The sequence below is a fragment of the Castanea sativa genome, chromosome 2, assembly GCF_040712315.1.
Source record: "Castanea sativa cultivar Marrone di Chiusa Pesio chromosome 2, ASM4071231v1".
Lineage (NCBI taxonomy): Eukaryota > Viridiplantae > Streptophyta > Magnoliopsida > Fagales > Fagaceae > Castanea > Castanea sativa.
The window spans coordinates 14,038,644-14,110,732 of NC_134014.1; the positions used below are offsets into that span (position 1 = coordinate 14,038,644).

The window sequence follows — 72,089 nt, forward strand, 5'->3', positions numbered from 1 at the left end:
CTATTTTGACCACTCAACAACCGTAAGTCCTCTTTCTCAAAAAAAGAAAAAGAAAAAAAGTCCTTATCCAAAACAAAAAAAAAAAAACATATATAAGTCCTATGATTGATCAATTTGACATTAACGTGCAAAATGACATAGCTTAAAAGCTATTCCCAGTTTTTCATCTATTGGAGAGATTTGAATACCTGAGGCTGATTGCTTTGAGTCTTTTTTAGATATCTTGCTAACTTTGTCTTTTTTTCTCAAACCAATCAGAATGGGGTCCTCCCTTTTCTTTTTATGAATCATACGTCAGGTCCAGGAAGATATATATATATATATATATATATATATATATATATATATATATATATATATATATATATATATGTATATGTATATGTATATGTATATGTATATTTGTTTTTAAGGTTAATTCCAATCAGTGTTGGTCCACTGTCCTCAAACTAGTTGCCAAAATCACAATATTCAAACTTTAGAGTAACTTTTTAGGTGGATGATAATTGAGTGAAAGCATCAAAAGTTCAAGATTGGTTTGTTGAATTTTCTTTTGAACAAGTTGCCAAGAAAGGTCATATGTTTAAGCACACATTATCAAGTTAAATTATATGGTCATTTTGATTTTTTTTTTTTTTAAAGTTTAAATAAAGGTAAGTTTGTTCTCACAAATTACCTGATTAGATTTTTTCTAGATAGTACGATTAAATTTTTTTAATCCCTTTGCAAATCTATGCTAACAATTACAAAGTAGTTAATTAGATAACTAAAATTTATCGAAGCACATAAAAAATTAAATGCATCAACCCTGAATTTGTCTAAAAAAATTCTTATAACATTTTTTGCCACAAAAATAGGCTAATTATGCCAATAAATTGAAAATATGATTTTTAAAAAAAAATTATATTGCTTTATCTATAAAACTTAATGATAGGGATAAAATCCCTAAGCAGACGAACAAAAAAATCAAGAGCAGACATTAGGGACAGAGTCGCCAAGAGAGACGGTCTTGTCATCCTAGAGAACTAGTGGACGGGTTCATGACCTAGACGGATAGGAGATATGATAGTCGAACTCCTTAAAGTAGACGGACTTGTAATATGGACGAAGAGGAGATACGACAGTTGGATTCCTCAAGGTAGACGGACCTAAGCGAGACAGTCTACTGAAGCCACGTGTCACCTTCGTGGCATCTACGTGGCACCTTAGTGGCATGAGTGGTCTCCAAGAATCATAGTATGGAAACGTCTTGCACTCTACGCCCAACTACAATCAGAGGAATCCCTACAAGGAAAGGATCCCGTAAATTGCGAGCATTAATGAAAATCTTCTCTACAAGGAAATACCCTTTCCACCAAGAAATTAGGTCAACCCTACACTACTATAAAAACCCCAAAGCCCTCACAAATCAAGGTACGCGTAATTTTTCCTAGCTCTAGCACTCTAAAGTTGTAGAAATTTTCTCTAACTTAACCTTTGGAGGGTATTTAGCCAGTACCACACCGGTATTCTTTGCAAAGTCTTCTTTCCTTCTTCTTTTTTCGCAGGCTCTGCCTAAGAGCATGTGAGGACTGTGCAACTCATTGACAATTTTTGGCATCATCAATTGGCGTCGTCTGTGGGAAAGAACTAGTAGCCATATCACCACTTTCTAGACAAAGAGTTGTATGGTACTCACTTGCTCAATGGCAACCAACAACAACCAAGGAGACGAACCACGCACTACTTCCCTCGAAAGGCAAGTATAGACTCTAGCCGTGGCTGTGGAATGCCTTACTAAGCAAAACTATGATCTGGAAGAACAGTTTCGCCAAAGGAATGCTGGGCCCAACCACCACGGAGAGGAGCAAGAGGGTACCAATGTCAAAAGGAGGGATTGAGAAGGACCAGAGGGCAACAATGCTCTAAGCGAATAAGAGTGACAAGACACTAGCCGTTTGTTCGTCGCGAAAATGGCACCACCTCATATGTTTGCGGAGCTGCAGATGATGAAGGAGATGATGGATTTCATGATGAACGCTCTCAAGGAATGGGTGTCAAATGACTTCGACAAACTAGTCCACCGGATGGACTCACCTTTTACTGCACCCATCACTTCGTTCCCCCTTCCACCAAAGTTCTGCATGCCGCAGATAGAAGCCTATGACGGGTCTAAGGATCCCTTGGATCACTTGAAGTCATTCAAAACCCTCATGCACTTACAAGGTGTTAAGAATGAGATCATGTGTCAAGCTTTCCTAACTACAATGAAAGGTCCTGCTAGGGTATAGTTCAGCAGATTGACGCCCAACTCTGTTGGTACCTTCAATGAGCTAAGTGCGCAGTTTGCATCGCACTTCATAGGGGGGCACGAGTACAAGAAATCCACTGCATGCCTGATGAGCATCAAGTAACAAGAAGACAAGAAGTTGAGGTCCTATATAGCACGTTTCAACAAAGAAACCCTTTTGATAGACGAGGCCGATGACAAGATACTTGTTGCTGCATTCACCAATGGCTTATGGAAGGGGAAGTTTTTGTTCTCCTTATACAAAAATGACCCAAAGACCATGTCAGATGTGCTTTATTGAGCCACTAAGTACATGAACGTAGAAGACGCGCTACTGGCCCGAGAGGAAAAACCCAAGAAGAGGGAAAGGCAAGAAGATGCACGGCAGGATAAGGGATGGAAGGCAACCAGAACTGGAGATCGATGGGAGGATAGGCGCTCCAAATCGTCCATGGGAAGGTTTGCGAGTTTCACCCAGCTGACTGCCCTGATAGATCATGTCCTAATGCAGATCAAGGATGATACGACCTTGATGTGGCCTGGTAAGTTGAAGGGAGATCCTAACAAGAGGTCCAGAGACAAGTATTTTCGTTTTTATCGGGATCACGATCACAACACATCTGAATGCTATGCCTTGAAAAAACAGATCGAGGCCCTCATCAGACAGGGGAAACTACAACAGTTCGTCAGCAAAGAAAGGACGGACCCACTGCAAGAATATGCTTGGAGGAGGGAAGGCGAGCGCCTCAGGCCACTTTTAGGGGACATAAGGATGATTGTAGGGAGCACTGCAACATTTGGCTCATCTAGGAAAGCCCATAAAACCTACCTTAGGATGGTTCAGAACGTCCAGCTGACAAGTTTCGTTCCAAAGATGGCACGGGTCGACAACCCTAAAAAAGAACATTAATCCCTGACCCGATTCGCCTGAAACACTGATAACCCCTAAATTCCTAACCCCAAAAAAGCACCATCACTAGCCTCTTTCCCACAAAGACAAAACAAAGGACCTGAAACCTTTTCCAACAATTCAAACCCATCACACCCCTCCCCCCCTCCCCCCTTGCCGTTACAAAAATAAATAAATAAAAATAGAGAACAAGAAGGAAGCAAAATTATTCTTATATTCATTTAACCAAGTGGGCCGTTTTCGTCTCTCTCTAAAACGTGGTACAAAACATTTCAAAATTCAGACCGTACAACCACCGCTCACCCTTGGTGCGATGGTCACTCTACAAGTACAAATGTTTGTGGGGTGTGGGGGGCAAGGGCAAGGGCCAAGGTTCAAGTTTCTAAGAGAGAGCTTCACACACATATACACTTAGATTAGGCTAGAGTAGAAATTCTATCTTGTATAAATAAAAAAAATTCAAACCGTACATACATATATATAATCACTAAACAAAGCAATGACAAAAGAAAAAAAAATTAGGCGTAAATGTACTTTTGGTCCCTACATTTGGGGGTCATTTCTATTTTGGTCCCTACATTTCTATTTTACCTTTTTTAGTCCCTAAAATGAAAAACGCGTTCCATTTTGGTCCTTATCGTCACTCACTTAACGGAAGAATCCTACGTGGCAAACGAAGAAGAGTACTGACACACTTTATGCTGACATGACTATTAAAATAATAACTAAAAAAATTATTTGGCAATTAATAAATGACAGATCAGCATTTTAAATATATAAAAAAAGCCACATCAGAAAAAATAAAATAAAATAATTAAAATAAACTTATTATTTTTTATAAAATAAAATAAAATATTACATTCTTTTCATTAGATTTTTGGAAGACATGTTCTTCACTAGAACATGATTGTTCATGTTCTTCTGTCAACTGAAACCTTGGCTGGTGAATCAGACCTATTAACTTCTTCCCCAAACTCTCCTTTCTGAGCTCAAAATATCTTGCTCAAACTCTCTCAATCTCTTAGCTGAAAACCCCAAATCTTTCTCTTTCTCTATCTCAGATCACTGTCTCTCTCAGAGCAGTGGGTCTCTGCCTCAGATCGGTGGGTTTCTACTCAGATCAGTGGGTGCTCTTAGATCGGTAGGTGGTTTTTGTCTATCTCAGATCACTGTCTCTATCTCAGATTAGTAGGTGGTTTTTGTCTATCTCAAATCACTATCTCTACCTCAGATTGGTAGGTGCTCTTGGATAGGTTTCTCTTTCTCTATCTCAGATCATTGTCTCTCTTAGATCGATCGGTCTCTGCCTCAGATCGGTGGGTTTCTACCTCAGATCGGTGGGTGCTCTTGGATCGGTAGGTGGTTTTTATCTCAAATCGGTGGGTCTTTCTCTATTTAATCTCTCTATCTCTCAGTTCAGTGCTAGAGATTTCGATGGAGATAGGTGGCAGCGCACTCCGATGGTGGGTTTGTGGGGGAAGATTTTTGTTGATCTGAGGGTTTTCACCTTGTTCAAATCTGGTTTTTTGATGGGGGCTTAAGATTTGGTTAAGGGAGTTCACTGAGTGAAAGAGTTTGAGGTGTGTTGGGTTAATGGTTTTGTGGGTATTTTGTTTGGGTGGGAGTTGTGTTTGTTGTTGTTGGTATGGTTGAGGGATTGAGCTAACTTTGTTCAATTTTGTGGGTATTTTGTTAATGATTGTATTGATTAAATTTTGGATTTAAATCTATTTTTTCTTTTGGATGATTTGGTTTGTGCATATATATGGATTGATTATGTTTTTCACAATATTCTTTTATGATTTTTCTATGTTTGATTTTCTGGGTTTGTATGATTTTTTTGGGTTTGTGCTCTTGTTTGTTCTTGATGGGTTTGTATGATTTTCTGGTTTTGTTTGTTTTTCTGGGTTTGTATGATTTTCCGGGTTTGCTTGATTTTCTAGGTTTGTATGGTTTTCTGGGTTTGAATGATTTTCTGGGTTTGTATGATTTAGATCTGAATTCATGTGTTTTTTATTTTTAGTTCTGTTTTTTTTTTTTTTTACTTTTTATTAAAATTGATAAATTAATTTTTAAAATTCTAAGTTGACGTGCCATTTTTAATTCTGTTTTTTCCTTTTTTTAATAGTAATTTAATGGACACGTCAACATTTACTGTGCCAACAGTGCACTTCGTTTGTCACGTAGGATTCTTCCGTTAAGTGAGTGACGGTAAGAACCAAAATGGAATGCGTTTTTCATTTTAGGGACTAAAAGTGGTAAAATAGAAATGTAGGGACCAAAATAGAAATGCCCCCAAAATGTAGGGACCAAAAGTGCATTTACGCCAAAAAATTAACAAACACAAACATTCTCTCGTTATATTTATTCCACCACCCAGTCATTTCTCAACAGTATTATACTCGTGTAGAAACGACCCTATACATAGCAAAAGTTACCAACTTTCACAAATGCTCCAAAGAATCAAAACCCAAAAACACAAAATTAACTTAATTAAGTACCAGTACCAAAACCAAAAACCCATCAATATATATATATATATATATATTAAAAAACACAAACATTCTCTCAAAACTGCACCACCCAATCATTTTTCAATAGTGTTACACTGACATACACAGAGAAAGACCTAAACATAGCCAAAGTTACAACTTTCACAAATGCATAAAACAATCAAAACCCAAAAACATAAAATTAAGCACCAAAAAAATAAATAAATAAAACCCATTAATAAAAAAAATAAAAAATAAAAAACCTATTCTAGAAGAGGTGGGTCCCATGAGCCACGAACCCAGTCCCTATGAAGTCGCAAATTCCACTGCTCAATCTCGAGCTCTTGTTCTTCCTCGTCAAAAAGCACCAAGTACGTGGAGTTTTCATAAATGTCTATAACCATGCCTTTAACCCAAGAGCACCCTCGAAAGGCGTCGACGGTGTCACCAACTTTGAGGCGGTGGTGGAAGTTGTTGGGCAGAATGGGCCTGACCCGGGTCTAATGGACGTACTCGGTGAGGAGTTGCAAGTCGTAAGGCCCACTGTGCAATGACATAAGGGTTTGGTATTGAATCAAGAGGTGGTGGTCTTTGGTGGAATGTGAGCGGAGCACGGCGGCGGGGTAGTAGGGTCCATTGGAAGCGACACTAGTGGTGGTGGCATAGGAATGGTGGTGTGGCTTTGTCATTTCAACTTGAGGTGTGTTTGGATACCGCTTATTTTGCTGAAAACTGAAAACACTATAGCAAAATAATTTTTAAATGTGTGAATAATGTCGTGAGACCCACTTTTAATGAAATTTTTGTTGAAAAAAGAGGTTTGTGGTCCCGTGAACAGTGCATGAGACCCACTGGAAGTGCATTGACTTTGCTGAAATGCGCTTCTCAAAAAAAAAAAAAAAAGCAGACGTAGGGATAGTGCTTTTTAGCACTATCCAAATGGATGGTATGTATTCCATGTAGGCATATGTACATTTCATTCTATTCTATTCTTTCAAGGTTTTCAAACAAAAAAAAATTAAAATTTTAAAATTTTCCCATTACAAATTTAATTTATATATTTGATAGTATAAGGCTATAAGCATATTATTTTAGTACATTTTCACAAGATATTATATATATATATATATATATATATGGTATGTATTCCATGTAAACATGTACATTCCTTCAAGGTTTTCAAACCAAAAAATTTTCAAATTTCAAATTTTAGCATAACAGATTTAATTTATATATTTGGTGGCATACGCATGTTATGCTCATAAAAAAAGTAATTACATTTTTTATAAATTTAATTTTTTCCACTTTTATTTATATTTTAAAAAAATATTATAAAAATATTTAGTCCAAGCCCAATTCTATTTGGTATCCAAGCAAAGCATTCCTTTTTTTTTTTTTTGAGACTACTATTGGTCTTGTAACAATGGTTAAGTTTATGATTACTCTAGTGTGTGTGTGTGTGTATATATATATATATATATCTTATATTAGATTTATTGTAAGTTTGTAATATATAATTCAGCATAGTGAAGATGTAACTATGAAGAACTTTTCTCTGTGAACATTAGTCGTTAGGCTAAACAACGTAATGCAAGCGTTTTCTTTTTTACTTTTGCTTCTCCCTTTATTTTAGACAAGTGAATGAAGAATATGATATTGTTCAACCAATGTCCTTTTGAAATTAGGATTTCAATCTTTAATTGTAGAATCAGTCAACACCTTTAGAAGGCTATTGATTTTATGAGGAAATTCTTCGCAATTTTATTCCTTGATTTTCTCAATCATTTTTTTTTTAACTTTTACAAATTGCAATAATGTCCATCAATACATTGCTTGAATGTGTTTGAATGTTCTTCACATGTTCATATGTTCTTTACATGTTCATACATATAGCCCTACTAGTTCTTAGGATGCTATGAAATTTAAGTCAAGCATGTGTTGTTACTTGATTCTTATCACTTGGCACACACAATCGCCATGATTTAAACTTTGATCCAAATAAATTAATTATTATGCTAGAATTAGGATTTTTCAATATGCACACAAAATCACATGTTAATTTTCAATTTCAAGCAAGATCACATGTCACATTTACTTTTAAGTTCTAACATGCAATTGATAAATGACATGTTGTTTGTATGGATGATGTGACATGATCATTGGCCACCATAACCTAGAAGACGGTTTCACTAGGTAAGGTGAGTGTCTAACCCCTTCTCACCTTGTAATTTAACCTCCAAAATTAAATCAAAGGCTTCTTAGTTCTGACATTAGTTCTTGTTCATGTACTTCTACATTATATAGAAGGTAACTATGACCAAAGCCACATAATTATTAGATTGTATCTAGGACCAAGGCATTGTAATGTTATTTATATTTGATGTAAAATTTAATTATTCAACGGAATACATTCTAATCATATGGATTTCTTATTTTCCTTTTAAATAAAATAAGTGACGATTTCATGTAAAATTCTCAGTCTATGGGAAAAAAATATAACCAATCGAATTGTCATTATGAGAAGCACCAAAACGATTCCACACATTTACACTAGTGTGGCCCAACTAAGGAACGTTGGTGGGTTGGGGGTGCAATCTCTCACATTTTCCTATTTAAACAATTAAAATAAGTAATGACTTCATTTAAAACTCTCAATCTAAAGAAAAAATAATCAACATTTTGAGGGAAATTTTTTTAAGTATGGATGATTCAAATTTTGTCATGTCATAATTTTTTTAAATTATATACAAAACTAATGACAGTCGGTGTTTATTTTAATGTTGGTAATGTGACAAAATTTGAACTATTCATTAAAATATAAATTGATAGAATTTTAAGAACTTTGTAATAAATGTATTTATGGATACAAAAATAGTGTTAGTCAATATTTGTTTAAATATTACTAACATAATAAAATATAAATTATTCTCTCTCAAAAAAAAAATTATTCATTTATGTACGAATTGTTAGGATTTTAAGAAATCTGCAGTAGAGATTACTTTTTTTTTTTTAAGAGTTTCAATTTATGGTATCTGCTACTAATAATAGTTTTTTTGAGAAATTACCTAAGTAGTCTAGTGTATATCAATACATAGAAATTATATCATTCAAATCTAGGTTAATATTATATGTTTGTTTTTTTTAATTGATACAATAAGATTTGAAATATTTGATGGATACTCTATTTGGATCCCTTTTTAATGACAAGAATTGAAAGTCACACAATAAAAATGTATTTGAGCACAGAAAATTCGGATAAACCAAGCTGGTCCACATATAACAGACTTCCTTAACATCTCTTGACATTTTTTTTCATGAGAAGATTAATTGAACACTTTTTTTTTTTACCCTCATCAATAATGTTGACAATTGAACCAAATCCTATCCACTTAGTGAAATTATCATTGCCATTTCGCCCTTCAAAAAATAATAAATAAATAAAGAGAGAAGGGGAGAGTGGAGGGAGTTTATGTGTTGAGCTAAAGAGCTAGCGGCACACAATTGCCATGGTGGACATTTTTAAGCTTTATTAAGGTACCTCAAAGTTTAATGGATGGGTTTTTAGTTTGCCTTGTATATCTGGTTAGTTTCAAATTTGTGTTACAATTCGAGGCATCAAAATCATTATGCCAAATTGCCAATGATTGGAACAAGGTGCAGAAAATATCATCTGTGTGCAGGGAGGGGCTCACCAGTCAAGAAAGAGTGAATGAGGGAAAGCGCTTCACTTGGCTTGTTGAGAGGTACCAAATGACCTGCCCCTCTCACTGTTACAAATGTTAGCCCCTCATACTCTACCATTCTCCCTCCAACCTACATTTTGTTTACCAAAATATCATCAAAATCCAATTTCATTTTTGTCTTATATAGATCAAGAATACACTTTTGGTTTGCAATTGAAACCATAGTATGCAGATATATGTCATGACTCATGCTTAAAGAAAACAAGCAGACATTTATTCTAACAGGCAAAAAAAAAAAAAAAAAAAGGAGAGGGGGGTGGGGTTGGAGGATTCACACCAATGGTTGTAAGGTTTATATATATATTATTGGAATTTTTGAAATTCTATAACTAGAAATATTTTAACTAACTATTTAAAAAATTTATTGATATATTTTATTATAAAAAATAAGAATTTATTATACCCATATGGCCACATCAACCCAATCATTCCTGAAAGTCATTTGTAATTAATAATGTACTAATTTTGTAACAATTTTTCTTTTATGTACAAAATCAAAGATTCCATTAGAATATCATCTTCTATTTTGTTGTGAAATTTATCTTTGATAATATTCATGATTGAAAATGTTTGTTCCATAATTGCAATAGAAATTAGAAGAATATGTACAAGTTCAACCACTCTATGAACAAATTGGTAGATTATTGATTTTTCAATTAATAATGGTGTTCAATTGTAAAGTCATCCTGCGAATTGCGAAAAAGAAATGCCCAAATAATCAGTTATGTGGTTTCTCAAAAAAAAAAAAAAAAAAAAAATCATTTATGTGGACCTAGATAACATGGTAGCACCCTAATCCCAAAATATCAAACTTTTATTTTAATTTGCTTTCCAAATAAACTAACAAGTAACAACCAATTACTTAATTATGATGCATAAGTCATTTGTGTTATTTCTTAAGAGAATATTTTTTCGCTTTTATTTAAAAAATTTATAAGTGATTTGTTTTTGTATTGTTAGTAAAAAAGATTTTTGTTTTTGTTTTTGAAGAGGGCTACCGACCACATACATGAGCTAGGTGACTTTTAGGGATTGATTTTTAATTGGAGGGATATGAATTTTTGGACCACAACTTTCAAATGATATTTATTAAGCTAAAATGCAAAACTGACCCTTTAAGTTTCACCAAAATTCATTTCAATCCTTTAACTTTACATTCGGTCAATTCAGTCCTATGAATTCCTAAGGTGTTCAATTAAGTCCTTTCATTTGATTTCATCAACTGCACTGTTAGTTTCATTTTTTTTTTAAAAATTGTTAATTTTTCCATTTAAAAAATCCATAAAAATTATATTTTGAAGAAACAGAAGTTTTAAAAATAGAACTTCAATCTCTCTCTCGGTTCTCTCTTTCCCCTCTCTCTTCTCTTTATATAATTTGAATCTCTCACACACTCTCTCTAGGCCGGACCCAAGGAGCTCCTTTCCAAGCTTTGTTCATGGCCGACTACCAAGCTCAGTGGCTCGTTACTTCTCAACGGTCACTATTCGACTATCATTGCTTGGTGGTAGTCATCTTTCTCTTAGCTCAGTTCGACTAGGCCAATCTCCTTCTCTCTGGATTTTCTTGTCAAACCCTCATCAGAGTTCCAACCCACCGCTGGGCTGTTGTGTTTGGTTGATTTCAGAGTCTTTTGGATTTGGCAATCAACCCGGTGAGCTCTCTCTCCAATCTGATCTGGGTCTCTAGATTCTTTCTCTCCAATCTAACCTAGGTTTCCTTGGATTCTTTCTCTCCCTTATTTGATTTGGGTTTAGTTTATAGTCAAATCTGTTCTTATGTCTGATTTTGTTTGTAAAAACCAGATGAACCCCAAAATTGAAAAACCCATAATTTTTTTTTCATTGTTGAATAAATAGCGAATTTATAAATTGTATGTGATATTGATAATTGACGTTGGATCCTTTTGTTCGAGTTTGTTGTGCTTTGTTTTGAATTTGTGTATTGAAATTTTGTATTTTGATGCCATTTTGGTTGTAAACAATGTAAAGAATTTTTTTGTCGTTCGTGTACTAAGTTTGTTGTGTTTCTGGGATTTCTTCATTTTGTTTTATAATTAAATTAGTTTTTTGCACTTTTTTTTTTTAATAATTAAAAAACTGAAAGAAAACAATGCACTTAAAGGTAGAGTTAGTGAAAAGCCCGAATTGAAAACTTTTGAAACTTAAAGGGTTAATTTAATATATAAAAATAAAAAAATAACAACCTGCATCATATAAAGGTGAAAAAAAGAAAAAAAAGAAAAAAAGAGGATAATGAACCTGATGGTTGTGGTACCAAGAACGCCAAGGAGATTTGAGAGAGAGTCCAAGAGCCTCAATGCAGTAGCGTGACCCAAGTACTGGTACCCTGCCATCTGCATCCCCACTGTTACCAAACCAAACCAAATGGAATCATTTCTTTTCTTTTTTTTTTAACTTTCTAAAAAAATAATTTGATAAACAAAAGCAAAACCAAACCAAACCAAAGACATATAAAAGGCTATCCATTGGTTCACGAGGATGTTGGGGTGTGGACCAAACCTCCCTGTCAAAGGTTAAAACCATGCTTCGTCTCTTTGCTTTGCATTATTTTTTTTCATGGTCCACCTCGAGCGTCCTTCACATTGTGTCCAATCGCTCCCAACTATACTACTATTAGGCTACATCTTAATGCAGACTCTCATGTACACTCTTTTTGTTTCACTTATAATTGCATAATGATGAAACACGATTTTACAATTTTAAATGAAATCTTGTTTTTACAATTCCGACTATCATTGGTAATTATCATCACTCTTATTTATTATTATTAGAGCATTCACAAAGGTCAATTGTATCCTATCCTATTTTACAATATCAAAAAGTTACTTTATCAATTATACCATAATATTTTATAACACACTCAATATCTCAATTTTATTTTCCTATCCTACTCATTAAAATAATATATATTATCCACTAAAATATATAACCAAAAAAAATAATCTCTAATTTTTTCTCTCTTCCTTCCTCCCCTGTGTCTCTCTCTCCACCGTGAACAAACCCAAACCCCAATCACCTCCTCCACCTAGCAACAATCACTTATCCATCCTCTACCCAGCAACAATCACCCACAACACGAACCCAAATCACTGCTACACCACTAGCCACCCCCAGCAAATCACAACAACAATTCCAAAACAAAAAATTGAAGAAAAACCCACCATCAATCCATGCCGATTGCCACCACCACCAAACCTAGAAACCATAGCAAGAACAACCACATGAAATCAGCCACCTTGCCACCACCATGCCATCGGCCAACAACCACCACCACAACCAAACTCGCCACCAACAACCACAAGAAACAACCACCAAGAGGAAAAGAGATACAAAAAATTGCCAAAAACCACCACCAACAACCACAATCACAAGAAACGGCCACCATAAAAACCACCAATTGAAAAAAAAAATCGAAGAAACCCACCACGCCCACTCACCAATCTCCACACACTAATCAGCAACCCCAAGCCACCAATCAGCAAACCCAAGCTGCCGATCATAAACCCACGTCGCTGATTAGAAACCTTGGCCATCGATTAGCACTAGTTGACAACATCGCAAGGCCCTTGTCCACGCCGCCAAATCCAAGCCGCAAGACCCATGCTGCCACTTGAACCATGTTGACCCATGCCCACGCCTGAAAAGATTCTACCATGGATACGGAGAGAGAAGATGGACGCGGAAAGAGAAGATTGAAGAGACAACTTGCTACAAGTTGCTATACGGAGAGAGAAGATGGACGCGGAGAGAGAAGACTTAGAGAAGGATGGCAAATATAATATAAATTGGATACAAGTTGCTACAGTGCCATCATAAAAGTAGGATGGCACTGTAGCAGAATTGTAAATTTTTTTACAATTATGAGTTTTTACAATTCCGGATGGTGGAGGTTATTTAGAGATAAATGCTAAATAGAGGCAACATATGGCATTTACGATTCCCATTATTATAACAATGTTAAGGATACATGTTTTTCTTACTAAAAAAAAGTAATAGAAAAAGTTTAAATAAAAGAATAAGAATTAAGAAGAAGATAAGTTTATTCTTTATTTTTAGATTCTGCAAAATATGTGCAAAATATGTACCTGTAAACCCATATCTTGAGGCCACTCTTGTTGAGTTTGGTGTAGATGGGTAGGATAGAAAAGACTGTGACATTGTATTCCCCAAGGATGGAATCACTGAAAAATATAGTAGTTACAACGTAGAGCTTATTGAGGGGGAAAAATTATATTAAGAGAGAGTTAGGATTGAGGGGGGAAAATTATATCAAGAGAGAGTTAGGTTCAAGTTATACTTGATGTGACACTAAGCAATATTACATCATTTAATAACTTATTATTGAAATCATAATTTGAAAATCTCACCATTGAATTACATGTTCTATATGTTCTTGACATGCATAGCAATTTTTATGTCAATCAAATGTTATCTAACATTTGATCTAATAACTCATCTTTTATATATTATTTTAAACTACAAAAACTGGAATTTAAACAATTGATTGATAATATGACTATTGATCTTTGATTATCTTGAAATTTTGCAAGTGTGTAAATAATATAAAGATAATGTATTCCAACAGTGGATTTGATGGGAATATATACGAAATTCTCAAATATGTAAGATGCAAAAATAGAGAAAAATATGTGCCAAAGAAAAATAATCACACACAAGACAATATTTACGTGGTTCGGCAATTTGCCTACATCCACGGAGGTGTAGGAATTTCACTATTTTCAGGGACAAAAACAGAGTGCGGCAGTACAGTTTTTCTCTCTCAAAAGCGACATAAAAAAACTCTAATATCCAAAACAACAATTTTTATATCTTACGCACAGGATTCACAATGGGATACAAAAATGGGCCAAAATATTTTTCCGGGGGCGTTGCCCCAAGACCCTTAAGGAGGTTTGTCCATGAGCGCTACGGCTTAGGCCTATCGGCCCAAGCCTCTGCTTCATAGACTAAGCCTCAAAAAAATTTCCATTAAAAAACTGTAACAACATTATTTCGGGTCGAGTCATAATTCGAATCAAACATAACTAGGCTCTACAAAACCCAACATGATTTGTCAAAATTCGCATCCAATTAAAAAATATTGAATTGTATATAAACCTTTATCTAAAAGCCTCAAAGTTTTAACTTGTTAAGACTAGGTAATAATTTTATTGCAAACCAAATTGAACAAAACTGCTTCAAAAGATAAAAACATATATGTGGTTCTTAGTTTATACTTACTTGCAGACCTTCCATTTTACATTGGAAGTTCTTCCTTTAATGCTTGCATGAAGGGATGATTGAACATCTTCCCTGTTGAAATACTCTTCTATGTACTCAGAAAAACACGGGTCATAGCCTCCAAAGATTCTCATCCTCCTCATCCTATAATTATTCACCTTCAACCGTAATTCTAAGTTAATATTCAGTGCATCCAATGTTCTTATTATTTTGTCTAATATTAAGGAAAATGCTATAATTATTATCAATTTTTTTATGAAAAACTTACAACTGAGATTAATAATTATGACTATTGTCAAATCAACAATGTAATAAATAATTTTCTAAATTAATTTTTATTTTATATTTTAAAAGTTGACATGTCAATTTATTATAAGAGATATATAATAAAATTCATAATACCAATTATCACCTTGGCGAGTGAATTAACACTGTCACTGCTATGAGCTAGTGAAGATGTGCTGTTGGTAACGCACTTGGGAGCATAAATATTGTAGATGTCAATCTCATTATATTTCTCAAAGAGTTGGTTCATGACAATGTTACATTCGATAGACCAGTTGGGGCTCTTAAAATCACACACTTGTTTAGCCTTGTCATAGTGCTGGTCTGTTATAACAGTGTGGCTCCATGCATATTCTAGTAATCCCTTATAATCATAGTAATCATCAGTTCCCGGATTTCCTACCTGCAATACATATATAACATGACAGTGTTATGTTAAAAATATACAACATTTTGGACATAGAATCATGTTGAAAGCTTTTGTGCAAGATATAAAGTTTTTCAATTTGGGGGGCTTACGTACTATAAAACCTTTGAGATTGATCTTTGGGTATTTACTTGTATCCTTGTTTCGGTCATATACAAGCTCTGCGAGTTGTGGCACGTAGTGGCCTATAAAATATAGAGTTTATAATTGAGTGACAGTAAAAATAATACTACAAATTTTATTTATATAAATTTTACAAATTAAAGCATCATCAATTACAAGTAATTTGGGCATTTCTTTTAAATTTATTGTCACATTAGTTTATAAGTTTTTTTATATAAAATTGCTAGTAATTTTGAGAGAGAAAGAGAGAGTGTTCAAAGTTCATGTAACTCACCTGCATAACTCTCCCCTGCTATGAAGAAATCATGGGTTTTAAACTGTGGAAATCTTTGCAGCCAATTCACCAAGAAATTGTAGGCATCCTCAGCTAAGTAAAGTGGACAAATTAGAGGTCACAACTAGTAAATATTTAATTTAATCCATTAGAAAAAATAGCATATAATTAATTGATTCAATAATGAGGTAGAAAATGGTGAACTATGTACCCACAAATCCATCATCCAATTTGGTGAAATCAGAAGATGTATTAGTGTAGGAGAACCCTACTCCAACTGGGGACTCCACAAAGAGCAAATTTGCTTCTGTAAGGGTAATAAAATATTAATTTTCAAGCTCATAATACGTACAAAAGCTCTTTTTTGGCTCTAAACATATTATCCAACAGTGAATATCGAATAATCAAGATAGGATCAAAGTATAATATGAAAGGACCTTTATTCCAAGCATATTTATTGAAGTGAAGTCCGACTCCATTTTTATTAACTCTAAGAGGTCCCAACTCCGCAGCTGCACCATACCCAACTGAGGAACATCCAGGTCCTTCAAAGTTGCAATTCCACAAAATAATTAAATAAACTGCACCTTTAAATGATTAAATAATGCGCAAAAGATTTGTTAAAAAAGAAAAAAAGCAAAACTTTATACTTTATAGTATATGATTGGTAAATAAATTGGAAATATTGAGGGAGAGAGAGAGAGAGCAATATAAGCTTTATAATTTATGATTGAGAAGAGAACAGCAAGCATAGTTATTAGTAGGACTAAAATGTTTGTACACCTCCATTAAGCCAGAGAAGGAGAGGCTTGTTGGACCATTGAGATTTAGCTTGAAAGAACCAGTAGAAAAGGGCCCTCCCATGGTATTGATTTACATTGATGTAACCTGAGAACTGGGAGATAGATGGGCTTGTTACCCTATCAGATTCCTGGGATTTGGGGTATTCTTCTTGTGATGCTTTAATGCACTGAAGAAAGAGAAACATGGACAAGAGAGAGAGAAAGAGACATTTATTTGAACTAGGATTGGCCATTTTTGTTCCGAGCTTTGCATTCACTCCACTTGTAAATACTAAATAGGTCCTTCAGTATGTGTATGTGTATGTGTGTGTTTGTTAGATAGAAAGAGAGAGAGAGAGCCAACGGTAATTACAAGATAAAGCGGAGATAACAAATGATGATGTCAGACCTAACTGATAAATTATTCAACGGATAATTTTATGTTATCAATTTTACCACAGAAACTTTATCAAGTAAGGTGATAATAATATTTTTCTAAAAAAAAGAAGAAGAAGAGTAAAGTGATAATAAAATGAATGGTGATATTTCAACAATATAATTATAAAAATATATATTTTTTCTTACTTTAAAAAAAATTAAAATACATTTGTTTTCTTTTTGTGATTTTAAATACACTTTTTTTTTTAGATAAATTGATAGTAGAGTAGGGGAAGTCTTATTTTTTATTTTTGTCTTTTATAGGGGAGAAGAGGTAAGATTCATATTGTAGATATTGGGACATTTGGTACCACAAATGATGCTTTCTCATTAGGACATCACTTGAACCCCGATTATTAATATATGAAAAATGTTAAAATTATTATAAATTTTGTTACAAAAGATTATAAATTAACGCAAAATGAATGTAATTGGTGGATTTCCAACAAAATAAATGAATGTTGGAATTGCCTTTATGTGATTGGTGTCAAAATATAACTATATATTAAATTTTATAATATCTTTAATGTTACTCCTTTTTTCTTCCTTTTTTTTTTTTTTCTTTTTTATGAGAAACTTGTAACTTTATTAAGAAGTGTGTTGGGCCTTTTTGAGATGGTAGGTTGGGCTTCCTCTTGCCACGCTAAGGCCCAAAGGTTCTGGATTGGAGAGTCGAGACCGATTTGATTGCATCTCACCTCAAACCGGCTTGTGCACAAACTAAGGCTGCTTTGTTGAGGACTTTGGTCACATGCCTATGACAGATGAAACTGTTACAAAAGAGTTACGGCAGACGAATATAACAGAACAACAATAAAGAAGATGCGCTTGCTGTTAGTTAAAATAAACTTAAAGATACTCAATTAAGATAAAGAAAAGAATGGCACAACAACAGGAAATGCAATGTAAAAAAGTGAAACAGCAAAGATAAAAGAGAAATAATACTAATGCTTAAACAATAAAATCAAAGAAGAAATGGTTAGTCTGCCGTACTCAGTTGCATTATGGAATTAAGACCAAGGAGGGAACCACTTCCTCAATGTGGATAACCTCCTAGGAACATCTTGCTATAAAAATTACCCACTTGGAGAGAATGGGCCTAAATGGCTTATGCCCCAAAGAAAAAATTCTTAATCCTTAACAGAGGGTAAGCTTTTAGAGGGAGAGAAGGGATTAGCCTATCGGTGCATGCCTGTCATCTTACTCTTGCCTACTCTCTCTCTCTCTCTTTGTTTTCTCAGTAGCTTTCTTTTTCTAAGTTTGCTACTCTGTTTTCTACCCTCTTCTTTCTTGTTACTTCTGTGTTCTTGTTGTTGTTGTGATATTGTTGTGATTGTGATGGTCGTGTTGATAATGTTTACTGTGCACAACGGAGGCTCCTTATATACTGCCTGTCGCGACTAGTTTTTATTGTTTTAGCCTTTAACTACTTTTGTCTGGGTGTGGGTATACTTCCAGACTACTCATTGGTTTGTCGGCTACTTGGCCACCACCACTTACCTGTACTGGCTAGCCGTGGCCACACCTTATTATCAGATAAAGAATTCTACTTTGTTTGCTAGCTCACCGTGGCGTTCCTATCCGCAACAAGGTGGGCATTCTCTCTCACTATCCCTCATGGCATGCACCTAGTGGTTCCAACTCATCTTTTCCTCTTTTGGGTAGTATGTCATCCCAACTAGACATTTGCCCCAGAAGAGTTTAAGCGGGAACCCCAGAATAGGCTTCCCCCTTCTCCCTACCGCCATACCATATCCTCTCTTATCTCTAACTCATGGTCCACCACTCCTGTGTTGGCTGGGTATAGGTTGGTGGTGCCTGAGCCTTGTGCGTGCTCTACTTCCGTATGTGTCCAAAGCTTATCTGCTGCTCATGTGTTTGTCATGGCCTAAATGCTCGTCTGTGTGTTCTACCACTCATTCTTGACTTCTTGTGGCATGAACTGATTTCTAAGCCTTCATTCTTTATGGCTTGCTTCCTTCAAGAGTCGGGTCTTGCTTGATTGTGGGCTTTTCTCTTCTTAATCCACTCCTTGTTTCTTCCATGGATTTGCTAGCATTCCTACCATGTCATTCTTTCGTTTCTGCTGTGGTGTTATTTGATCCATGGTTGCTGGGCCTCTTTTGGGCCTACTGTATGCTTTTCTTTTACTTAATTACAGTGACCCTGTATTGTCATTGGGCCTACATTCAAGCTATTTCGGGCCCTCTTGACCCATTCTATTGCTTACGGACTTTCTTGGCCCATTTCTTTCTCCTTGGGCATCCTCGGCCCATTTCTTTTTCTTGGACATCCTCGGCCCATTCTAATTTTGCATTCTCATGGGTTTTTGCTAACTCTTTTGAGCTTCCCCAACCCAATTACTGTTTCATTTACTTTTGGGTTTCGTGGGCTTTTCCATTAACCCCTTGTTCACTTACTTCATCACTTCGGGCCTTCTTTGGCCCATTCTTTCCATTTCGTATAATGCCCATGAGTTTACTATTTCTTTCTTTGGGCACCTTTAGGCCCGTTTGCTTCCTCTGAGGCCCATTTATTATTATTTTTAGGCCTATAATCCATTATTCCTGCCATTCGAGTTTAATTATTTTTTTTCCCAATTTTCAACTCATATTGTTGGGCTTCTTCCTGCTATTGGGCTTTTCTGCCAGAATGACCATCAATAAGTCAAACAAAAAAATGGAATATTTCTTATCATAACTCTCAATTTGATGGAGTGCACATATATATGACATATTTAAACTGATACCTACAATAATTCACATGAATTGGATAAGAGATGTATGGTCCAACTGAATGATTGAATAATATGTTGAGCTTAATTAAAGCAGTATTATATTCAAAGCCACCTATTTTGACCACTCAACAACCATTAGTCCTGCTTTCTCAACCAAAAAAAAAAAAAAAACCCCACAAGTCCTCCTTATCCACACAAAAAAAAAAAAAACAACAACAACAACCATAAGTCCTATGATTGATCAATTTGACATTAACATGCAAAATGACATAGCTTAAAAACTATTCCTAGTTTTTCGTCTATTGGAGAGATTTGAAGGCCAAAATGGGCAAATGCCCTTTTTGTGCCAAAAAAAACAGCATTATGTCCCCTTTTCAAAACTAATTAGGAAAATACCTCTCTTTTGAAACTCGATTTTCTCAAAATCGGGTTAAGCCCTATAGTGACATTTTAAAGAGCCTATAGTGACGTTTTAAAGAGCCTATAGCGGCATTTTGGAATTCAACTCCATGAACTTGAGTTATAGGTAAAAAAAAAACTTGTATGTAACTCGAGTTCATGGAGCTTGAGTTACAACACGCTTATAGGTCCTTAAAACGTCACTATAGGCTCCTTAAAACGCCACTATAGGGCTCCTGAATTTTATTTTTTTTTAAACTCGATTTTGAGAAAATCAAATTTTAAAAAAGAATATTTCTCTAATTAGTTTGAAAAAGAAAATATTTGCCCCCCCTTTTTTTTTTTTTTGCACAAAATGAGCATTTGCCCATTTTCACCCGAGATTTGAATACCTGAGGCTGATTGCTTTGAGTCTTTTTTAGATATCTTGCTAACTTTGTCTTTTTTCTCAAACCAATCAGAATGGGGTTCCTTTTCTTTTTATGGATCACATGTCAGGTACAGGAAGATATATATTTGTTTTTAAGGTCAATTCCAATCAGTGTTGGTCCACTGTCCTCAAACTAGTTGCCAAAATCAAAATATTCAAACTTGAGAGTAACTTTTTAGGTGGATGATAATTGAGTGAAAGCATCAAAAGTTCAAGATTGGTTTGTTAAATTTTCTTTTGAACAAGTTGCCAAGAAAGATCATATGTTTAAGTACACATTATCAAGTTAAATTATATGGTCATTTTGATTTTTTTTTTAATTTAAATAAAGGTAAGTTTGTTCTCACAAATTACCTGATTAGATTTTTTGTTTAGATAGTACGATTAAATTTTTTTAATCTCTTTGCAAATCTATGCTAACAATTACGGAGTAGTTAATTAGATAACTAAAATTTATTGAAGCACATAAAAAATTAAATGTATCAACCCTGAATTTGTCTAAAAAAAAGTTCTAATAAAATTTTTTGCCACAAAAATAGGCTAATTATGCCAATAAATTGAAAATATGATTTAAAAAAATTATATTGTTTTATCTATAAAACTTAATAATCTATATAAACATGCGAATACATACATTACTAATGAAAATAATAATTTTATTTTTTATCACCCTATCTTACACGTCAAGCTTGGTTTTGTGGACTAAAATAAAGGCACAAGTGGTTTGGAAAACGTTTTACAGAAACAAAATCTGTAAATCATCTCCTTACATGTAGTTTCTGTTTGTATGTTTAATAGAAATCATATTTTCTGCTTTGACTAAGGTTTGTTTTACAACAAAGCAAATACCTAAATAGGCTGAAAATGTTTTACAGGAGAACATTTTATATCCAGGCAAACGAAACCTAAAGATGCACAAGTTTTTGTCTAACAATCCGTCCGTTTGGGTGAAAAATAGGGAAGATAGAAAATAGAAGAAGAAAAATAAGGTGAAAAATACTATTTTTCACTCTTCATTTGAGGAAGGAAAATAGAAATGAGAGAAAATCGGGTAGAAAGTTTCTTCTCTGGGCCCACATTTTTTTTTTCCTTCCAACTTGGAAGAAAAATTTAGAGAGAAAAGTGTTATGGTAGCACTTTTACAAAAATACCTTTTTCCCACCTATTTTTTTTCAACGTTCTATTCTCTCTCTTTGTTTTATTTTTTTCATCGTGAACTAAAACGTTCTCTTTTTTTTTTTTTTTTCAACGTGACCTAATATAATTTTTACATTATAATAATAAAAATAATAATGTAAATTTATATATATGATGTGATAAATTTTATATTATGTAATGAATACAAATAAATCTATTTCTTACAAATTATGTAACAAAGGTATAATAGTTAATTTATATAAATTACATTTTACATCCTTCTCATTTTCTCCCCAACCAAACAAAAGAATTTTCCACCCTCTTACTTTTCCACCCCTCTAACCGAACACACAAGAGAAAAAATTAAATATTTTTCATCCTCTCACTTTTACACTCCTCCAACCGAGCACACTCTAAAGTAAAGTCTACATTTAAACAGTTGGTCCATTTGTACAGCGTACTCTGCATACTGCATGGTGATATGCAGTTGTGGTTACATTTTTGCAAAATCTTTTTGATTGGTGCAATGTCGCTATGAAAAAGTATATAAGCCAAAAGAACTGAGCATAACCTTGCAAGCCTACCGACAAAGAACACGTCATTTCAAGATTCACACGTAACTTTCTTTTAATGCAACCAATCAGGTAATAACAAAAAATATGAATTTAGAAAGGTCATTCCACTGCAACAGTAAAACCCCAGAACTAAAATTCTTTTAGTCAACACAAGATTTTGTAGGTAACTAACAAGCAGTCTAAAGAGATAAATTTGTATTCTTCTGTTTTTCTGAATCCCACAACAGAGTCTCCAAAGTGCTAAAAATAATTTTTTTTACAGGAACTATATACTAATATATATGAAACCAATATTGTAAAAAGATAACATATTACATATACAATATAATACAGTTGAGAAAAGACTGAAATACATGCTGTGGAAGAAACTTAATGCCTTCCATGTCTAACAAGCAGACTCCTGATGTTTTAATCAAATTACTTGAGAAGCTATATATCCTTCGGTTATCAAAAACTACTTTCAGGAACTTGGAATCTTGTCATTGCTGCACATTTAAAAAGGAAAAGAAACACTTTAAGATCTTCACAAAAATATCACAAAGCATTTTGAGCAATATAGAGATATTGTATGATGTTTCTGCTGATAAGAAGAAAAAAATATACAAAAACAAAAACAAAACGAAAATGCTTTGTCCAAGAGTGAACATGGATTAGAAATGCTCAAGGCCCTCAACCTACAGCTACTGATCCTATGGGAAATCAAGGATTTGTTGGTGCTTTCGTTTTTGGCTGCAACCCCTGCACGCAGGGGATTGTGTCCCTTTCTGCATGAATTATTTTCTGTTTGAGGTTTCTTAGGATATGAAAATTTATTTACAGGGGGTCAAATCAACTTGGTGAGTCATGCAACTGAAGTTTACTGTAGCAGGAGCCATGCTTTGGCAATTAGCTGTTTGTTGGGTGCAGATCCTAAGATATGCTAGAATATTGGATAAATATGCTAAGATATGCAACACCAAAGAAAAAAAATTTAGGTTACTAAAGACAGAAAATCAAACTGGATCATTAAGAAACCCTGAACAGAATGGGTGGAGTTCATGTCCCTTGCCTTGGTAGTGCTATAGTTTGAGGTTCCCCATAAGTGTATAAAGTATCTAGAGATTCTGGACAAGAGTGGGTAAGCCATCAGAGGCTAAAGATGCTGAAGAACCAATTCAGCATCATCCTTTTGAGGTTTCCTTTTCCTTTTGATAGAGAAAGGGCGGAGAATAAATCTTGATAAGCGACTCAATGGGTCCTGCAGACCTTCCATCTCATAGTGTCCAAATCGCCAATCTCGTAGAACATAAGGTCGCATTATAGGTTCATCAAGCCCTCCTGTTAAAATACGGAAGAATAAGAATCAACATATACATTATTTTATGGGATACTAATACAAACGAATTATATGCACTGCCATTAGCAAAAACTTTGGGTCATGCACAAGAAACTACCACATTTCTATCTAGACAGTACCATATATAAGCAGGTTCAGGAAACTAGAACTTACCTGAGGGTACTGTGTTTTGAAAATGCATTATTTATTTATTTATTTATTTATTTATTTTTGATCGGTAGATAAGAATCTTTATTGAAAAAGGATAAAAAAGACATATAGCAATAGAAACAGATTCCTTGGTATACAGGGAGTGTATAACGAAACCAGGAATATAACCATCCAAAACTACCTAATTCTAAAAAATCCAATAAGAAGGTATGGCAAGACCAGCAAGGCAGTCATCCAATTAAAATGAGACAAAAGGAAAATGCACTTCAACTCAATGGTAGAACGCTCCTCCCCTTGAAAAGTTTGGTTATTCCCTCCCTCCATATATTCCACATTATACAATGTGGAATGACACCCCAAATAGATGCTACTCTATGCCGCCCAATACCACCATGCCAACCTGCTAACAACTCAACCACTCATTTAGGCATAACCCATGAAATACCAAACAATCGAAACACAAATGACCACAGGTAAAAGGCATAACTGCATAAGGACAATGAAGGAGAAGGTGGTCCACTGATACCCAATCATTCCTACACATGCAGCATCTATTAACAACACAAATATTCCTCTTGCCCAAATTATCCAAGGTAAGAATCTTCCCCTTTGCAGCTGTCCAAGTGAAAAAAGCTACCATGGAAGTGGCTTTCAAACAAATACTCTTCCAAGGGAAAGAGTGGCTATCTCTACCCGATTGCCCAATTGAAGATATGTTGGGCTTATACAAGTCAGGCATGTGATGGCACTTGATTCGTGTGTGGAATCAATTTCCTAGCAAACACCTCATTCTGGGATTAAAGCGCCTCCCATCCATTACCGGTTGATAACAAAAAGAAAATATTAACATTGAGAATGCATTGTGTTTGTTAAAATTTCCTTATTCAGGCTATCTATTATATTCATAAAAAATATTTCTGTTAAAATAGCCTTACAAAAAAAAAAAATCTGATATTTTGTAGGTGGCTAAGGGCCCCAGTACTGAATGGGGCAATAGGGCCCCAATTCAATTTCCATATCACTAACACAAAATTTATTTATAAAGTTATCAGTGTCTAATATGAATTGCAAATCCATCCTTTGAATAAGCGAATTGGGGAGAACCAATATCAAAACTTAAATCCAAGAAATGAGAGATTGTAATTTGAAACTAAAAAGAACTTGAGTTGCATGGTTTACCTGCATACATGAAACCATGTTTATTAACTACCCGATAGAATGGACGTGTTTTTTTCTCCTCAGCGGCTCTCTGGAGGTCATTCCATGCTTGTGCCCGGTCTTCACGTGTAATTCTACCTGATGTCACCACCTGAAATCAGGACACCCACTTAATATTCTACTAAAGATTGCAATTAGAGGATAGAAATATGACCAAGGCAACAAAACAAGCAAAATTTCTAACTTTAGAGAATAGATGGTATGAAGGACGTGGAATCCGGGCAAGCCCATCAGCCCGATCAACAGCTACAAGTCCAAACTTGGGACCATACCCATCAGCCCACTCCCAGTTATCTGAAATTGTCCAAAATAGGTACCCAATCACAGGGACACCCTACAAAGCGAACATAGGCAGGTCATCACCAATTATCATTAATGAAGTCCAAATTATTGCCAAAATAATTAAAAAGTTAAATTCAGAGTAAAAACCATGATCATGGCTGCATAAACAGCAAGCAAATGTTCTAAAATATATGGCCGGCGGATCAAGTCTGTCTCATCTGAAACCCCATTTTCAGTAATGATGAAGGGGACATTGAGATGTTTGTATTTTTCATGGAACTGTAGCAGCGTGCGGTACAGGCCATCAGGATATACCCCACGTCCAGATTCACTATACTCATCAGTCTCTACAAGCTTCAGTCCAGAACCAGAGATCACTTCCTAATTGATCAAAAAAATAATGTTAATTAAAAATGTATGTATGAGATTTACATAGCAAGAAAACTTGAGGTACCTGTCCATAGTAGTTTATGCCTATAAAATCCAGTTTGTCAGAGATACTATCCACATATGGGAAAATAGTCAAGGAATTTGCCAATGTAACAGCAGCAACATCAAAGAGCCCATAGGGCCGCATAAACGAGACATGGTGTGCAACTCCAACTATTGGATTTGGTAAGGTACTGCTAGAAATACAGAGAAATTTTGAAGAGGCTTAGAATCTTGTGTAAGCAATTAAATGTTGTGAATAGTTTTGAACAGAAAGAAGGTGAGATTGCCAAGAATAAATGGAGGGTGTAGCTCTAAGTAGAACTCAATGATGAAAATAGTCGTGATATAAAAACCTCAGTATGGATCAAACATGGTTGAGCAGTCCATACAGTAGGGCACATTGAGGGTCCATGGGCCATGTAAATTATGAAAGTGCTCAAGATTCAAAATTTCAAATTTATATGAAAACCTTTCACACATTCGAGATTCTGTGAAGAAGAGAAACCTTTTCTCATGTATGTAGTCATAGGCTTTTGAGTGTGCAATGGCCATCCAATGCATCGCCTGTTGGAAAACACCAGTTGGTAAGGCAGATGTAGCCACCTCCAGCATATCAGGATGACCACCAGGCCAAGCACCAGCACAATATGTCAGCATACAGAAAACATGAGGCTCATTAAAAGTCACCCAATAGTCTACGATATCTGATACACGGTCAACAACCAGCCTGCATGAAATAAAAAAAGAGTTCACAGAACTGACAGGACAAATATGACTCACTCCACAAATAAAAGAAGAGCTAATTGCAAAAGAGCAAAATGGCATTAATAAAAAAATTAAAAATAAAAATAAAAAAGAATGAAAATTAAAAGGGGCCTCAATATTTCCCATTTAGTAGTCTCTTCTCTTCTCTTCTCCTCTCTCTCTCTCCCCCCCCCCCCCCTTTTTTTTAATAACTAGAAGCTACTTTATTGATGAAGAGATATTTTAAAGAAAAATGAGACAGCATTCAAATAAAAATAAATGAGAAATGGATGGTCACTGGGGAAACCAAATAGACATTGACAATTTAACAACTGAAGTGCAGAAAAGAGCTAAATCAACCATTTAAAGGAAGACTAACCTGGTAAAATCCATGAAATAACCAACAGTTTTTTCAAGCTTCCACCCTCCATACTCACCAGCCCAAGGTGGCAATGAGTGATGGAATAGAGTAAGCATCACCTTCATTCCATATGAGTGAACTCTATTGATGATCCACCTATAACGTTCCAACGCCGCATAATTGACCTAAAAAAGGACATCATGCAACTGAATAGGTGCATATTTTATTTAAAAAGGAGCCCTAAATTGTTAGTTAATCTCCAGATTTCATCCAACGAGATCATCATACATCAAAAGCATTTCTGTCTATGAATGGTCAAACTATACTTACAATATCCTTAAGACCACTGACTGGCTCTTTGGGCATGATTCTTGACCAATCAATTCCCATTCGAAAAACACTGATGCCTGTCCTTTTAGCCAAATTAAGTTCTATATCAGGATCAGACCAAAATTTAAGCCTTTCTTCCCTGAAAATCAAGCAAGCAAACTAATGTATCCTTAAGCCAACCATATATTTTTGTGATCTGCATAAATGTAAGGGCTACACATAAGCAAGTTACATCTTATACAATCAACCCAATTTCAACACATCATATTGGAAACCCAAGCTTACGGGTGTGGAACATTGTGCCATGCAGCTACTTTGTGATGGCATTCTTCGCTTTGTACAGGTTCTTTTTCACCCTCTTCCTCCATGTACTTCACAAACCCCCTAATCATTGCTTCCATTGCTATCTTACGAGATTTTTTCCTCTTAAGTGATCTATTAGTGTCTTTTTGTGGTAATGAAGCTTGCTGTGACCCACCATCAGCAGAAGCAGAACCTATCAAAGCATCTGCAGGTTGCAGGCCGTGGTGCTCTGATTTATCACAAGTGTCTTCTTCTGCAAATTGGAGCCAAGCATCATTGAGCTTGTCTTCAACATGTGCTGGTGCTGTCGCCAGTCCAAAGAAAAACGAACTCTCTCCTTCTGCAGAAAATCAAAACATAAAAATATATCATAAATTATAAATTATCTACAAAGATGCAAAAAAGGCCAAGCGCTTTACAATTCACCTAGTAAGAGCACTTGCAGCAGTGGAGCTAAATAGCTATATAGCTATTTTAGCTCCACCAAAACACTAAAAAGAAGCATGCAGCAGTGGAGCTAAATCTATATTTTTTTAGCTCATTGCTACAGTGCACATCTATCTATAGATGTGCACTGTTCATGAGAGCTAAAAAAAATTAATTTTTTATTTTGTGTTCACATTACCTTTTTATTGTGGTGTTTTTATTGTAGTGAGATGTATTATTTTATTGTGGTAGATATATTATTTTATTGTGATATTTATATTATTTTATTGTGTTGAAAGCTAAAATAGATCCACTGCTGCAGCATGTGTATAAATAAAGTAACTTTTGATGGAGCTAAATTGCTAAATTTTTAGCTCCACTGTTGTGGATGCTCTAATCTCCAACCAGCAAACAGAATTGTTCAATCCGCCACATTTGCCGCCGTCTTTCAGGCATTTTTAAGTGCCTAGTCCTAGTGCTTGTTTGGGATAACTTATTTTCATAATTTCATTAGTTTATTTGGCTTTAAAAAAAATCTATACAAATGTACAATTTTACTTAGAAAAGTAAAGCTTTAAAAAGTCTCTAATAACAACCTGGGAAGCAAGCACAAATATTTCAAACTCACAGCCGTATCTATATCAAACACATATCCAATATATGGACACTTTCCAATATACTTTTAAAATTAATAATAATAATAATAATCTTTCTCTCCCTCAATCTGACTTTCTTTCTTTCTATAAAATTAATAGTTTCTTAATAAGTTTTGTTACTTAGACATATTCTACTCTCTCTCTTTTTTCTCTGTTATATCTCAAGCTAAAAACTCCGAGAATCATGTTTGAAATAGTTTTAATTTTCACATATCGATATAATTACAGGTGAATCAATTTGATTGCCAATGTATTGATGACCTTTCTCAGGCGTTGATTTTTGTGATATGACTTCATATTCAAAACGACGTGGTTCAGTATTGCCTTAATCAAGAGGAATTTTACTCTATCGATGCTAATGCTATTGGATCACACTGTGTTTATTATTAACAAAAATGTTAAAGAGATTAGAACTTATTTAACTATGATGCTAGCAAGCTATATTGATGGAATATGATTGAACTAAGGATTCCAAAGATCTGCAAAGTTAACAACTACAAAATTGTTATGAATCTAAGAAATTTTCATAAATATGAAAGAGTAATGATTACAAGCAACCTACTTAATTGCATTAACGCCTTCCAAAGATTCTAACAACTAGAAAGTAAATACAGTACCAATTACCAAAAGAGAAATCTTTGTTCAGCAATTTGCTCCAAGCTTAATATTAGTTTTTTAAACTAAAAATTAACATGATTATACTCTCAAAATATCTATTAATAATTCATATGTTAATTAATTGAAGTATCCATGCGTATCGTATCCAAAATGAAAATGGACGGTTGAGATCCTTCCAAAGAATCTAAGATTGCAATATCTTCAAAAACAATTTGAACTAGTGTATTATAACCTATTCGCGTAAAATTTAACCGAGCAACATCAGTAGCTATATTCGCTTTGAAAGCACTTTGTATTGTTGGTAGAATTTAGAGTTGTAAGGGTTTGAAAGTGCGTGCGTTACTTACCGTTAGCATCGAAGACGGCGAGAGTGTCGGAGGACTCGTCGATCGGCGATCGGAAGGGGCGGAGGTTCTTTCTCCGGTAGCGATGGAAGGAGAAGGCGTTGGCGGCGACGGTGACGGTGACTATGACTCCGGCGAGCTTGGTGGCAGTGACGAAGAGTGCTATAAACGGCATCGTATTGATTACTCTGAGCTGAGGAGATGAAGAAATGAGAGAGAGAGAGAGAGAGAGAGAGGCAATAAATGTCTGAGAAGGGCTCTATCTATTCTATTGGGCTCAATTTGGTTTTTGTGAGAGAGATTGATTTGAAATTAAATGGATGTGGGACGAGGGGTTGACACGTGTCCAATACGTTAACGGACTTTTAAATTGAAACTGAATCTGAGTGGGAAATAAATATTTACGGTTGTCTGGACTAGACTCTAGTCCAGTCTAGAGTGCACGCAACTGTTTAATGGAAAGATATTTGTTTTGTCTTTCTCAACAAAAAAAAAAAAAAAGGTTTTGTGATGGGTTTGGATGGACTGTAATGGAATGATTATATATATATATATAAAAGGATTCCTTCAAAATTTAAATGGAAAGAAACGAATTGAGTGATAAGATGAAATGTTTTATAATGCTTAAATTTATAAAAAAATATATTATAATTTTGCTGATTTTGTTTTGTCAAGAATTATTCTAACTTAAAAATGAATGCAACTTCCAATGAATCAAATGGGTTCCATAATTTTTATCTCTCTCTTTTTCTTTTTCTTTAAGGTTTAATAATCTCTTGATCATAAGGACTTTTGCTTTTTGGCAATGGCCGATTGGAAAGCACAATAAAAACAATTTAACTAATGCCAATAGAATTGACAACTAAAAAATTAACAATAAGCGATTACATAGAAGATATCTAGTGAGATAAATGGTGTGGCTAGGATTTCAATTCAAGAGAGTAAGATTAAAAGACAATATTGAAATAAAATTAATATTAATCAACATTAACAAATTAAAAATAAATATTACAAGTATATATATTTCTATCATTACGATGGTAATCAGAAAATTTTCTTCCTAAACATGAATTTGCAAGAATATGGCAAAATCTATCTTGAAACAAGTTTGTTTAGAATTTGATTATTATGCTTAGATTATCACTATAACCTTAAATAACTAAAAGTGTATGTAATATATATGTATATATATATATATATATATAAACAAAAATAATCAATTCATAACTAATAGCAATCCCTTCAAGAGATTTATTTAAATACATAAAAATTTTATATGTAATTTGATTTCTCTAATATTAGTGTTAAAAATATCTATACTTGAAGTTATAGAGTAGTGAAAAAGATGAATTTGATTGTTCAATGTGTAGTGAAAAAGATGAATTTGAATGTTCAATGGGGACCAACAAACTAACCAATGACTAGTTTTACAATGAAAAAAATAAAATATGGAAAAAGAAAAAAGATACAAACTACAAGAACTACACCACTCATTCCAAGAGTTTTGTAGTTTAATTGGTTGACACATTTTGGTTGTTTTTTCAAGAAAGATATCAATGGTTTAAATCCTTCCTCCTCACAACTATCAGAAAAAAAAAACAAAAAACAAAAAACCTACACCACTCCTATGATAAAAAGAAGACACCTTGAAGAAGTTTTACATAACAACTTCACAGGACAAGGGAGTAGTTTTTTTCACTTTTTGTTAACCACTTAATTTATATCAACTCCTTTATTAGATTGACACATAATATTCATTTCATTCACCTTAATGGTCCAATCAAGGAGTAGAATTAACTCAAAATTAATCTATTTTTAGTCAATTCTACTTTGTTTCTCTCCGCTCCCGCCCCCCCCCCCCCCCCCTTCAATCCAAACGGGTTCTAAATGACAATTGACTTCATGTCTTTTATTTCATTGATGAGCTGCAATTATTGCTACATATAATATAAGTAAGTAGGTAAGTTTTTCCTGCATACTATTTTGTTTTTATTTTTTAAAGGAGTCTTTCCTATAAGTTTACTCCTCAAGATAAGAAGTTAGACATTTTAGTTTTTAGTCCTTTTATAACTACTCACCACATGGCATAATTGCCAAATTACATGTGGCCTGGTTACCAAAGTCACACATGGCATAATTACCAACTTACACGTGTTGTAGTTTACAAGATTTCATGTGACATATGCTAAGTATAATTATGTTAATGTTCTTGTCAATTTTGATCTCTAGACCAAAGTTTGGTCTCGATATTGAGACCACATTTTGATATTGGCATTAAAACCAATTTGATATTATTTGGTACAAAGGCTTCTTTAGTTTACTTTTTATGTTTGGAGAAACTGAAAAAAGCCTAAAAAGTTTTTTTTCTTTTTTTTTTCTTTGGTGTAAAGGAAATGCATTAAACAAACTAAGAAGCAAACAACATCTCAGGACAAAGCCTATTTAAATACAACCCATTGAAGTCAAAATCTAAAAAACTAAGTAAGTCCACAGACGGACTTTCAAAATTAACAAAATCAGCATATTGAAGCCCTCCTATATTCTAAAAAGATTTTAATGTTTGGTAGAGTTTTGCTATTTCATTCGTTTTTCAATACCCAACCCAAACACCATAGAACAGTTTCTTACATGAGATGGACTTTCTTTTGGGTTTAATAATTGAGAAATGGGGGAGCCCTTTGGATCTTATCTGGCCAGAAGGGTTGAGGTGGTCCTGGAACTAAAGAAAATTTGTGGTCCTACCCAATCTGAAATTGTCTTGGGCCACATAACTCTGAATTTCTGAATGATCCATTATTTGATGGTCCATATAGATTTTTACATGGACCATATGACCAATATTATTCATGGATGGTAAGGATTTTTGCAACCTGCAAACATATTTAAAAAGCATTTCTTCTCATAAAAAGAAAAAAAGAAGAAGAAGCATTTATGTGCTGGACTTGGGCGTACTTCAGTTTATGTTTCCCCTCTACTTCTCCAAATGATAATAATTATTTAAAATATTTAAAAAAGTGGCTATTAAGTATTACCCTTAAATCAAAATATAACTATATTTTTAACAAATATAGCCAAAAGACCGTGTGTGTCTATATATATATATATATTCAAAAAACCAGTTTAATCATTCTTATGCACTGATATAATTGTGTTAATCATTAATCATATGGTCACTAAATATAGCAATAATAGCATCGGGAGAAGAGTAAAACACCGAGCAATTAAGGCAAAAAAAATTAAAAAGGACTAGAAACAAAAAAAGCTCCGCTGGCTTCCCAAACGGAGGCTAGGTTCAGGTTTTATGGATGAGAATTATCAAGGTGAAAGTGAAGTTGTAATGTCGTATAGGTAAAACTAAAAGGCACCAAGTTGCGCCTCAAACATACTTTTAGTAACGACCAAACTGACGTGCTACAAAAAGAGTTATGTGGGAACAAAAATTTTCAACCTTGATTTTTTGAAGGACAAAAAATAACTTCCCATAATTTAAAAGTGTATATATATATAAACATATCATGTTATATACTATATAATAAAAGTTGAGCTTAAAACTTATAGTTGTGCCGAGCGACTACTCTTACTAATTAGTAAATTAATTTTATATAAAAAAAACCCACATTTTGACTAAGGGATAAAATTTAATAATAATCTAAAACAAATTTAAATTATATTCAAACTAAAAGTTTATTATAAAAAATTTCTAAACTTAAACCCAGCTCAACCCACATTTTTGTTTTTGTTTTTTTCCTAAGTATAATAAAAGTTGGGTTAAGAAGCCGTAGTTGGGCTAAGTAGTTACTCTCACTAATTAGTAAATTAAATTTTTTTTTAAACTCACGTTTTGACTAAGGGATAAGATTTAATAATAATTAAAAAAAATTTAAATTTTATTCAAATTAAAAGTTTATTACCCAAATGTTCTAAACTTAAACCCTACACAACCCATGTTTTTGTTTTAATTTTTTTGTTTTTTCCTCAAGTATAATAAAAGTTAGGCGTAGAAACTATGGTTGGGTCAAGTGGCTACTCTCACTAATTAATAAATTAATTTTATATATAAAAAAAACCCCAAACCTAACTAATGCATAAGATTTAACAATATTTTTAAACAAATCTATGTGTGTGTGTGTGTGTATAACTAAAACATCTGAAACTCTCACAGTTTTCCACGTCAATACAATATTTAAATAAAATTATCATTTTATTTAAAAAAATTATTATTTTTTAGTCCAAACTTAATAAGTAGTGAAACTCTATCTCTCTAATAAGTCCAACTTAAACTCAAACTCATTGTGGGAGTCCAAAGACCGAGGAGGATAAGTAGTGATATGTCTTTCATCAATTCATTTCTAGAGCACTTTTGACCTAAGGAGTTGGTTTCCCCAAGAAGAGGATGAGGAAGGTGCACAATATCACGTGAGGGCCTGAGTGGGCGAAGTAGCCTTCTGGGTGAGGGCCAAGGCAACTATAAGAAGTTTCATGTAAAAGCTTACCAACTACCTCTGCATTGAATGAATAATAACAACCTTATCAACTGCATTAATGAGAAAATGACACCTAAACAGTAGATTCATGGCTAAGCAGCGCCTTCTACCACCTTCAGCAGAACTTTGATGAGACAAGTGTTCTTAGGAAAGTCTTGAATTATACAAGTGGAGGGCTAGAATGCAAAGGAAAATGTGTATATAAGGGAGGGGAACTCCCCAGCTAAGGGGATGGAATTTTTCTAAGAGATCAAGATTAAAAAGATAAGAACTGGAACATTGGTGAGGGATATAGCTTAAAACTTGCGTAGATCTTTGTATAAGATCCTTGGGCTGATCTGAGGAAAGCATTAATATCAATTACTCTTCGAATCAATCTCTTCCCTTCTTACTTGGATCTTCGGCCTTAGACCGACCTAAACTTAATTAAACCTACACTAGAATCGTTTTCCCATTCGCTATACAAATTCTATTGTTTTGGGCTTAATTTGAAGGTAAGGGCCTCACTATTCTCAGTGGGCTTGGACCATCAATTTTCTAGCACTTACACTCATTATTATCATTTTTTTTAACAAAATTATTTTTGTTTAATCAAAACTTAACAATGAGTAAAACTCTATCTTTCTAATAAGTTAAACTTAAACTCAAACTCAAACGTTGATAATCTATATAAAAACCAAAATTCTTGTAGGACTAAAAAAAAAAGAGACTCATGTTGAAAATAGGGCTACAATAAAAAGGACTCACGTGAGAGAGAGAGAGAGAGAGACTCTTGTTAGAAAGAGAGTCATGTGACAAAAAAAGAAGAAGTTAGGATTAAGAAAAAAAAAAAAAAGAGAGAGAGAGAGAAGGACTCCTATTAGGAATCGCTTTTCCCTCCTCAAAACTTTAGCAATTACCACCTTAAAACCCTAACGAAAAAAAAAATAAAAAATAAAACACAAGTAATTTTATTCAACTTTCTTCTTTAATTATTAAATTTTATGTCAAATTTGTTTATATTGTTATTATTAATAAAATTTCAATTCAACATATGTGGATAATTGTTTATATTGTTATTAATGAATTTTATCTTTTATGTCGAATTTTTTATTTGCTTTAATATGTGCCTGAGATTTTCTTTCAATTTTATTCTTTTGTTATGTTTAGAATTGATTTTCTTTTGAGTATTTGGATTAATCTTCATATTTATATTGACATTATTTTCGTGGGTTTGGTTTTTAGGTTGAAATTTCTTCTAATTAATTTTTTTTATTGTACATGGGAAATAAAACATCTCTATTTTTTTGGAGAAAAATCAAAGTTGCAACCTATGTCTTCGAAGGGAACGATAAATTTTTATTTGGTATGTTATATATAAATTTGTTGAATTTGGTTTGTTTTTGAAGTAGAATTTGGGGATTCCATAACTTTTGAAGTTTTAAGTTTTAGGATTTTTGGTATTTGCATTTTAGTAGGTTGATCTTAATTCTTCACCTTAAATGCTTTTTATTTAGGTTCATGTGATTTTTTATTTTCTTATTAAAACCTATGATTTTTGGTTGATTAATTATTTGTTTGGATTAATTTCAATTACTTATTTGTTTGGATTCAACATAAAAGATAACAGAATTAGGTATTATAATTTTGATATTGTTTCATGTTTTGAATTGTCTATATTGTTATTACTACAAGAAAGTCATATTACTACTCAAATTTGAAACTTAGTGTGTCTTCCTCATATCATGGTCTTTGTTTATATATTTGCAGTTTATATTAGTTTTGAGTATGTGTGTGTGTGTGTGTGTGTGTGTGAATATATAACTATTGAGAGTTTTGCTTTATTAATTTAAGAATTATAAATTACTCTATAGGTCTCGATAATTACGCACTTGCAACTCAATAACGTTCAATGTTAGACAACACTTCTAAACTATGGAAAAATATAGAAGATAAATATTTCATCATTTTTTTTTCAAAGTTAATAGATTTTTCGTGCATCGCACGGGTTAGCGACTAGTTTAAATTATATTCAAACTAAAAGTCTATTATAAAATATTTATAAACTTAAATCTCACACAAAAACCCATGCTTTCTTTCTAAAAAAACACTTTTGACTAAGGGATAAGATTTAACAATAATCACATTTTTGTTTTTTTATTTTATCCCCCAAGTTGCATAATTTAACAATAATTCAAAACAAATTTAAATTCTATTCAAATTAAAAGTCTATTGTAAAAAAAAGAACTTCTAAACTTAAATCCCACACAACCCACGCTTTGTTTTTTGTTTTTTTTTTTCCGCATGTTGTATCTCATTAAATTAATATTATATTAGGATATCAAGCTACAAAGTTTTTCATTAAGGGATATGATTTAACAATAATTTAGTCTAGATAAAACTTTATCGTCAAAATTTTGTAAATTTGAATTATACTCAAACTAAAAGTCTATTATCAATATTTTTAGAATTTATATATATCCGACCATGGTTTTTCAAAACAATCCTTCTTAACTAATAACTCATCCCTATAATTAAATCTCACACAATACACTCCATGTTGTTGTATTATTTTTTTCATAATGCACTTACTCTTATTTTTTAATTTAATAAACTTATCTTACTTATTATTCTCTACTTTTGAATTTGTGTGCAGGATATTATGCTAAAGGAAATTTACTATAAAGAAGCAAATAATGGACACCCATTTATGTTCTTGGTTTTCTGATGTAAGTTTTTATTTTTTATTTTTATATTCTCAATTTTTGAACTCTTTTGTGTATGTTTTAATTTGTTTTTGTTTTTGTTTTGGTTATTGTATTTAATTTGTGAGTGTGATGATTTTTTCAATTAGACTATCACCAGGAAAAAATCGGTATTGACGAACTATTTTTTTTAATACTGTCTATGCTGGTTAGAGCGTAAATTAAACATAACCCAAAAAGGAACGATCAAACTCATTCCATATCTCATATTAAGAAATTAACACAAAGCACAAAGAGAATTTTAAAATATAAAAAATAGATAAACACTTATAAAGTCTAAACTCTAAATAATCAAAACTTAAAATAAATTTTTCTAATTAAAATTATTTACTTATTGTAAGTGCACAATTGCACCTGGCCCCAAGAACAGTCACGGCTTCAGGCCCAATGAGCCTTAAACAATATGAATTTGTAGAGTGTGGGCTTGAAACCCAGGTTAGAAGTGTTTGAGGATTAAATGACAAGTCAAAGATTGCAAACACTTGAAAACAACAAGGGATATTGTAAATCAGCCTGCTCGGACGTAAGCCGAGAGCTGTTCTTATATTATCTCTTTCTCTTTTTTTCTCTTTAGATTACAAAGAAGGGATCCCTATTTCTGTTCTAAGTTGCTCCTTAAATACTCCTCTTTTTGATACTTTGTACACGCGTTGCCCCAACTCCCCCTTAACCTAGATATTTCTTTTCTCAGTGTCTTTGAATAGTAACCAGAAGTTTCCCTTCCACTGTTCAGGTGTCACTTCCCCATTAATGCGACCAGGGTGGTAGGTGCAAGGTCTTTAATGTGGAGGTGGCAGCCTTTATCTTTGGTATTTCCTTAACATCAGTGCTTCTAGGACATTCAAGGGTTTCCCCCCTTTAACCATCAGTCTTGACCATGTCATTCCCTAACCTTTATCATGAAGTCCCGAGTTCTCGGTTGTCGATCGTAGAGAAATTCACCCTCGGCTGGATCCTCGGATCCTCGGCGTATGGGCCGACCCGTAGTACTAACAAGTTCTAAACCCAAGAGCAGGTCGGCCTTCCCTAGCATGGCCCAAATGCCCACGTCTCCATCAGGGTCTTTTTACTCCCCACAATAGCCCCTCAAAACACTAATTTTCAATGTCCGAGGAGAAAAATAGGGTTTTGATCTGACGAGAACCTACTCTACACACTTTGTGAGTGATTACACGTGCGGAAATCGTTTCGCGTCCCAGAAGATGCCACTTGGCGGTTTTATTTTCAAAAACGCGCGCATTTATGTTGTAAGCCACACTTTGTCTTCCACGTTCAACGGCGAGATGGGTATCCAACGGTCCTCGTTACTCACGAAAATTTGGGCGGGACAAATATAATTTCGAGACGCTTTTCACGCACATCGTGACGCTTCGGGAACACTGCGCCTTCATTTAATTCCCCGGGGGCTAATCCCATCAAAACATCGGCAATCATACTTTACTGCATAGGCAGTTGGAAATTTGCACACCTTTAACTTTGTAAGTTCTTGCTCTCTCTATCTTTAACCTTTTCTCCTCGGATATAGTCCTCGGCTGTCCTCGTAGATATTCTCCCCTTTAGAGTTTAGCCTTTCGTTCTTTTCTGATGGGTAGGTTTCAGTGTCTAGTGGATACGCCGCATTTGGAATGGAAGGCTTCGAGCCAAGTATCACATTCCGGCGATGTAGGTTTAAAATATTGCCGGCGAGAAGCGTGGCCGGTTCTAAAGGAGGGAGAGGTTATCATCCCAATGATAGCCTTTATAGAAGGTGGGATGACCCTCCCACGATGAGGCATGTAACTAGGGAGTACCTTCGCAACCACGGTTGTGTCCGTCCGATGCCTGCAAACGTTTTTAGAGTTTTGGGTAGCGTCGATGCTCTAAACGAGCAAATGGGTCTAAACCTCACCTGGCATGATGTCGTCTTTATGTACGAGTCCCATAAACTCTCCAAAGTAGGTTACTACATTAAATCTCGCTCCAGCGTCGTTAGGCTAATCTCCTGTTTGCCCAAATCCAACAAAGGCATGAAGGATGACTACCTGATCGTCTGCGGAAGCGGCACGACGGCCTCACCACTTGCCCCGAGTTGAGTGGGGAGATCCAGGTGCGACACCTTAGGGTTAGCCTCCCCCCCCCCGCATAAACTCCTCTAATACTCACAAAAAATACGCACTCACATGCATTCACATTTATTTAGGTTTATCATATGTTGTGTGAATCTGACCATGTTCGTTTGATTTGGTGTCTTCCTTCGCAGATAAGCGACACGTGCGCCCACGGCAAGCCTTTGCAACGTTGCGGATCTCGGCCGTCTTGCGCTCGAGGTGTTTGTCGGCGAGGACCTACGACTCGGAGCGGCTCGTCGATTCTAGGGTACACTTTCCCATCTCCTCGGACTTCCGGGAGATGAAAACGCCATAGTGACGGGTGGCCAGAAGGCGAAGGAAGATAAGCGTAGCCCGGCCCCGCTTTTTGGACGACCACGATCTCTCGACGCCCGCTGCCGTTTTATACGGACGACCCATTGCGGCGATCCCCCTCGCCGGTGCACTTCTCGGGCAGCGTGTTGTTCCAAAGAGCGAGTGTCTTCTTCGCATACACTAGACGCAGATATAGATCAATTCCAACTTGAAGACACGGAAAGACCTCGAGGGAGCCTGTTGGTTGTACTCTCTGACGAGGAAGATGAAGCCACAGAGGCTTCAGGAATTGCAGCGTTAGTTGTTGCCCGGCCGGAGGGACGAATCTCAGGGAGGACATGGACGGGATGAAGGGTCTCGACTAACGAGCTGCGAAGGTTGTTGAGAAAAAGACGGGGGCGTCCCGAAGCTCTTCCATCTTTGCCACCTCCCCTCCTCCCGTAGGCGAAACTCCCGGCCAAGGACCCCAAGAAGAGAAAGGGGAGGCAGAAGAGACGATCGGCAAGGACCCCGAGAAACCACGACGACAACCTCACCGGTTCGGCGAGCGAAGGCTGGACAAAGGCAAGGGTAGGGCCCGCTCGGTTGAAAGCGGGGAGATCGGGGGATGAGGCCGAAGTGCGGCGAGCCGTCACCTGGTCCCACAGCTTAAGATTGGATGGTGCTCCCATCTCCTGCCAATCCGGTATAAGGGCGGTTAATGAGGCCATGCCCGCCACCACTTGGCCGAAGTGTTGGAGCGCCGCCTTCTTTGCCCTTGAGGATATGGAGACCTTGGAAAAAATGAGCCGGCCACGACTATTCCTTTCTTTAAAAAAAGAGACTTAAGCGTTGGTAAGTTTACCCTTTTTAGGAAGATTCCACTTTTAACAATATTCATAAGTTTTTTACTATTCACGATTCCACTCGTACTTTGTTACGGAGCCATTCGGGAAGTCTTTGTGTGAGAAGTTCATAGAAGACACTCGGAAGAAGGCCGAGAGCGAAGCGAGGAGATTAGGATGGAGGCGAGAAGTCCTTGGGCACGGCCCTTGCTTGAAAATGAGAAGCTTACTTCGGAGGTGGGTGGGAGCGAGGAGAGAGAAAAATGGGGTCGAGTCAAACTTGAAGACTATGAAGACCCGGATAGAAGGGCGGCGCAAGCTCCTTCACGAAAAAGATGATGAGCTCTCCCGAGCCCAAAGGGAACGCTCGGATTTGGAGAAGGAACTTGCAGCGATGAAGGAAGAAGCCGGCTCATTCCATCGCTCTCTACGGTACGCAGCGGACGAGCTACGAGGAAGGGGTAGCAAACAGGAGCGGTGACGAGAGGCCTTCGCGGCTTTGTGCGGGAGTCTTGTCGAGAAGTACGGGGAAGCCACAACGTAGGCTGAGTTCCTCATCCTCGGATGCGAGGAAGTCGAGAATGTTTGGCTTCCCACGGAGATAGAGGAGATTGAAGAGGCTCCTCTTGCTACTCCTACCCACGAGTCGACTCTCCTGCTACGCCTCGGTGGTCCACGGCAAATTCTGATCCTACGGAGACCTTCGGAGTTCCAGCAAAGAAAGGAAGGAGGAGGAAATGCAGAGAAGGACTTGAGCAAGATAGTGGAACCCAACGTCCTTCCAACGAAGACAGCAGATAAAGGAAAGCAAGTCTTGACTCCCTTTGAGCTAGAGTTGAGAAAGACCGAGGCCACCAGTACCTTTCAGCAAGACCCCCCTCCAAAGGCTTAGGACCTAGCTTTAGGACTTTTCTTTTTCTAAACCTGGATTAAATATGTAATGCACATTTAAGTGATTAATGAAGAACTATTTCGTTTGATCCTGATTTATGCTACATCCATTTTACTTTATTCTTGTTATGTTGGTCATAAAGATTGCCATTAGTACATGGTCAAAAAGGGGCAGAGCAAACAAATCTAACTTCAAGTTTTGCACAATCATAACCTCCGAGCAGTCATTCACGTGTTATTAAACACTTAATAAAAAGTGATATGGCTAATATGTTTAAACAATGCCTTGGTTAAAAAAAGAGAGACCACTCCTTAAAAGATTAAAACCTTATAATGTGTAGCATTGTTCTTAGTAGGATGTAAGATCCGAGGACCATTCCTTAGATAAATTTGCTTAACGTTTAAAGATATAGAACTTAAGATCCGATCTAACAAACGGTAAGGCGCTAATTTCCAAACGCAATAAGAAATTAACTTTAATTAAGTTTGCAATCCGAGAACAAGACTTAACAAAGTTGCTGTTTTAATTACTTAGATCAATAACTTCTAATGTTAATTTCTCCAAAGTAGGAGGTCCGAAGACCCGGCATAACTAAGGTTCTGTTTAACAAAAGACAAGACATCAATTTCCACAAGGTTTGTGGTCCGAGGACTACACTTAACCAAGTTTTACTGTTTGATTCTTAAGAACGGTAACTTCAAATGTTAATTTCCCCAAAGTAGGAGGTCGAAGACCCGTCATAACTAAGGTTACATTTAACAAATGACAAGACATCAATTTCCACAAGGTTTGTGGTCGAGGCTAACACTTAACCAAGTTACGTTTGATTCTTAAGAACGGTAGCTTGAAATGTTAATTTCCTCAAAGTAGGAGTCGAAGACCGGCATAACTAAGGTTACATTTAACAAATGACAAGACATCAATTTCCACAAGGTTTGTGGTCGAGGTTAAAACTTAACCAGCAGTTTGTTTGATTCTTAAGAACGCAGTAGCTTCGGATGTTAATTTCCCAAAGTAGGAGGTCGAAGACCTGGCATAACTAAGGTTGTTTAACAAATGACAAGACATCAATTTCCACAAGGTTTGTGGTCGAGGAATTTGCCTTAACCAAGTTGTTTGACTCTTAGAAACAGTAGCTTCAATGCTAATTTCCCCAGTAGGAGGTCGAAGACCCGGCATAACTAAGGTTACGTTTAACAAATGACAAGACATCAATTTCCACAAGGTTTGTGGTCGAGGTGCACTTAGCAAGTTTCTATTTGATTCTTAAGAACGGTAGCTTCGGATGTTAATTTCCCCAAAGTAGGAAGTCGAAGACCGGCATAACTAAGGTTACGTTTAACAAATGACAAGACATCAATTTCCACAAGGTTTGTAGTCGAGGCTGCACTTAACCAAGTTGTTTTGACTCTTAAGAACAGTAGCTTCGGATGTTAATTTCCCCAAAGTAGGAGAATCAGAGGCCGAGCGTAACTAAGGTTGTTTAACAAATGACAAGACATCAATTTCCACAAGGTTTGTGGTCGAGAAGTACTGCTTAACCAAGTTTATGTTTGACTCTTAAGAACGGTAGCTTCGAGATGTTAATTTCCCCAAAGTAGGAGGTCAGAAGACCGGCATAACTAAGGTTACATTTAACAAATGACAAGACATCAATTTTCACAAGGTTTGTGGTCGAGAATGCACTTAACAGCAAGTTTGTTTGACTCTTGGAAGAGCAGTGACGGATGTTAATTTTCCCAAAGTAGGAGGTCGAGAGACCCGTCGCGTAACTAAGGTTCTATTTAACAAATGACAAGACATCAATTTCCACAAGGTTTGTGGTCCGAGGACTGCACTTAACCAAGTTTCTGTTTGACTCTTAAGAACAGTAGTAACTGCATGCGTCAGAGGTACTTATAACTTCGAAATGTTAACTGACAAAAGCACATTTTATTAATAATAATGTCTTCTAAGATTATTTACATTCCATGGACGTGGTACAATTCTTTCATCTAGGTCAGCTAGCCGATACGACCCTATGCCTGCTACTGAAACAATGCGATAGGGGCCTTCCCAGTTGGAGGTCCTAATTTACCCCCGAGCTGGGTTCTTAGAGGTGCCTGACTTTTCTTAGTACGAGATCACCGAGTGCAAGTGGCCTTAGCCTCGCATGGGCATCGTATCCCCGTTTTAGCTTCGTGATAATAAGCCATTTGGACCATAGGCACTCGCGACGTTCCTCGAAGCAAATCGAGACCTTTCTCCGGGAGTCCATCGTTGTTCTCGGGCTAAAAGAACTTGTCTTTAGGGTAGAACCGTATTCCAAAGGTATCGCGCCTCGGCCCCATAAGTCGTAGAGAATGGCGTTTCTCCGGTAGACTTTGCGCGGTGTGGTCGAATACGTCCACGAAAACATGAGGGAGCTCTTCTACCCGTTTGCCTTTCGCATCGTCCAACCTTTTCTTCAGACCCAGCGACAATGACCTTGTTAACGGCCTCGACTTGCCCATTTCCTTGAGGATAAGCTGGAGTGGAATATCTATTTATGATACCCGTATCACCACAATACTTCCTAAAAGCCTTACTATCGGGCGAACACCATTGTACGAGATGAGCGTGTGTGGTATACGAATCTAGTGACGATGTTTTTCCGAGACAAACTTCTTAGAGTCGGCATCTCTAATGTTTGCTAAGGAGCTCGGCCTCGGCCCATTTAGTGAAATAGTCGTTCCCACGAGAAGCCATCTTTTGTTACTGTTGCCCTCGGGAATGGCCCGACTATGTCTAGGTCCCACATGCGAAGGGCCAGAAGGGAAAGGGGTTAAGAACTCCTCCGAGGTTGATGAATATTAGGGGCGAACCTCGACCTTGATCGCATTTCTAGCATAGTCTTGAGCCTCCTTTGCATATTGGGCCACCAATAACCCTAAGTTAAAGCTCTGTGGGCTAAGGATCTTCCCCCGAGTGTGGCTGCCACAAATCCACTTCATGCGGTTCTTCCGAAGCCCTTAGTTGAGTCGGGGGTGTACACACGGCAAGTACGGTCACGAAAAGGATCGTTTGTACGGTTTCGATCCTCGGACAACCGGAAACGTGGCGCCTTTCGGCGTATCTTATACGCAGGTTGTCCTCGGGAAGGACATCGTTCCTAAGAAAAGATATGGCCAGGGTCGATCCAACTAGGTCCGGGCCTTATTAGATGGATGTGAGGGGCGTTGGCAATGACAAGAGAGGGTTCTAGTAAATCCTCAACGAGGATAACCCTAGGTAAACCTTGAGGCGGGGACGTTGCCGGTGTGGCTAAGGAGTACGCATGGGTGTTTCGCTCGAGAGATATGAGTTAAGGCGAAGGAGTCAAATTCGGTTTGCGACGCTTGATGCGGGCCAAATATTCCTGCATCCTTGGATCTCTAGCCTCCATGTAGTCCCAGTGACACGGCCGACCACCCGAGTTGAGGAGTCGAAGACATGGATCTCCTTTCCACCCATTCTACGCACCATTTTCATGCTACTAAGGCGCCCGTATTCGGCCTCATTATTAGTGGCGAGAATGCCAATCTCGAAGACTTTTCGAAAACAATTCCACTCGGGGGACGTCGGGACAAGTCCAACACTTGACCCTGCGATTGGCTGCCACATCAACATACGGTTCCCGAATCGGAGATACGGCTATTGTGATCGAACCAAGCTGATTTTTCACCCATGTGGGCCTCGCTTACCGGTTTCTTCCCGGTAATGGCTCGGCGAATTCCGCCACCAAGTCGGCGAGGACACGACCCTTCCATAGGAGGTGCGAGGCTTGTATTTAACATCGAAAGCCCCGAGGATGGTCCCCCACTTTGCTATCCTTCACGAGTAGTCGGCCTTTACGCAGCAGCGCCTTGAGGGCGGCGGGTCGGAACGACCCTTTGTGTGGGATTGAAAATAATGGGGAAGCTTTCGCGTGGCATGAACCACGGCCGGGAGCGCTTTCTCTAAGGGTTGATAACGCACCTCGGCTTCACCTAAAGACTTACTAACGTAATATACCGGTCCTTGCACCTATTATCATCTCTTATCGGGACCAGTGGCCAGCGTGGACGGCCCGCTTTGCCGGATAAGCAAACAAAATCTCATGTGCCTCGGACGAGACAAGATGGGTGGCGAGAAAGATATTGCTTGAGCATGAAAAGCTAACTCGCAATCCTTGGTCCATTGAAACCACTTTCCACTTATTCAACGAGTTGGAAGAAAGGACGACACGGTCGGTGACCAAGATATGAACCTATTCAAGGCGACGATCATTCCGTTAACCTTTGAATTTCTTTTGGGTTGCGAGGGGGCTGCAAGTCTGAATAGCCTTGACCTGCCGGGTTTACCTCTATGCCTCTATGAGTAATCATGTATCCCGAACTTTCCAAACCCCACGCTTGAAAGAACAACTTTTGAGGCGTTGAGGCGCAACTTGTACTTTCTCGGTATATGCGAAAAGTGTCGGCCAAATCTTTCACGTGTGAGGGTATTGTTTTGCTTTTCACCACCATATCGTCAACATATACTTCAATGGTTTTCCCCATTTCTTTGTTCGAACATTAGAAGTCATCATCCTTTGATAGGTAGCCCCGGCATTCTTCAAGGCGAATGGCATGACCTTATAATGATAATTCCCCGTCGGTGTAATGAAGGCGAGTCTTCTCTGATCCTCCCCAATGCCAAGGAATACGGTGATAACCTCTGGAAGGCGTCCAAAAAACTCATCCAGAGGATGTCAGACGGTGGCATCCACCGGTTGATCAATACGTGGCATTGGGAACGAATCTTTAGGACGGGCCTTGTTCGGATTCGTAAAGTCCACACATACCACTGCGTTCCATTTTTCTTTTTAACGACAATTGTATGGGCCAACCAACTCGGGGTAGAAAACTTCTTTGATAGCCCCGGCCCTGCGAGTTTAAGCACCTCTTCTTCCTTCACGGCCTCGAATGTTCTGCGGAAGAGCGCGAGGTGGTGCCTTCTCGGAATAATAGTTTGGGTTGACATTTAAGTGATGAAAAATGAAGCCGGATCCACGCTTGGAGCTTCGCCAAGGATCCCACGCAAAAACATCAACATTGTCCTTCAAGAATTCTAACAATTCCATCTTCTCTTGGGGTGGCAAAAGTACTGCAGACTTGGAAGAATCTCTCGGGTCATCGGCTATTGGAAACTTCTCTAACCCCTCGCAATGTGTCTCGTCTCACATGTCACTAGTTCCGGATGAATCGGGAGTCGTTAAGCGCTATAAGTCTTTGGTGATTAAAGTGAAGTCTCGGCTTCTGTCGATGCGATGTCTGCTTCGATATGCCTTTGCTGACTCTAGATTGAGCTCGTGCAGGGATTTCCTCGACACATTCCCAGGGGAATTTAACTTTAACATGTAAGGTAGAGGAGACGGCTCCAGCGCGTGCGGCCGAGGCTGGCGAGGATGGTGTATATGGAGAGTACGCGTCAACCACGATGAAATCCACCTCGGCCGTTTACGGCCGGATTGAACGGGCAAACGAATCATCCCTTCGGCACAACGGCTCTCCCTTCAAAGCTTCTAAGCGGCGAATCATAAGGAGTAAGGTCTTCCAACTTCAACCTTAACCGCTTAAATAGATCGGGGTACATGATATACGCACGCAGCGATCATCATCACCCTCCTCGCATCATAGTTCCCTGATACGGGGGTGACCACAAGAGCATCGTCATGGGGGTGGATAGTCCCGCACCTTATCCTCCTCGGAGAAATCTAAGACGGGCGAAGTGCCCTTCAATCTCTTCGACTGCGACCCACGTCCTCGGCTTTGAGGATGGGAAAGCCGCCATCACCCTTTAGTGGGACTGAGCCGGTCCTACCCGGGGGCCGGCGAAGATAACATTAATTGTTCCCAATCTTTGGCGAGATGTATTGTTCCTACGGTTGTTTGAGCCAACTTGGTGCCGGCACCTAGTGGGGGTGACACAAGTCTTTGCTTTAACTTTCCACTCGCGACGAGTTGCTCCGGATGGTTCCACGGGGTCAGAGCGGTTCTCGGTAGTGTGGCCCACATCCGGTGGTGCGGCGAAAGAGGTTATGATTCCTCTTCGCGGGGTCTCTGCCATCTTATCGAGCCATTTAAAGAAGGGTTCCTTACGAACTTTCTCCGACGGTGATGTCTTGGTTCCGGAATACGGTGTTCACGGCACGAGTGCGCAAGGCGGGTATCCAACGTAATCTCTCCTCGGCTGTTATTGTGGTATACGCTCAGGCAACTGAAATCCCTTCTCTGTTGCGGGATAACCTTCTCCTTTCCCACTTTCCTTCTTGTTGGTCTTCCTCTGCTCTCTTATACTCGTCGATACGGTCCATGAGGCGACGTACACTTTGCGAACGCAGGCTTTTTAGTCAAAGACTTTCTCGGGTCGTGATCGATAGGGAGGCCTACCTTAAGGGTATTAAGGCGCCACCTCATCAAAGTCGCCATCTATTTCATTAAACATCTCCCGATAACGATCGGAGTATGCTTTCAACGTCTCCCCTTCCTCGCTGGTCATGGATAACGGCGGAGTCCGATGGCCGAGGTACTACGCACACGTAATGAACGCGTGAAGCGAATGCTCTAGTGAGCTCCCCGAACGAACTTATAGACCCACTTAAGTAGTTGAACCACCTCGTAGCAACGGGTCCCGGGCTAGAGGGGAAAACTTTACACATCGGGGTCTCGTTGTGAGAGTGCACGCCATCCTACGGTTAAAGTGACTCACGTGCTCCACTTGGGATCGATCAGGCCATTATAGATGGTGAAAGAGGGGCAGGTAAACATGCAGGAAGCCTTCCTTTCTCAACCACCAGGTACGGAAATGGAGATTTGGAGAAGGCGGTGTAACGCCTACTGCTCATAGCATCATTACCTAAGCCCACTAGAATGAGGCTTCTTACGTCTGCGAGTTGGTGGTCGTCCTCTCGCGGAGGATGTTGCCTTTGAGTGAGAGGAGCGCGACCTTCGGCGCCAGCGGCTCACATCCTCCTACGAGGAAGAATTAGATGAGGATGGTGAAAACCTACGCTTGGCGCGGCGTAGCTTTCTCTTTAAACGATTGATTTCCTTACGCATGGATTTAGAACCCTCGTCGTGGGTGGTGCTACTCCCTGCATGAATATTGCTAGCACACAGGTATTACGTATGGACACTCACTCACGATCCCTTCGATGTTCAAGACGTTCGAAATGATCTTCATTTGTGATCCTGTGACTCTGCATGGTGAGCACCTAAGCTGCCATAGTATCCTTTGCCTCTTCTAGACTAGATTTCCCACTGAGACGGCGCCAATTGTAAGTGCACAATTGCACACTGGCCCCGAAGCAGGTTCGGGCTCGGGCCCGATAGGCCTTAAACAATATGAATTTGTAGAGTGTGGGCTTGAAACCCGGGTTAGAAGTGTTTGAGGATTAAATGACAAGTCAAAGATTGCAAACACTTGAAAACAACAAAGGGATATTGTAAATCGGCTTTGCTCGGACGTAAGCGGAAATTTCTTATATTATCTCTATCTCTTTTTTTCTCTTTAGATTACAAAGAAGGGATCCCTATTTATGTTCTAAGTTGATCCTTAAATAATCCTCTTTTTGATACTTTTTACACGCGTTGCCACAACTCCCCCTAAAACTATATATTTCTTTTCTCAGTGTCTTTGAATAGTAACCAGAAGTTTCCCTTCCACTGTTCAGGTGTCACTTTCCCATTAATGCGGCCAGGGTGGTAGGTGCAGGGTCTTTAATGTGGAGGTGGCAGCCTTTATCTTTGGTATTTCCTTAACATCGGTGCTTCTAGGACATTCAAGGGTTTCCCCCCTTTAACCATCGGTCTTGACCATGTCATTCCCTAACCTTTATCATGAAGTCCGGGTTCTCCCGGTGTCAAATCAGTGAGAAATTCACCCTCGGCTGGATCCTCGGATCCTCGGCGTATGGGCCGACCCGTAGTACTAACAAGTTCTAAACCCAAGAGCAGGTCGGCCTTCCCTAGCATGGCCCAAAGGCCCACGTCTCCATCAGGGTCTTTTTACTCCCCACACTTATTATTATTTATTATTACTATTTATTTAATAATTTAGTTTTAATTTTCAAAATTTTGAGCTTACATACAAATCTTCATCAAGCTATACATTTTTGTATTAGGTTTATCTATTTGGAGGTTTTTCTCATAAAACTTTTGGAGATCTGTGTTAGATTTGTGTCGTGTCAAAAGGTTGCACGCAATTTACCCATTTTATTGACATCTTATTAAAGAAGCATTAATCAACATAAGGAGTTAATATCCTCACACACTAATTAAAATCATATGCTATATAATAAAAGTTGGACTTAGAAACCGTAGTTGCACCAAGTGGCTTCACCAAATTGTAGGATTTTTTTTTAGATTTTTAAAATATTATATATATATATATATATATATATATATATGTTCTTATCTTCTTCTCCTATAATTTTTAAATTAATGAAAATCTTAATTTGATTACAATCCAAATTCTTCATCTAATCCATTTAATCCTTATTTTTACGTGTAGTGTATTATAAAATAAAAAAATAAAAACAATTTTAACATAACATGCAACTTACATTAAAAGAATTGTGTTTTAACAAACATGCAACCTACATTCAACAAAAAGTAAAATTTTATAAAGAGATTAAATTTAATTGGTTTTCTTCTTTGAGAAGTAAATTTAGTTCGTTGGTGCCATACAACTACAACCTACAATTGTGTCTATCTAAATATTATCAACAAAGCCTAAAAAAATAGGATAGAAAGAAAAAAAAATCCAAGCATAAAATATTAAAATGTGTAGTTGTGTATCTAGAAGTATAGCTAATCCCATGAATTATAAATAATTAAATAAAAAAAAAACCACTTTCATTGAGAGGATATACGCATGGGGAGGAATTAATAATAAACTTGTTATCTACTTTTTTCAAATATATTTTGTTTTAATTTATTTATTTTTTGGATAAATATCAAATTTTTGGATAACAAAAAAAAAAGAAGAAGCTAATAACGTTAACAACTTGATCTTTACTATATAATTGGGAAAAAATTATAATTAACGTTTAACAACTTGATTTTATGGTATTTGATTTTAAATAAATTCCTTCTCTTTTTTGCTTATAACAAATTCTTCACAACTTAAAATTATTTTTTTAAATAAAAACAATTTCTTATGACCTTTCTTTTTTTGGGTTGAAATTTACCATGGTTGAAATTTTGTTTGTTGAATAAATATAGGAATGATTATAGATAATAGTTTTATTATATCATGACTTTCATCTTTAGATTTTCAGGTCACTATAAATAATAAGGCCACATTTATGATTTTTTTTTTCATTAATATTCTGAACGTCCAAGTATCTATTATTTTTTTAGGGTGGTTTGTTTTTCTCTCTAATGGTGAACTAAAAATCAGACTATCTCCAGTTCGTCCATAATGTCGTCTAGGACCAAAAAAGGTTAACCCAACATAAGGAGGTTGTCCGTGGGTATGGAGGTCGTCCATCAAGGAAGCACCTGGACGACCCCTCAACACTTGGAGAATTTTCAGAATAGATTCATATACAAAAGCTTATAATTCAGAGCACGTTCTACTATAATGAAGTATGAGCAAAATCCATGTTCATCGCCCTAACTTCCTACTAAGTTCTTAACTTCTAATGGTAGTTGTAGAAGATAAGTCTAAACCTTCTAACTCTTATAGGAGTTATAGAAGATAAGACAAAATCTTCTAACTTCTATAGCGGTTGTAGAAGTTAAGTCTAAACCTTCTAACTTCCATCCATGTTGAGGAAGTTACTAAACAAGTAATCACTTCAATGCTCACTACAAAAGGACTCATCCATATTAAATGAAGGCAAGTTTCCAACACTCCTAAAGTTGGAATTCTTGAGTTCTAGAGAGAAAACTAACTTAAGCATCGGAGGGTTTTTGACTAGTTCATCTCGGTCACCTTTGATCTTGTATTCTTTTCTTTTCAGGCCTTCCAGACAACCTCAAGCCCATTGAAACCCGGAGCATTCAGCCTACCAATTTTATGTGCATCATCAGTTGGCGCCATTTGTGGGAATAGATTAAATTTGTGATTTTAAATTTATCTTTCCAAGACAAAAGGTTGTATGGTCCGGACAAGGTCAATGACCACTAGTCCAAGCCACCAGGAGAATGGAAATGCTTCCAACCACCCCAATTGCGCTAACCAGTCAGCACCTGTCATGCAATCGTCTTCCGTCCAACAAATACACTCCATGGTAGCCACCATGGTAGAGCTAACTCATCAAAAACAAGAACTGACCAGGAAGATCTACAAGAGGAGGCAACGTCATGAACGATGCACGAAAGAGCAAGCTCAGAGTCAAGAAGTTAGAAATAGAGAAAATGTTGAGCACGAGAACCACTCAAGGGGTACCGCTTCACGTAGGGTGCCACACTTGGAGAGGGAAATGAATGAAATGAGGAGAGCCATAGAAGAGATGAGGGAGAATATGAGAAGGACGAGTCATGTAGATGATTTAGTTCATCGAACTGATTCCCCTTTCATCGCTTCCATCAATAGTCATCATCTGCCTTCCAAGTTCAAGGTGCCTTCCTTGGACTCGTACGATGGAACGTGTGACCCGTGTGACCACATTGCAACCTTCAAGACCACAATGCATCTTTAAGAAGTTCCAAATGAGATAATGTGTAGGGCGTTCCCAACTACCCTTAAGGGGCCAGCATGAGTGTGGTTCAATAAGATTCCTCCAAATATTGTTGGCTCTTTTGAGGAGTTGAGTAAGTTGTTTGTCAACAACTTTATCGGAGGACAAAGGCATAAACACTCCTTGTCTACCCTGCTAACCATAAAGCAAGGAGAAAATAAGAGCTTGCGGTCCTTCATCACTCGCTTCAACAGGGAAGCCTTGACAGTAGACGAGATGGATGATAAGTTGCTATTATCAGCCTTCCACAATGGAGTCAGTTCAGATTTATTTATCCACAAGCTCTATGATCAAGAGCCGCAAACCATGGCTGAACTCGTCCATTCAGCCCAAAGCTTCATGAATGTAGAAGACGCGATCATTACCAAGAAGAGGAAAAGAGCAGAACAGATGGAAGTAGAATTCCCTAGTCATCCAAAACAAGGCCCTCATCCAAAGAAGGCCCAAACATGAGAAAAGAAGGATAGAGATAACAAGAAGGCAAGTTCGTCTTCAGGACGAAGTCAGCATTACACGCCCTTGAATGTTCCACTTGATCAAGTGTTTATGCAGATCAAGGATGACCTATCCTTGAAGTGGCCAAAAAAGATGTAGGGAGATCCCAACAAGCGCAATAAGAATAAGTGTTGCCACTTCCACAGAGATCACGGGTATGACATGGATGAATGCTATGACTTAAAGCAGCAGATAGAGAATCTTATCAAGCAGGAAAAGTTGAGGAATTTTCTTGGACGAGATCATAATGACGAGAAGTTGAAAGGAAAGGTAGATGATCCATCATAACCCCCACTTGGAGAAATAAGAGTTATTGTAGGAGGAACATCAGTAGGGCAATCTTCCAAGTCAAGAAAGACATACCTAAAGGTGGTACAGAACGTCCAACGTTCTGGACAACCACCTAGGACGAGGGGGTCAGCCGAGCAGGCCATCACTTTCACAGGCGAATATGCTGGAAGGTTCCATCACCTATATGACTATGCAATCGTCATCACTTTGCTCATTGCGGATTACACGAATAGAAGGGTGTTGGTAGACGACCAGCTTCGTCCAGTAAATTCGCCCTTAGTAAGATTTGGAGGAATGAAAGTACAACTAGTGGGTACTATTACTCTACCTATAGTGGTGGGAGCGTATCCACAACAAATAGCCAAGGAAGTAAATTTCCTTGCTGTAGATTGTTTATCTTCCTACAATGTCATCATTGGACGACCAACTTTAAACAATTGGAAGGCAATAACATCTATCTACCACTTTTCTGTCAAGTTCTCAACAGAGTATGGAATAGGGCAAGTACAAGGAGATCAGTTAGCCGCTAAAGAATGCTACTTAGCCATGTTGGCTATGGATGAACATGTACAGACGATGAACATAGAGGAGAGAAGGGTTACTGTAGAGCCCATTGAAGTACTGGAAGACGTTCCTTTGGACAAGGGTAACCCTGAGAAGCTTACTAGAATTGGAACAAGTATGGAGGAAAAGATGAAGCAAGACCTCATCCAATTCTTAAGGAACAGTATTGATGTGTTCGCATGGAGTCATGAAAACATGCCAGAGATCGACCCAAGTGTCATTACTCATCGTTTGAATGTGTATCCATCTTCCAAGCCTGTTCGTTAAAAGAAGAGAGTCTTCGCTCCTGAGCGAGATAATGCTATCAAGGAAGAGGTTCAGAAGTTAACCACAGCAAAATTTATTCGGGAAGTCTATTACTCGAATTGGTTAGCTAATGTGGTGATGGTCAAGAAGGCTAATGGCAAGTGGAGAATATGTGTAGACTTCACTAATTTGAACAAGGCTTGCCCTAAGGATATTTATCCGTTGCCACGCATTAACCAATTGGTGGACTCAATAGCAAGTCATCAATTACTCAGTTTCATGGACGTCTTCTCAGGTTATAATCAGATAAGGATGGACGAGGCAGATTAAGAGAAGAAATCCTTAATTACCAGTAAAGGTTTATTTTGTTACAAAGTGATGCCCTTTGGTTTGAAGAATGCGGGGGAAACTTACCAGAGGTTGGTCAATCATATGTTTCGTCCACAAATATGACGGAATGTAGAAGTTTATGTTGATGATATGCTGGTGAAGAGCTTGGACAAGAAGAAACATTTGAACAGTCTACAGGAGACCTTTGACACACTTAGAAGATACAATATGAAGCTGAATCCAAGTAAGTGTGCCTTCGGGGTTTCGTCAGGGAAGTTCCTAGGGTTCATGATTTCATAGAGGGGAATCGAAACGAATCCTGTAAAGATCCAAGCAATATTGAACATGGAATCACCAAAGAATGTCAAGGAAGTCCAGTCCCTCACTGGACGAGTTGCAGCTCTAAATAGGTTTGTTTCAAAAGCTACAAATAAGCGTTTGCCTTTTTTCAAAGTTCTCAGGAAGGCATTTGAATGGACGGACAAGTGCTAGAAGGCCTTCCAAGATCTTAAGGTCTATCTTACCACAGCTCCCCTGCTATGTCCATCCATACCAGGTGAGGAGTTGTATTTATACTTAGCAATGTTCCCAAATGCAGTAAGTTCAGCATTAATTAAGGAAGAAGGGAAAGTGCAGAAGCCTTTGTATTATACAAGCCAAGCACTAAGAGGGGCAGAAGGATGATATCCAATGATTGAAAAGTTAGCATTTGCACTAGTAACGGCTTCCTAGAAACTGAGGCATTACTTCCATGCTCATGTCATCAATGTCATGACGAATCATCCGCTCAGGAAGACAATGAACAAATTGGAAGCCGCATGACGATTAATCCAATGGGGCATAGAGCTTAGTGAGTTTGATATCAAGTATCGACCTAGAAATGCAATAAAGGCTTAAGCTCTAACAAATTTCATTGCGGAGTTCACTCCAAGTCAAGGTGACTTAGACGGAGGGATGACTAAAGACAAGGTCATTTATGTAGATGGATCATCCACACTATATGCAAGAGGAATAGGAGTTATACTGAAATCCCCAGAATGGGCAAAGTTGAAGTATGCAGCTTGTCTACAGTACCAAACATCCAACAATGAAGTTGAGTATGAAGCCCTCCTTAAAGGGCTAGAATTGACTAAGTCCTTAGAGGCAGAGTCAGTAGTCGTTCAAGGAGATTCTCAGTTGATCATAGGCCAAATAAATGGAACATATGAAGCAAAGGTAGAATAAAGGAAGAAGTATCTCAATAGAGTAAGACGTCTTATTAAGAAGTTTAAGGAAGCCAGTTTCCTTCAAATCCCAAGGGAAGAAAATATAGAAGCAGACGCTTTAGCAAAGGAAGCATCAGCAGATGGACCGGTGGATGAGCTTAATGAGGTCCAATACATGCGTAGCATAAATCTTCCAGAGGTGCAGCAAATAGGAGGTGAAGCGAATTGGATGACTCCAATAGTAGCTTACCTAAGGGATGAAAGGCTTGTAGAAGAAAGTGACGAGGCCAGAAAGCTAAGGATCAAATCAGCTAAGTATGTCCTTATAGACGAAGTCCTATACAAAAGAGGCTTCTTTTAGCTTTACCTAAGGTGTTTAGCTCTAGATGAAGCGAACTATGTATTGAAAGAAGTTCATGAAGGAGCTTGCGGAAATCATTTAGGAGAGCAAGAGCACTCATCCATGCAGGTTATTAGTGGCCAACCATTCAAGCAGATGCTAGAGCTTATGTGAAGGTGTGTAATCAATGTCAACGCTTCAGCAACATTCATAGACAACCATTGGAGTACCTCACCCCGATGATGGCCCCATGGCCTTTTGCACAGTGGGGATTGGATATTTTGGGTCTCTTTCCAATTGGAACCAGGCAGATGAAGTTTTTGGTGGTGGGGATTGATTACTTCACTAAGTGGGTGGAAGCTGAACCCTTAGCAAAGATCACACAGCAAAATGTCAAAAATTTCATCTAGAAGATCATTGTATGCAGGTTTAGGGTACCTAGGGTACTAGTATCAGACAATGGACGACAGTTTGATAACACACCCTTCAGAGAATTCTACGAGCAGCTGGGAATCAAGAATCATTATTCCTCACCCTCCCATTCACAAGAAAATGGACAAGCAGAAGTTGCAAACCGATCCTTGTTAAAGATCATCAAGACTCGACTTGAGGAGGTAAAAGGAGTATGGCCAGACGAGCTATCGGGTGTTCTATGGGCTTACAGGACAACTGTGAGGACCCCTATAGGGGAAACTCCTTTCAAACTAGTTTATGGGAGCGAAGAAGTCATACCTGCAGAAGTGCACATGGCTAACCATAGGATGATGAAGTATCAGGACGAGGAGAATGAAGAACAACTTTGTCTTAACCTCGATCTAATAGACGAGGTAAGGATGGATGCAGAGCAAAGGACAACAAGGTATAATAAAATTATAGCTAGGCAATATGATGCAATGGCAAAACCCAGGCCCTTCAACATTGGGGACCTCATCTGAAAAAAGGTCTCATTGGTAACTAGAAACCCGACCTATGGAATATTAGGACCTAATTGGGAAGGACCCTACAGGGTTATCAATTGCAAAAGGCAAGAATCATACTACTTGGAAGCCCTAGATGGACAGAGGCTAGAGCACCCCTGGAATGTGGAGTATCTAAGAAGATACTATTAGTAAAAGATCAACCTAGATGAGCATCATCATGGATGAGCATCATCATGGATGAAGTTGGAGTTATGTGTTACTTTTCTCATATTTATTTATGTTTATTGTTAGTATTACATGTTTTAATATTTTAATTCCCTAAAAGTGCATTAGTTTCCAACTTGTGCACTGCCAATGGACGAATTTGCGATGAACGAAGTCATGAACTTAGTCTATTTGTACATAAGTATTTTTAATTCCCTAAAGGTACTAGCTTCTAAGCATGTGCCATACTTGTGGACGATATTTTGTATATACAATTTGGATTCCCAATATATAATATGTTGTGTGAATTTCTAATTCTCATTTTATTTTCATTCAAACTAATCCACAAGAATGCTAAAAGCCTAGGGCGAATAAAATCTCTGGACGCAGGGATGTAACGTCTATAAGTTTTCCTTGAATAAAGATGAAACAAAGAAAAATAAACCTAAGGTATATTCGTCTAATCATGGAAGAATTTGAACAGCCAAACAGTCCAATCTTTGGATGAGTAAATGCTGGAAACGTCTTACCCAAAGACGAATAAAGGACCGTCCAGCCTATGGACTAGGGATAATGCAAGCTATAAGTCAAATTTATGGACGAATAAAGCTAGCAAAAGAAATACCATTCATAGATGAGTTATACTTATAAAACATAAAGAATGGTAGAGGTGTTGAGCATGAAAAAATTATCCTAACATGGACAATGTAAGCAAAGGAAATTTGTTTATACAGACAGAACGGTATAAAATGTCTTCATGAGTGGACGGACCACACTTAAAACCATAGAAATAACATGGATGATGTAAACAAGGGAAATTCGTTCATACATAAAGCATACAACATGTTCAATACCAAATGAGGAATGAAAATAGAAATAGACATTCATTCATAAAATTTAAAGAAGGGTAGACGACCACCGTCCAAAAACCCTTAAACTATTCAAAGCCAATGAAGGTAATTGTATTTGTTGCTCGTCCATAAACTTGGATGAGAGAACTATAATTAAATGAATTTTAAAAGGTAAAGCCCAAAACAACGGGCACCTCCAAAAAAGCTAAAATAAATAAATTTTCTATAAAAGAAAATAAATTACTGGGATAAACCACTGGGGGCATCATCCCCATACTTTGGGTTGACCTCGTTGGCATCAGTGGCGTCCTAGGCAGGTTCAGTTGTAGCATCGTCCACCACGTTGACGTCCTCCACGTTGACGTCCTCAGAGCTCGTTGGAAGTAGGGAACTCTCTGTGGCAGTAGAGATCTTAAAGGAGTTAAAATCCATCTTAGGGTAGGCCTCCTTGGCATCAGAACGGAAGTCCTCATAGCCAGTAGCATAATGACGATCTAGACGGTTCTTGAACTCGTCTGACATCATGAAACCTACGAAGGCTTCCTTCTGAGCCTTCTCCAAAGATGAGGTAAGCCCTTGGATTGTCACCCCAAGATGACATATACGGGTCTCCTTCCCAACACAGTTTGCCTTGAGCTCTTCCTCCTTATTCTTTAACTTCATCTCAATCCTCAGAAGATGAGTAACCTCCTCGGTCTGCCTGATCACTTCCCCCTTCTTCAAGAAGACCTTGCTAGCCAGCTTCTTACTCTTCTCCTTGGCAACCTTAGCCTCATTATAGAGTTCCTTGGCTTGGGTGGACACAATGTAAAATTTTGACATGGCCTGAAAAATAGATGGACAGAATGCTATAGAGTTCTTTAAATTTTGCTATAGAGTTCTTTAAATTTCTTAGAAATAAAATAAAGATAATGAAAAATTACTTACCTTAAAAAGGTCATGGATGACAGAATGCTCAAAGTCCTTCACTGACATGTTGTAGCAAGCATTCACCTCATTTTTAGTGATGAGTCCTTTGAACGACCTCCAAGCATAACCCTCTTCCAACACCAATTTAAGAGGATGCTTGGCTAGCTCTGAACGATGAGTCTTATAAAGAGCTTTGGCTGCAAGAGGAGGAAGATTCTCAGGCTGGACGGATGGAATGGTCTGGACGAGTACCAAGTTCACTACCAAGTCGTCCAGGTCTACCGTCGTAGAAGGGAATTTCAGAACCTTGGGAGTAGGAGTCTTGCCAAACTTTTGCTTTTTAGAACCTTGACGAGTTGGAAGGTCACCAAGGTCCACAAAACTGGATATGCCCTTCCTCTTCACAGCCTGGATGACAGGCTTTTGGACAACAGAGGGGATAACATTGTCTTGGACCTGGACGTCCTCTTCACCCTCAATGCCACTAGCAACGCCTTTCCCTTTATTTCTTTCATAGTAGCTAACCCTGTGATAGAGAAGACATAGAGTTAATGACATATAATATATATATATATATATATATATATATATATATATATATATATATGATAATGAATGAATGGATGAAGCTTACTTCAACGAGTGGTCTTCTCGTGTGCAAAATTTTATGTAGTAGATTCAGGGCCAAGTCCCTAAACAGCTAGACGACTAAGAGTCACCAAGCTGTGGAATGACCTCTTAGGAAAAGCACGAGCTCTATCAATACGCTCCAAATGAAAGCTGTCCAAATGTGAACAAGTGATAGCTACACAAACACAAGAATAGAGTTAGACGAGGAAAGGATAAAACAAAGTAGATAAGCAAAGGAAGAAGAACATACCCTCAGGACGAAGACGACCTAAGGGTTGGTAAAAGGAGGGAAGGGAGCACTATTTACATCAACTAGGTCCCAATCCCAATTTCCATAAATAAAAAGAATTCTTTCTTCCAAAGCCTATCAGAAGAACCACATCTCCTAATCAAACTAAATTTGGGACCCCTAGACAAGAAATAGTAAAAACCAGCAGATTGTTTAATTTCTTAGGGCTTATAGCAATAAAGGAACTCGTCCATTGTGATTGGACGGTTCCCCTCAAGCACCTCACGCCATAACACTTGCATGGCAACTATCATCCTCCATCCATTGGGATTGAGTTGGTTTGGTCCAATACCTAACCTATGAAAAAGACTTCTACAAAAACAGTTTAAAGGAAACATAAGACTTGCTAGGAGATAAGAGGTATAAACACCAAAACCATAAGAAGGAGAACAACACCATTCCCCCTCTTTAGGTAGACGAGGTCTAAACTCACAAGGAATTTGGTATCTACCTACAAGGGTATTTAATCTACTCGCTTCTAGAGTAGACGGCACTTCAGGGGCACAACTATAGATTACATTTTCTTCCTCCTCTTCATCTTGAGGAGGACTAGGTGACCTTCTAGACGAGCTAGCCGCAGCCCCAAAAGCCATCCTACGTTGCATCTCCTGGAAATCTTTTAAGGGAAATCCAGGGACCCCAGACGAATAATGCTTGTCTAGAGAACTACTATCACTAATACTACTAAAACTACCCTCACTACTACTCTCATAGCTACCACCACTTCCGGAGGACACGTCCTGATACTCGTCTATTTCTCTCTTAGTACTACCACTAGCCGCAGACATAATTAGAAGAATGAACAAGACGAAAACCTAAGGATGAATGGAAGGAAGTACCTGACGAGACTAGAGACAAGGACTAGACAACACTCTTAGACGAGATGGCAAAAAGGAAATTATCAGAAAAGTAAAGGGTAAGAGAGAGAGTGCACATATTTATAGGGCCCAAAGAGGGGTCAACGAAGCGACGCGGACCAACCAGAAGCTGACACGTGGCATTTTTCTCAGAAAGATGAATCGATGCGACAAGTCAACCAATGAGATTATGACACATGGCACAATCTGGAACAGTAAAATTCAACCACAGTAAGGACGACACGTGGCACAACAATTGACCATTAGAATGTTGACAGGCGTAAAAAACCAACAATTATACTACAGTATTCTAGACGACCCTTGGACAAAGGGGGCAACTGATGGTGAACTAAAAATTGGACTATCTCCAGTTCATCCATAGTGACGTCCAGGACCAAAAAGGTTAACCTAACATAAGGAGGTCATTCATGGGTATGAAGGTCGTCCATCAAGGAAGCACCTGGACGACCCCTCAAAACTTGGAGAATTTTCAGAATAGATTCATATATAAAAGCTTATAATTCGGACCACGTTCTATTATAATAAAGTAAAAGAAAAATTCTTATTCATCGCTCTAACTTCCTACTAAGTTCTTAACTTTTAATGGCAGTTATAGAAGATTAGTCTAAACCTTTTAACTTCTATAGCGGTTGTATAAGTTAAGTCTGAACCTTCTAACTTCCATCCACGATGAGGAAGTTAGTAAACAAGTAACCACTCCAATACTCACTATAAAAGGACTCATTCATATCAAATGAAGGCAAGTTTCCACCACTCATAAAGTTGGAATTCTTGAATTCTAGAGAGAAAACTAACTTAAGTATCGGAGGGTTCTTGGCTGGTTCATCCCGGTCACCCTTGATCTTGTGTTCTTTTCTTTTCAGGCCTTGCAGACAACCTCAAGCCCATTGAAGCCTGGAGCATTCAGTTTACAGATTTTCTGTGCATCATCCCTCTCGAATTTAGTCCCTCTTTGCTTCAAAATTAAATTCCCAATTTTTTTTTTATTCATGTTGTTTTTTACTATTTTTTCTTAGGGAGTTTCCTTGAAGTTTTGAAGCACTTGATCAAAAAAAATTTCTCAAAAAAAATTCTTGAAGTTTAGTTTATATTTACACATTTTGTTTTGATAAGGTGAAATTCGGTGCCTCCTCCCTCACTCTCAAAGACAAAATTTTAAGTTTATCTACTTTTATCTTTTTAATGTTTAGTCATTTGGGTTGTTCATAATTCTTAACTATTACATTGTGATTACCACTTAAATATGCTTTCAATTATTTTTTTTAATTATTGAATTTAAGGTTTTTCATTTAAATATGCACTTGATTTTTAATTATGCAAACTCCCTTTATATTTTTCAAGCATCTCCTTTTATATTTTTTCGAGAAATATTTACAACATTCTGTTAATCCCGCAGCTCGAACCCTTTTCCCCCTAGACCTCCAAGTACTTTGTACATGGAGAGATGTCAATTCAACTACAAGGCCATTGGCGTCATCTCCTTTTATATTAGTTGCATAGTTATCTACCATATTCCATTCAATTAAATTTGGGCCTATATATGTTTTTTTTTTATTTATAAAAACTTAATCTTACACAATATGCATTCATTATATAACTTAAAGTCAAGGTTACTTCGTTTAAAATAAATAGAGTAAAAGATTACTTTATTTTTATTATCTATTTAATTTTTATTAATTTAAAAAAAAAATTCATTAATTATACATAATTCTTGATTAAGCCGGGGTCATAATACTAATATATAATAATGTTAACTTAGCATATTGAATAAGATACCAAGAAATGTGAACAAAGTGTTAGAATTTCTATAACTATATTCATAGACACGGCACAAGTGCAACCTCATCCTATAGGTTTCAACTGCTTAATTTATTACAATTCTATCACCTCCTCTTGGTGTTTCCAAAAAAACAGATGTCTAAATTTTAAATCCACTATATCCCAATTATTGACTTAATTAAAAAAAAAAAAAAAACCCTACAATTCTGGCATGCTATCTCTGTGCTATTGTTATTCAAATTTGGAAAAGAACGACTAGTAGAGACACAACCAACTAATCTCTATGCCTATTGCCTAAACCCACTTTTATCGTCCCTCTTGTATATTTTCCTCTCACATGTGGAGACTTGCCTTCTTGTTTTTTTTATGCCTAAGGAGAGTACTAGGAAGCATGGTTTCAAAAATCGGTACGATCAAAGAATCAAAAAAGCACTCTATTTTCAGGTTTTATTTGTTCTTGGTCAATTTTGGCCGGGGTAATTACACATAACTCACCTGTGGTTTTGGCGAAAATCACTTTACCTACTCATGTTTTGAAAAGTGTCACTTAACCCACCTGTGGTATGTTTCGTTTGTTTTCCGTAACCCACCTCTATTAAAATCAGGGGTAAAGAGGTATTTTTGCTCAAATTTATGTCACTCTCCTCCCAAAAAAAAAAGACACTAAAACAAGAGAAAATAAGATCAAAAGGAAGGGTTTTGTGAAAGTTTATCTCACTCTTTCTTTCCTCTTCTCAGTCAAACTCCCTCTCAATTCTTAGAACTCCTCACCAGAGTGGGACGTGGGCGTTTGGCAAATCGTGGTGTTGAGATCGGTGTGCGTGGGGTGGTGGAAAAGGGAGGGTATTGTGAAAATTTATCTCACTCTTTCTTTCCCCTTCTCAGTTAAACTCCCTCTCAATTCTTGAAACTCTTCACCAAAATGGGTCTACTGGTGTGGGATGTGGGCGTTTGGCAGATCGTGGTGTTGAGATCGGTGTGCGTGGGGTGGTGGAGATGTGGCAAATCGGTGTCTTGTGGTGGCGTTGGTTGTTGGGTACGGTACAGTGGCAAGTTGTGGTTTGGGTATGCGATTTGTGTCGTGGTAGTTGCTAGGCTTGGTGTCTCGTGGTGGCGGAGATGTGGCAGATCGGTGTCTCATGGTGGCGTTGGTTGCTGGGTTTGGTACAGTGGTGGGTTGTGGTGTTGGTTGCTAGGTTTGGTACAGTGGTGGGTTGTGGTTTGGGTATGCGATCTGTGTCATGGTGGTTGCTAGGCTTGGCGTCTCATGGTGGCAGAGATGTGGCAGATCGGTGTCTCATGGTGGCGTTGGTTGTTGGGTTTGGTACAGTGGTGGATTGTGGTTTGGGCATGCGATCTGTGTTGTGGTGGTTGCTAGGCTTGGTGTCTCGTGGTGGTGCAGATGTGGTAGATCGGTGTCTCGTGGTGGCGTTGGTTGCTGGGTTTGGTACAGTGGTGGGTTGTGTTTTGGGTATGCGATCTATGTCGTGGTGGTTGCTAGGCTTGGTGTCTCGTGGTGGCGGAGATATGGTAGATCGGTGTCTTGTGGTGGCGTTGGTTGCTGGGTTTGGTACAATGGTGGGTTGTGGTTTGGGTATGCGATCTATGTCGTGGTGGTTCATGTGTTTGCTTTAAGTTTCGGTGATTGCTGAGATTTTTTTTCCGGAATTTTGTTTGAGCTTTGGTTGCTGGGATTGTTTTTGCTGGAGAAAGAATTTAAATAAAAACAAAAATAATTCTGCACAAGATCCAACCCATCCGCAGGAAAGTTGAAAAGAAAATGAAAAGCTAAAAGAAAGAAATGGAAGTGAGAAAGAAGAAGAAAATTTTCCTTTTGTGTTATTTTCTTTTAAGTGTGTTACAAAAATATAGTTTGTGATTTGTTGGAGTTCTTGATACAAGTTTCTAAATTCTTACAAATAGCATCTTTTGATCTTATTTTCTAAATTCTTAAAATTTGAGCACAAATACTTATTTACCCCTGCTTTTAACAGAGGTGGGTTACGGAAAACAAACGGAACATAGCACAGGTGGGTTAAGTGACACTTTTCAAACCATAGGTAGGCAAAGTGATTTTCGCCCAAACCACAGGTAGGTTATGTGTAATTACTCCATTTTGGCCGGACAAAAACCAATAAAACCTGAAAATAGAGTGACTTTGGTTCAATCAAAAAAGCACTCTGGTTCAATTTTTAAAACTATGCCCGGAAGAGTACTAGTGGCTCAGTATAACCAACAATATCTAGCTTAGCTACTTGAAATTCCATGGAAATGGGACAACTTGACCTAGCATTGCAGAGAAAGGGTTTAATGCTGACTTGTTGCTAACTCAAATTCAATATTAGTTCCAAAATTTGAAACCCAAAATTGGAACTAAGATGTGCATAAAACCATAGTGTGCAGTGTGTTACAGGCTTACAAAAAATTCTTTATTTGTTGAAAGGCACCCAATTGGACTAAACAGCTTTACAAACGATGATATAAATTGTGATCATATAATACTACACCACATGAGAAGTGGATGAGCAATTAAGTAAATTTTATGAGTTGGCATTGACAAGTTTCGCTGAATATGCAACTAAGAAGTATAAACACTTCAATTGAGGTTTGTACTTGTAGTATTATATTATAATTTTTTTAAATTGTTCATATTGCCGTGTTGTACTCGTATCTATATCTATATCCGTGCTTTCTAGATATATAAGTGTATCATTTATGTTCGTTATCCTTTTGAGTTTCAGAATAAGATGGATGGTGGTTTATTTTTCATTAGTATTTTATTTTTGCTCATGAATTTTCACTTCCTCTAAAGTGCCGACAATAACCATATTATCATTTTTTTTTTTTTTTTAATAATCATAGTATCAAATTTCACTTTTGAATGGTTTTGAATGTGAACGCTTGGACTTCTACTGCCAGCTATATATTCTTTCCATTCACATTGTTTGTTTCTATTGTGATCCTTTCAAGTTTTTATGGTAAGTGGTAACTATACAAGTCTCCAAAGTTTACAGTTTCTACCCAAAAAAAAAAAAAAAAACTTTAAAGTTTACACATTTTTTGTGTGATCATTGTTAATTTTCTTATATATCCAACCCAAACCCATTTTCGTGGACAGAATACACATCTCTTTAGAACAAGATTTCTTTCATCTCAAAGTACAGCCTCTAGAGGAACAGAGTTTTTTTTTTTTACAAAATAGAATTTCTACTTTAACCTAATCTAAGTGTATATGTGTGTAAAACTCTCTCTTAGAAACTCGAACCTTGACCCTTGCCCCCATACCCCACAAGCACTTATCCTTTTGAGTTTCAAAATAAGATGGATGGTGGTTTATTTTTCATTAGTATTTTATTTTTGCTCATGAATTTTCACTTCCTCTAAAGTGCCGACTATAACCATATTATCATTTTTTTTTTTAATAATCATATTATCAAATTTCACTTTTGAATGGTTTTGAATGTGGACGCTTGGACTTCTACTGCCAGCTATATATTCTTTCCGTTCATATTGTTTGTTTCTATTGTGATCCTTTCAAGTTTTTATGGTAAGTGGTAACTATACAAGTCTCCAAAGTTTACAGTTTCTACCCAAAAAAAAAACTTTAAAGTTTACACATTTTTTGTGTGATCATTGTTAATTTTCTTATATATCCAACCCAAACCCATTTTCGTGGACAGAATACACATCTCTTTAGAACAAGATTTCTTTCATCTCAAAGTACAGCCTCTAGAGGAACAGGGCTTTTTTTTTTTAATTTTTTTTATACAAAATAGAATTTCTACTTTAGCCTAATCTAAGTGTATATGTGTGTGAAACTTCCTCTTAGAAACTCGAACCCTGGCCCTTGCCCCCATACCCCACAAACACTTATACTTGTAGAGTGACCATCGCACCAAGGGTATACGGTGGTCTAAAGGACCAAAGCTGGTAGAGCTCAAATTTGTGGACCAAATTGGAAATGTGACTCATTACAACCCATTTTTAAATCAGCAATGATGTCATACTTCGAAAGAGAGGGGGTGAAGATAGAAATTATCGTTGAGCTTGAGCAAGTTTTGTTATGGTGATCTATTACGTGTTTATTGTTCAAGAAAACGTTTTCCATTTTAAATAAGAAACACATTTTTTTACTCTATTGAGCTTACCTTCCATTAAACACACACAAACATAAAAATTGTTTTTCGCCCAAACAAAGTGCTCTTTCTTGCTTTTTTTTTTTTTTTTGTGGGTTTGAGGGGAGGGGGCCTTTTCACTCATATTCAGTGCCACTAATCCCATAATATGGCTATTTACCAACTCACGAATATGAGCATGCATTCAACCCACCAACCAAATTCAATTCGACACTTAGAATGATTTTTCACTTGTTGGTGAGTTGGGTTAGATTGGGTTCAAGTTGACAAAAATTCCAACCCATGAACCCAATTTAACTTATTTTATTAATAGTTGAAGAATATTATTTAAAATTTGTAGTTTTATTTGTTTTGGTAATTTGAGATTTAGTTTGATAAAACTATAATATAATTTTTTTTTTTTTAATTTTTATAAAAGAAAGTGGTATCTCAGCCTTTGGCTAGACTATTACACTTCCTACACATGAGATACCTAAAAAACCATAAGGACCATTAGAACATAATGCTCAATTGTGTAAATTTAATAATCATATATATTATATTGAAGTCAAAGCACAATCAAAATCCAAATTAGTTTCAAATTGTAGTATAATTTTGCGCGAAATGCCTATTTTAATTTTCTTAATTTTGATGTCAAGTGACTTATTCATAATAATTAACACGAACGATAAAATGACCACCTCACTTGCTTACGTAAAACCACCTCAATCATCACTACTATTGAATGTTTTCATGCGTAAACATGAATAAAAACCCAATTTTTTACTCGTTAGAAGACTTAATTTTTCTAAGGTCGAACAAAATCACCTCAAACTGATGATCCAATTCGACAGGCCTGTTGTGTTGGATTGAAGATTTCTCAACTCAATAAGGTTGAATTGATTGAAAAATACCTCAAACCTAACTCAACCTAACCCAAGCAATGTGCCAGTACTCATGAATGACGTGTGTCCCCTCTTGTGATAAGAAATTATGTCACCACTCCTAGCTCATTAGTATGGAACACTGCAGATGAAATTAAAGAAGTTGTCACTCAGCACCACATAAATAAATAAATACTAAACAAATAAGATAAGGGTGTTACAGTTTTACCTGGAAAATGTAGTTGGACTTGGACCACCAAGACAAAATATTCGAATTATTTTTCACTCTTTTCCTTTCCCCACGAGAATCTTTGCAGTGCTTTTGTTCCCTTGTTAAATCAAAATGGGGGCCGCTTCAGAAAAACCAAATTGATCCAGTACTTTGGAGTTTGGACACATACAAAATCAAATGAAACATATATAATACGGAATGCCAAACATCTTTCAAACTCTCCTTTATCCATAATTTCTATATTATTGGTTTCCTGATTTGGTTGTTCATATTTATCACTTAAAAGTCACCTCAGGCCACAAAGACTAGTTTACTTGAAGAAGCTCATAGCTTAGCTTCCTCTTCTTTTTTATTCAATCACCTACATATAAGTTTTATTCACCTTCTGTATGTTCAAGTAGTGTATGTCTCCTAGTATTTCATGGATTCCTTGTCCTAAAGTGGTTCTCACTACCCTGCTGATTGAAGGACTCAGAGGTCACATCAACTTCCCCATCTGCATTAGGCACATCAACTAGTTGATTGCAACTCATATAAAAGTCCAATGCTGCTTCCCAACAGTTAGTTTTAATACCATTTGAGGGTAAAAGTGAAATGTTTTTTTTATTGATTGGATATGTCAATAATTGCATCCTGATTTTACAACAATAGCAACAACAACGAAACTTTAGTTCCAAATTATTATGATTGATTATGGATCCTTAACCGACTATTGTGATCGGCTACTAATGTTAGTTTATGTCATTCTTTATATATATACATATATGTGGTTGTGTTAACCGGCGTTAACAACTTTTTTGAATTTTTTTCTAATAACTTTTTTGTCTTTTTTACAGTTTTATTTTATTTTTTCAGCTTTATAAATTTTATGTCTTTTTATTTTATTTATCTCATTTTTTTATTACATAAGACCCACATTATAAAAACCTTAACAAATATTAGACGGTGCTTGTATATATATATATATACTCAACTTAAATCAACTCATTCTTGCCCGCTAATCCATTAATCACTCTACTCTTCACATTTCAAATCACAGTGTCTGTCACTCATCTTTTCAGTAGTTATAACTTGGTTTTCACAACAACAATTGGTTTTTATTTTAACAAAATTATCTAATATTGTTGCCCTTTCTTTTTGTGATTGTTAATTATCTTATATTTTATAATGACTTTTCACGTGGATCTTTATCTAGAAAGTAGAAACACCATACAACATACAATATAGCCATCACAATTACCAAGCGAAGAATATCTTTCCAAATTTACTTCGGGACTGCATCCTTATCACCAAGGGGTAAGTCAAAAAATGGTTAATGCTAAATGAGAGGTTTGGTCCGTTTGGAGGGTTTCTTCACTTCAAGCCTAACTTACTTGTGCAACAGATTTGATCATGCTATTCAAGAAACAAAGGCACTAAACCATTTTGTTTATTCTCAAACCTAGATAGAAAGTTAGAAACCATCAATTTCTTCCTTAACCATATCTCATTTACAGTACTTTCCTGCTGCTGCTAGTGAAGTTATGTCTCTCTTGGTTCTCTGGACAGAGGATACACCGACAAGGACGCAGTAATTTATATAAAAACCATATAAAACAAGAAAATCAAAGTGGTACGCAAGAGATGGTATGTGCAGGGAATGGGAGTAAAAGCCCAGTATAGGGACGAGACACTGATGGATATCACCTGGGTATGAGCAAGGCATGGAACTGAAGGGTGATTGTGGAAGAGGCCAAAATAGCCAGCTGCAGGCATAATTCGTAAATCGAAGACGCATGCATGCACATGTAGCGCATACACACAGGCACACATACACACATAATTAAAAATAAATAAAAATAAAAGAAAGGCCAGACACACCTAATTTAAGTTAATTAATCAATCATTTGCTTATTTACTGAAAGTAGGTAAAAGTATAATTTGTCAATAAAAAATAGAAAATTGTACATAAACAAATAAGCTGAACAAGAACAAGGGAGAAAATACACTAAACTAAACATAAGCAAAGAATTTTTTCAAGCGATAGAATTATATGAAATGGGTATATTATTGTCTTCTACGTATATGTTCATCACTATCTAAATAACTATATGTTGCCTAAGATTAATCTTAGCCCCTCACTCAAAAGAAAAAAAGTGTTAGTAATTGTCTCAAATCTTTAATTTGATTTGGTTAAGTTCTTCTAATCATGGAAGGAAATTTTTTCGCTTGATGTGAAAGAAAATGATTTTCCTTGGGTGACGTTTGGTTACTGGAATTTGGATCTTAAATTAATGGATTTAAATTTTTTTAGTTCTAAATCTATAAATTTCAAATCTATTGAAATGATTTCTAAAATTCCAAGGGGGTTAGATGTTATTTCAAATCCAAGAATTTCAAGGTATAAAATCCTTGATGGATTTAGCCAAGGAAGAATACAATGAGCTGTAGTTGTCACTATTGGGTAATCATGAGCCCGACGAGGGGATCTACCCGATGATAGGAGGAGAAGAGATAAAAGACTTCTAGGAAGTCTGGATGAGGAGGATGAAGTGTAGAAAGAGAATCATGGAAGGTAAAGGCAATTTCCAGTGAAAGTTAGCCTACTCCCTCCGCATTAAAGGCTGGTAACAGTTTTATCAGCTTCATTGATGAGGAAGTGACCTGAACAGTGGAATTCACAACTAAGCAGCTTCTTCTACCACTTTCAACATAAGTTTTAGGGGATAAGTGTCATAAGGAGAGTCTAGGTAGGTGAAGATGGAGGGCCAGGATGCGATTGTCTAAGAAGTATATAAGGGAAGGGAACTTCCAGATGAGGGAGAGCGAGAAAAATCAAGAAAGAAAATCAAAGCTAGAACGGTAACTGAGAGAAAGAGAGTGAACAGTGTATGTAATAACCCAAGAATATTGTCCTCGGGCAAGTATGTAAAGATCCATCTATACACTTAAATCTTAGACTTTTGCCTCCTCCTTCTCTATCTGTGTCCTCGGGCGAAGCCCAACTTGTTCATCCCACTCTCTTGACAAATATCTATTGATTTGGGCCGGGTTTGGGAACATCAATCTCACTATTCTAGGTGGGTTTGGACTACCAAGATTTTGTGCTCTTACACTACTATTCAAACACACCATTTATATAAAAGGAAAGATTTTTTTTTTCATTGAATAAGTAATTGGGTATTCCTTATCCATCAAGGAATAGATTTAGGGCCTATTTCATAATGTTGTTCTAGTAATGTTGTTTTAGTAATGTTGTTTAAGTGTTGTGAAAATACGTATGGGTGAAAAAGTGTTTTGAAAATATGTGGTGCGTTGTATAAACAACGAAAAATGTTGTTTAAACAACACTAACAAATAGGCCCTTAAAGTCCCATAACTAGTATAGTTATAGGTTTTGTGGCTTTCACCAAGGTTCCTCCCACATGGGAAAAGACAAAGAATTTTAGAGGAACATGAGTGAGTTTCTTCGAAGAGTAACTTAGTAAAATTTTGGATTGAAAGATCTAATTGAAACTAGTTATAATCCATATCGTTAATGTAGATTTTTGTTGGTTACCTATGGATGTAGCAGATTTGGAGTTCGACAAATCATGTTAAATATTGTTGTCTTGGTTGTCTATGGTTGCTTTGTTTTCTAGTTTTTGTAAACCCTAATCCCAAATCAAACCAGAAAGAGAGGAAAAAATAAAAAACTTTTACAAGGACAGTCTTGGACTCATTGACACAAGAACATTAAAGCAAAGTTTGAGCGCAAATTTTTATGTGATAGTCTTACTGTCGAGCTCAAATTCAGATAGCATTTGTGAGCAAATCGAGTGGGCACTTTGAGTATTAAATTTTGTGTACGAGTGTGTGTACATGAACTAATTGAGTGAGTCATAAGTCATACTTCTTTTTCAATGAAGCTAATGCTAATGTGGCAATATTTGCTGCTTAGTTGTGGCTCCAAAAGATTCAAAAACCAGTTTAAAGAGACTAGGAAAGAGCTCGAGTCAAACTATGTGAAACAAAGCAATATACAATAGTTAAAAAAAACGCAGGCCAAGAAATTGGGGAAGGTGACTTTGCATTACTACTTTGACCATATCTTAGGAGACTGTGATTGTAATGCCTCTCGACCCCACAATCCTCCAATAAAACCTCATTTGAAATCAAACATTAGAATAACAAAAACACGACCATATATCAAAATTATTATTTTTTATTTATTTTGGGAAATTTCAAGTACTTTGGAGCTTTGTTACAGTTACCTAGATTCCATGGTTCCCTTTTTTTTTCCCCAACTCCGGCCTGCAATTAAAGTGGCCCCTTGTTACATAATTGACTGATTTATATTATTATTATAAGCATACAATTCATTGGACCATCCAAGCTTTGACTTGGTTGAGCTTTGAGAGGGACCAATCTCAAAAGTGACCGGCCATTCAAGCTTTAATTAATCTTTCATCATGGTTCTCTCAAACTCAATTTTGTGATTACCCAATTAACTAGCTTTACCAATGCGTAGTTGTGATTAGAATATAGCCAGTAATCTTCACCGCTTTATCGTGCTTAATCTATGGTGTTTTGACATCGTGATTCATGGCAGCTCATTGCTTAAGAGAAAGACTAGTTTAACATCTACCAATGGCCTATATTCCCTAATAATATTCCGTTCCTTTGTCGGGTGCTATTTGACGTTTGTGGGACAGATTTTTATTTTGTGTGACAGAGATGGAAATTCCCTCTTACATGATGGTGGATTTCACACACTTATAACCAAGATATATAACATTTCTCTCGTATCAAAATAGACTTTATACGTCATACGTGTAATATCTACCCTATATAAGAAAGATGTTATATATCTCTATTACACATTATTCCACATCAAGTGGAACCGAAGATTATACACATCTTAAACATTAATTTGGTGTATTTCTAGGAGTTCTGAACATTCGTGTTAACAAAATAAATTACATTCTTTTATATGTTCTAAGAGTTTAGAATTAAAGTAAACTAGTTTTTTTTTCTTGCAAAAAAGTAAAAGTAGTTTATCATGTAGGCTCAATCTAATAATTATATCCTTTAACCTTGCCAGCATTAAAACTATTTGATGGACAAAATAATGATGAAAAAGAAGAAAGATGTATAACCATATAATAGGGTTTTATATTAAGGGAAGGGAAGGGTGTTTTGCAGCCTTGCGTTGTTCGCTAGAACATGCAAAATTTGGGAACCACACGAGTGTACAAACCTATTTGCACCCAATGGACCAAAACCTGCCATCTGGACAAGTCAGATGACTATTTAGTCCTCCAATGGTACGGACATGCCCAAATTTGGAACTCAGGCTAAATAATATTGGAAAATGTTAACCAGCACAAGTGTGGTGTTATTTAAGGATGTACTTTTCATACAAAAAGC

The 72,089-nt window shown here is 36.9% G+C and overlaps 2 protein-coding genes across 3 annotated transcripts; both read right to left on the reverse strand.

Moving 5' to 3' along the window:
• Nucleotides 1-9,145: 9,145 nt before the first annotated feature.
• LOC142623245 (serine carboxypeptidase-like 33) lies at nucleotides 9,146-16,928 on the reverse strand. Its single transcript, XM_075796639.1, has 10 exons — nucleotides 16,571-16,928; nucleotides 16,225-16,332; nucleotides 15,999-16,094; nucleotides 15,788-15,880; nucleotides 15,487-15,575; nucleotides 15,091-15,366; nucleotides 14,679-14,836; nucleotides 13,523-13,618; nucleotides 11,676-11,781; nucleotides 9,146-9,484 (listed from the first exon to the last, which is right to left on the reverse strand). Exons 1-10 carry the CDS (start codon nucleotides 16,821-16,823, stop codon nucleotides 9,338-9,340), a joined length of 1,422 nt encoding a protein of 473 aa, XP_075652754.1. The 5' UTR covers nucleotides 16,824-16,928; the 3' UTR covers nucleotides 9,146-9,337.
• A 5,512-nt stretch (nucleotides 16,929-22,440) lies between these two features.
• LOC142626276 (beta-glucosidase-like SFR2, chloroplastic) lies at nucleotides 22,441-29,746 on the reverse strand. Of its 2 annotated transcripts, none has more exons than XM_075800080.1 (11): nucleotides 29,489-29,746; nucleotides 27,424-27,781; nucleotides 27,139-27,277; nucleotides 26,827-26,993; nucleotides 26,209-26,430; nucleotides 25,726-25,894; nucleotides 25,419-25,652; nucleotides 25,174-25,323; nucleotides 24,951-25,080; nucleotides 23,334-23,602; nucleotides 22,441-22,770 (listed from the first exon to the last, which is right to left on the reverse strand). In XM_075800080.1, the coding sequence occupies exons 1-10, from the start codon at nucleotides 29,658-29,660 to the stop codon at nucleotides 23,418-23,420; spliced, it is 1,926 nt and encodes a 641-aa protein (XP_075656195.1). In that variant the 5' UTR covers nucleotides 29,661-29,746; the 3' UTR covers nucleotides 22,441-22,770; nucleotides 23,334-23,417. The 2 variants fall into 2 exon arrangements, with proteins under 2 accessions (XP_075656195.1, XP_075656194.1); XM_075800079.1 differs by having other exon boundaries at nucleotides 25,726-25,897.
• Between the last annotated feature and the right edge of the window lie 42,343 nt (nucleotides 29,747-72,089).

What these genes read in the sequence shown, in the direction of transcription:
- LOC142623245 (XM_075796639.1), bottom strand. Translation starts at nt 16,823, where the DNA reads ATGGCCAATCCTAGTTCAAATAAATGTCTCTTTCTCTCTCTCTTGTCC. An exon ending in AGCAGGGGAGAGTTATGCAG is followed by an intron (nt 15,576 to 15,787) that starts GTGAGTTACATG and finishes TATATTTTATAG; the next exon opens with GCCACTACGTGCCACAACTC. An exon ending in CTCAAGATATGGGTTTACAG is followed by an intron (nt 11,782 to 13,522) that starts GTACATATTTTG and finishes GTTTGGTAACAG; the next exon opens with TGGGGATGCAGATGGCAGGG.
- LOC142626276 (XM_075800079.1), bottom strand. Translation starts at nt 29,660, where the DNA reads ATGCCGTTTATAGCACTCTTCGTCACTGCCACCAAGCTCGCCGGAGTC. An exon ending in GACTACATACATGAGAAAAG is followed by an intron (nt 25,898 to 26,208) that starts GTTTCTCTTCTT and finishes CTGTATTTCTAG; the next exon opens with CAGTACCTTACCAAATCCAA. An exon ending in GCATAAACTACTATGGACAG is followed by an intron (nt 25,653 to 25,725) that starts GTACCTCAAGTT and finishes TTGATCAATTAG; the next exon opens with GAAGTGATCTCTGGTTCTGG.